Source organism: Colletes gigas, unplaced genomic scaffold (genome assembly GCF_013123115.1).
Source record: "Colletes gigas isolate AHSC1104 unplaced genomic scaffold, ASM1312311v1 Colletes_gigas_Sc00008, whole genome shotgun sequence".
Taxonomy (NCBI): domain Eukaryota; kingdom Metazoa; phylum Arthropoda; class Insecta; order Hymenoptera; family Colletidae; genus Colletes; species Colletes gigas.
The window spans coordinates 1,516,594-1,588,682 of record NW_025106637.1 but is presented as its reverse complement, the minus strand read 5'-3'; the positions used below and the strand labels follow the sequence as shown (position 1 = coordinate 1,588,682).

At 46.6% G+C, this 72,089-nt stretch overlaps 1 protein-coding gene across 1 annotated transcript; it reads right to left on the bottom strand.

The window, feature by feature from the left end:
* Positions 1-33,462: 33,462 nt before the first annotated feature.
* Positions 33,463-64,289, bottom strand: LOC122396754 (cell adhesion molecule 2-like). The gene is made up of 5 exons (XM_043395403.1): positions 64,122-64,289; positions 44,552-44,760; positions 37,322-37,550; positions 35,965-36,264; positions 33,463-33,859 (listed from the first exon to the last, which is right to left on the bottom strand). The coding sequence occupies exons 1-5, from the start codon at positions 64,180-64,182 to the stop codon at positions 33,759-33,761; spliced, it is 900 nt and encodes a 299-aa protein (XP_043251338.1). The 5' UTR covers positions 64,183-64,289; the 3' UTR covers positions 33,463-33,758.
* Between the last annotated feature and the right edge of the window lie 7,800 nt (positions 64,290-72,089).

The window sequence follows — 72,089 nt, the reverse complement described above, 5'->3', positions numbered from 1 at the left end:
GCGAGAGCGTTCAAACTTTCGCAACAGAGGGCTGATAGTACTTTGTTTGCAAAGCATATTTATCACTCTTCGACTGTAATTACTAGACTGTGGATATTTATGCATTTATGGGAAATTTTAATCCTCAACTACAGAGTGCATTTAATATGCAAAAGTATAAGAAATACTTAAAGTAAGATACGAATTATTATATTTAGGGGTTGAGACAGCCCTCTGCGAAGCTTCCGTTTCATTAATTCTATTAATAAAAATGTGAATTTGCATAAAGATCCGCGTTCTCCCACGACTGAGAGAAATCTTTTTCTATCGTTGCAAGATTTACGGTGGTTCGAAATGGGGCAGAATTTTGGGGGGAATCGGACCGACGGTAGTCTGGAACAGCGTATTAAAATGACTGGAGTAACGCGGCTGTCTCGACAACATAAATTCAACGGCGTTACATGCTCGACACGGGATACGGCACTTGTTTATTTCGCCCCTCCGCGATACGGATATATCGTTCGCGTTCGTTTCTACGGTAGCAGTCGATTCGTTGCAATTGAAATGCGATGTTTGCCCTGCATTCGAGCTGTCTAATGTTTTTTGTTCGTCGACGCGCGTCGAGCTGCTCCGTAGAAAAAGGTGCTCGGTCTATCGCGTATGGAAATTCACCTGTTCCGGTCGACCCCGGGGATCCATCGAGTCGCGCGGGAATTATTTAAAAACGACGAAAGAAAGAAGTCACCGGTCCCGAAATTGGGCGTAAAAAAGATCTCGTCTGGGAGTTTCTGAAACTCGGACGTGAATCTGAGAAAGAAGGGGGAAAAGGGGGTGAAGCCGGAATAAGCGAATAAACGAACGGGGGAAAGTTTGTAGAATTTTTGCGAAATCCGAGGAGACGGGAGGACGTATGTATATCGAACGATCCACGGAGTTTTGAAATTCGCTTGAGATACGACGCGGGCTCGTGGAATACACCTGAATCCCGCGCGCGGGAAATACTTTCCAGATCGCGATAAGGTAACGATCCACTTTCGGGCTCTTCCAACCAAGACTAACGAAGTTCTCCGTCAGTCTGGAAAATCGAACGGGGGGCTACCCTTGGACCGACCTGGATTCGCGGTCGCCGAAAGTTCGCGAAAGGAGACAATGCGAAGCAAAGTAAAGGACTCTCCCGGCTGCTTCCGCGGCCAATGACGATTTACCGTCCGCGTCCAATTAATTTTCATATCTGGATCCGGCCGACGGTAAAGCCAGTTCCGTTCTACTTTTGTTCCCGGAGTCGATTTCGCGGAATATCTTCGGACAAACACGAATATTCTGCTCGTCATTGTCCCGAGTCGTGTCGATTAATCGAGTAACATATCCAAAATTGCAATGAAAGTTTTTAAATAAACGGAGTACGAGGTGTACGTACCGATTTCTGAGGATGGAATAAACCTAGTCCCGATGGCGGATCGGTGGTCCTTTTAAGTTCAAAGCCTGCTATCGATTCGAAGGGATCCCGCCGTCCGAATTGCATTTAACCAGAAGAATTACACCGCGAACGAAATTAAAATAGTCGGGTTAATCAGGTCACCAGGAGGCGGACCGATAGCTCGACTTAAATTAAATTCTCGTTGGTCCCCGTTGAATCCATCATCCGCGCTTGCACGCGCGTTTCCGCCCGAAGCATTTTTTGATTAATTACTCGCGAGTCGGTGGATTCCGCGGGACAGTCGAGAAGTGGGCCGCGGCGTTATCTAAATGATCCCCCCGCTAATGATACACTTATTCACCTTTTCGAGACAAGATGAACAGGCCGTGGAGAACCGTTCGACGAACTTTCGAACGTACCTCCGAAAGTTCATCGTAACTCTCGAATCAGAGACTCGATTCCATCGAGGTGCAAATTAAGCACACGGGGTCGCGGAAATTTACAACGTGGCACAGTGGGACAGATTCCCCCGGAAACGTGGTCGAAATTCGAATCAGCAATTTATCAATATTCCGTACGCGAACAAAATCAATTAACGATGGTAAATTAATTAAGTATCGGTTACACTTACTTCCTCAATAACCACTGTCATAATTAGTTTCGTCTCCGCTCGTGCTTCCTACCGAAGCGATATAACTTATTTCATTTTCTTCGTTGGTTGTCTCGTTGTTAATTGTTTACCCGTTCCTCGCAACGATATTCCACCATTGTTCCTTTTCCTTGCATTGTACGTTCATGGAAATGTTGCGTTGCCCGCCAGCGAAATCAAATTGATAATGCAACGTAAATATAGAACGCTCAATATTTACTCGTGAAAACAGGAAAATTATAATTAGCAATTTTAATACGAAGTCTGATTCTCTCGAGTTTTTAGTATTTATTGCCAGCAAACCAACGATGCACTGTTTATATCGCGATCGTAAAGTTTGCATACGACGAAAGCAAACTTTGCAAAATGGATGAAGATCTAGTGACCGAGAGAGTAAGATCGTACACAAGTGACATTGGGGAACATTTTAATGGGAGATTCTAGAGGCCAAGCTAAGACGAAAATGAGGAACACCAATTTGTATTCTAGAGCTCCATTAATACGCATAGTTTGCCATCTGAAACATTAAAATCCTCCAATCCGTTCAGAAGTTATGATATTTTAAAGATGCGCCTGAAATTTCAGTGAAACATATCAACGGTATGGTCAGACATATTTTCGGTCAAGAATTTTTTTCTCGAAAGTGCGTAGAATTTCGAAGGTATACATATTGACCAAAAATGCTTGTAATTGGCCCCTGAAACCGAATATAATTTTTTTAGAGCGATCTGAAAAAATTTTTTTCCTAAAAATTTCTCCACCTATTCGAATTTTTTTCTCGAAACTGCGTAGGAATTCGAAGATATGTCTATTGACCAAAAATGATTGTTATTGATCCCTGTAACTGAATATAATTTTTTTAGAACGATTTGAAAAAACTTTTTTCCCGAAAAATTTCTCCACGTACTCGAATTTTTTTCTCGAAACTGCGTAGGAATTCAGGGGTATGCCTATTGACCAAAAATGATTGCAATCGACCCCTGCAACTGAGAGTAATTTTTTTAGAACGCTTTGAAAAAATTTTTTTCCCGAAAAATTTCTCCACCTACTCGAATTTTTTTCTCGAAACTGAGTAGGATTTCGGAGGTATGTCTATTGACCAAAAATTATTATAATGAATCCCTGCAACTGAATATAATTTTTTCAGGTCGATTTGAAAAAATTTCTTTTCGCCAAAAATTTTAGCACCTCCTCGAATTTTTTTCTCGAAACTGCGTAGGAATTCGGGGGTATGTCTATTGACCAAAAATGATTGTAATTGACCCCCAAAACTGAAAATAATTTTTCCAGATCGATTTGGAAAAATTTCTTTTCGCCGAAAAATTTAGGCACCTACCCACTGTCGATTTTTCTTAGAAACTCGTATTTGATTTTTAATACATTTGTTTGACGCCCTACAGAAAAGTTGTTTAATACTTTGTTGTAGGTGTCCATGAGCTCTACTTCAGAAAAAAGTTTCATTGAAATATATTCACTATTGTAGGAGTTATGGATGTTTGAAAATTAGATCATTGTTATGGGGGTTTTCTTACAATACGGGGTCAAGGAACAACTTTTCCAATATTCTTAGAATTTATACATATTCTTCACCAAAATACGCGTCGTTTGCCTTTTTGAACATTAAAATCCTTCAATCCGTTCAGGCGTTATGACGTTTTAAAGATTCGCCTGAAATTTCAGTGAAACATATCAACGGATGGTCAGGCATGGAAATTTTTCGGTCAAGAATTTTTTTCTCGAAAATGCGTAGGATTTCGACGGTATGTCTATTGACCAAAAATGATTGTAATTAACCTACGCAACCAAAAATAATTTTTTCAGAATGATTTGAAATTTTTTAATTTTATGATAACTTTTTAACGGAGCCTCAATCAACAAATTGATATTCATGACTTTCGTGTTATTTTAGCCTCCAGAATCTCTCATTAAAATTTCCCCCAGGGGTGGCCTAACACCCTGTATACGTGACAGGAGTCATCAAACATACCCGAGAGCCTCTGGTTCTCTCTCCGCGAATAGGATCGTTTGACAGCTGGTCAAGTAATATTCGTTTTTTTTTTACAATCCAATTTTGCTCAATAGAGGTCGGAATATCAGCATCCGACAAACTTCCCGAACGTGTTTCCAAAGAGAACAGACACGCTCGACCGGCGGCGATCGTGAAAAATATCATTTCGATAAACCCGGAGGTACCGTGGTAATTTTTTCAGCCAGACCGTCGCGTATATCCCGGAAATCGGGATAAAGTTCGCGATACGTTAACGAAGGGCGAGTACCGGTCCCGAAAATAGGATTTGCCGATGCTCGGGGGCGTACACGTTCGAACTTTTGAGTACAGATTTTGATTTTTTTCGGGACGGTATCTTTATTAAATAATGTGCGTCTCGAGTATCCTCGATTTTCGCTTAAAATAAACATCGTGAGTTCTTTGGTATTCGATGGTCGCTGACAAACCACCGCCGAGGGCGCGTGGTTTAAGTTCCAAGTCGTTTTCAGCCAGCAAACGTCTCGAGGAGCAGATAGAGGTGGGGTTTATCTGCCTCCTGAACGTTCTTAAAAGTCGTTGACGCCAGCGTACACGTTGTATCGATGTCGGGAACGGTCGGAACGACCGCGGAGAAATTCGAGTTTACGTGAACGACGCCGTTCCCGCGGCGCGGAGACGGCGAAATTAACTCTTGCAGCGTGGCTGGATCCATTAAGCTTTGCGAAAACATCGCGGAACCCGAGTGTTTTGCGAGTGTGTATATTTAAGGGCTCAAGCCCGCGACTACGTATTCGCGGGAAGGGTGAAACTTGGCGAGCGCGATTTTGTTGGGCCGCGACGCCTAACTGGATTCGATGCTCGAGGACGTATTAGCGTCGCGTCGCAACAGCAAAGTCGTAAAGTCAACGAATATAGTCGCGCGTGTTTCTGAAATTGGAAGGACTCTTTTATAGCCATACGCCCCTCCCCCGTGAAAGCACTTCGTTAGAGAGCAATTTTCGAACCCCCGCTTCGACGTACGTTTCTTTGATCCGCTACGCGAGTTTACGGCTAACCGATGCCATTCGAACGGAAGCGTTTTAGCCCGATATAATCCGTCGTCGATTTGTTTAACAGGAGGAACGCTCGCGAACCTTTTTCCTTTTTGGCAATATCAGTCACGAGCAGCGAAATAGACACGGTACATTATCCAGGAGCGCCGAGCGCCCGGCATCGCCAAACAAGACACTAAGGAAGTCCCCCATTTGCGCGGTATTTATCGAAGATATATGTAAACGATTATGGTCACGTCGTAACCGGCGTCTCCCCGCGGCTAATGCCTCTCCGCCGTTGCCCTCAAACTCCACCTATCAATTCGAAACTTTCGTGGAATCTCGGTTTATGTCAATGGTCCGGTGCCAGCCGCGCAAACGACGAACTCCGGCTCTTGCGGTGCACCTACGCCTGTTAAGCGAGCCCGTCCAACGACCACCGGAAATGAATTTAACCGATACGCGTGCACAGAAGGCGGAAAGAAAGATTCTCGTTTTGTAAATTCCACTTTTACGAAACGTTTCTTTGGTGGTACAAACTCCGGAGAATCGCGCTTTAATCTTCGTTTTATTGCGAAACTGTCTGTCTCGCAAGTGATTATCCAGCTCCAAGCGTAAGTAATAATCGCTTGGAGAAACGTCAGAGGAATATGGAGGATGAAGGAGTATCTTCTTCCCCTGCTCGTTTTTCAGTACGATGGATAAGAATAGCATTTCCGCCCAATTAACTCGTCTTGGACCGATTTTCTAAGCTTCCATGAATCTCATCGGGTACAAGATTTACCTGTTAACTTCGCCTACGAGCAACTTGTTCTGTGGCTCCTGGTATTAGCCATGCATCGATTTGTCCACGATATTCCATTCATATTCAGAGGCTCCAGGGGTTAATAAAGTACCGGCTCGGTCACGGACTCTAATAAAATATTACTCGCGCGTGTAGAACCTCCGGCCACAACTTGTAGAGATTTTTTAATATTAATTACTATCGCGGACACATCTGTAGACCGGTTGAAACTTTCAAATCTAAGAGAACTAAGATCGCTCGCACGGAGTCCGAAATATTCTCTTCTGGGCGTGTGAGTTGAGCTGTTGGCTGTTTATCGGTTCACGGGATGCCTTTTACGTAAATATTGCCACTGCCAGCGCGGCGTTTGAACTGCACAACTGGAGGCCATTGGGATTGGACTTCCATTGACCGATCATTAATGTTAATTCCAAGCAGGAAAACGGAATCGCGTATCGCCCTGTCCAATACGACGGGGAAGTTCAAACGAACCTCACGGTTTACATTAGCTCGTCGGTTCCTCCCGCGGTGCGTCCGTCCTGAAAGCGCAGCGCGATCTCTCTGTCTTCGACTCGGTTCCATTAAGGCCCGATGCAAACGCCGCCTCTTGCCAGAGTTAAGGACGAAATTGGATTTCCTGTCCCTGGTCGACGATTGTGGTCTCTTCTCGCGCGCCTCTCGTCCTCTCCTTTTGCAATTCTTCCGTGTCCTCCTTAGCTCAATCTCTGCCCGAGAGGAGCACTCTTTTACTCGACGTGCTGGCCCGACCGCCGAGAGGAACTCTGACCCCTTTGCCGGATGACGAAACCGCCCTGATCCGACCATGATCGCATCTCCGCAACTCTGATTGCACTGCCCACCGAGCGTACAAACGGTTATAGAAATTATATTCCCCTCGTCATCCAACGATTTACATGATAAGATGTCACTCTTGCTTCTAAAATACAGTCGTTGATACATTTTTTATCTTTGAAACGATAAAATAAAACTGATAGCTGAAATATAAAATCAGGCCATTTGTCGGACGTTGCAGAATTATTATGCTGTTCCTGGAACCTCCGAAACGTGAAACGTAGTCGGTGCAGTGAGTCGCATGATCGCCATGAATTAACAGTACTCCGTCGATGGCGATATTTATAGTTTGAAATACCTCATCAATTCGGGGATTAAGCTGTCGTATGAATATGTGACGCAGCCGGCTGAAAATTAATTTCGATTCTTTCGATATAAATTGCGTATAAATCAGTGATCAAAATATATTAGAATATGTCTAGTATGCTAGGCGTTTAAAGTTCGTTTCAACAGCTCCTTGTAACCTATTTTCAACTTTAACTCGCGCGACTCGATGCACGTAAGTAGGTTAGTCCCGTCTAAGTCAGACGTTTCGAAAGATTCCAGGACCGACGAGGTATAAAATAGAGTTTGTGTCTCACGTACTCGAGTACCGTCCTCATAAAAAATCAGTGGCTTTATGGCGTACTTCACGTTCGAGGCTGTTGACTCCCTTAACCATAATAAACGCGTCCCAATATCTCTCAATATCCTCCCAGTTCCACTTATAATTAAAATACGCGAGATTCGGAACATTCCCGAGACGCAAAGACAGATGGAATTCGTGATATTTGAAGAACGCGCCGGAATACACGGAAACGGGAATATTTCCAAAGTTATGTCCATGCTCGGCGTAATTTCTTATATTTTACACGCTCGTTCGGTTCCGGACAACGCGTCTGGCTATATTTCTGTAGCGGCGTGCAACGATCGACGTGCCGGAGAGGGCAATATGTCAGAGGATTCGGTACTCTTCGGTCGAGTTTCAATCGACGGTGCTTCTCGCGGAAATGTTTGCGCCGCGAAAATATGAAAGCCGAAATTTTTGCGTACACCCATCCATTACGCGCGTTAACGTTGATCGGGGCTCTGAATATTCCCGGACGATGACCGATATCGCGGCGCTGATGAACGACAACGTCATTCAAACGCGCCGCGAGCCGAATATTAAAAATATTTTTAAAATCGTCGGACACGGTGGTTGAAATTCTCGCGAACCAACGCCCGCAAATGGACCGGAACGAAACGAAGACGACGGTGGTTCCTTTCTCGCTATGGCGGATCCGGTTGATCGTTCGTCCTTCCGCGACGCGGACCTTTCCCGGCCCCGGGAAACTTAATCTTCCGTGACGTGCTGACTTGGTCCCGGAAGTTACCGAATCTCGAGGGTGCGCTCGCGTCTTTCGACCTGGACGGCGGCCGGGAGCTTACCGGTAACAAGAGGAACAGAAACTCCGCGCTGCTAAACCATTCTCCGGGGTGCTATTGTTTGAAACACCTTTCGGACCTATAAACTATCCCGGCGAATTCCGACGGTGGAACTTTTCTCCGGAATGCGGTGCATCCCCGCTGCCGGGGAACGTTCGTTTCGTACGTCCGAGCCGCGACCGCCGCGATTGAATCTTCCGTCTCGAAACTTTCGATCGATCCTCGACGAATTTCCGAACATCTAATTATCTCCTCGCATACCCGCGAAACGAGGAAAGCGTTCCGTGTAATCGTTCGAGCGGATTCCCACGGTTCCTCTTTCGTGCAGCACACTTCAAAGCCTGGAGAAGTCTTTCGAATTACTCGTTTAACAGTCGGAGGACTCTTCGAAGCGCCTGGTACGAGTTTCCCATAGACGCAGTTACGATCATAGAAAAGTTTCCCGGCCACTCGACCGCGCCGGGGAGAACAAATTGGTACGAGCCAATAAAGGAACCCCGAGTATACATTCATCCCTCCCCCTCGATCCGTGTCCACTATTCTCGACGCGTGTTGCAAACGAGGAAAAACAACCGAGGAATTAAACAACAGAAAGCTCGCAATAACGGACGGAAGTGGTCCTCTTGAAGCGGTCGCGTGTTATTGGAGATCGCGGCTGGGTCCAATAGGCGCCGGAATAATGGATCTATAGCAACGTTTTCACCTTTTTTCCCGCCCGTGATCGGAAGCGTAAGAAATCTTTCCGAAAAAAATTTCTAATTTACGTTTCGTCGAGTAAGAAATTTGGAGGACGTTGGAGGAATGGTAGAGCAAATAAGAAAGTAAGGGAACGATGAGCATTCCGCGAGTTCTCGAGTGGTCGTACGTTATCCGGTTTGCGTTGTCCGATTGCCTAGCATCTGCGCCGCGGGTAGCCACGCTCGACTTTCTTTCAGACGATAACTTCGCCGCTCTGGAGGATATCCGCAGTCGAGATCAATGGTATATTCGCTACTCCGCACGCCACCAAGCCGCTAGGTCGCTTTCGAAACGTTTCCACTTTGTATGCGCGCTTCCCTTTATCGCAACAATCGGACCCACTCCCGGCGCTACTCCGATAAAATTATGATCTTTATTCGGCCAGGAGCATCGCGATAACGGCTTACATCGACTTTCGACCGTCGCGTTAAGGGAATACAGAATTTATGGAACATTTCCCCGCGAAGTACAAACCTGAGAATGGACGAATTTTATCTCGTAATACAATATCGCTATTATATTCCACCGAATCTCCGAGTCCCAGCATGTGGAATTTTCTCACCGCGGGTGCACGCGTTTCCGTAATTCCGGGCACTCGAGACTGCGAAGAATAACGGGGTTTCGCGGCGAACTCTATTTCATACGTAAACTGTTGGCCCTATGAAAGGTTGGATAAAAGAAACGCATCGTAAAAGTACGTAGAAGCACGCAAGCATCGTTCCAGTGAAAGGGCCGCGGGAGTATGTTTTGATCCGTGCAGCGATTCGTAAAAAATTCAATTCCAAAAAAAGACCGATGAAAATTTTAACGAGCTCGTTGCGCGCCTGGATCCTGACAGCGGAGATACCGCGCTCGTACGGACAGTTCGAGGGCTGAAACGAAAGGTTATCGTTTCCCTTCGCGTAACGCCGGCACGAATCCGTCAGGCTTTCAGACGTTCTCAACGTGAAACGTCGAGTCCCGCGCAGGGATTCCGAAACGATTGATGACGGCCGAAAGAAACTATGAAGACTTAGATAGCACTTTCGAGGGCGGTTGTTACACGGAAGACTTAGGGAGTTCTGACGCGGAGATCAATTTCAGTCAACGGAGCATTTGTTCTCGTAAACATCGGGTCCCCTGTCTCACCTAAGAACCCCCGGTTACCCTGGATTCTGTATCTATCTCACCGTGTCCTCGACCATTAAAATTTTCATTAATCTCGCTACGCGTTCGCCCGAAATTCTGGCGGATGCTTCTCAACGAGAAAACGTGGGCTTTATACGACAGAACTGATTTAAATTATGTTATGATTCAGGCTTAAAGGATGTAAAGTACAGTTAATTAATAACAGTTAATTTTGAAATAAATATTGACCAGCACTCCGAATTATACTTCAATTTTGTTACCAGCAGCCCCCCAACGCTTTTAAGTGTTTTATTTGAAATTTACCTGTTAGAATATTTGTTTTATTTACACCGTTGTATCTTGTAATTTTCAAGTGTACGATATCTCTTTGAAAAAATGTCGAATGGGACTTGACGAAGGAGCTCCTGAGATAAAAATTGATGATAAAACAGTTGGGGGGTGACAATAATCTCTGCTTTCGATAAATAAAAAGAGAAATAATATTACCAGAGCGAATGTACCGTAATTGGGTCTCTCGACGCGTATCGTTGTAATAGTTTTACGGGATATTTGTTTTCTTGCGTCCATCGAGGGGCATCGTCCAATAATCCGACGATTACGCAACGAGGAGGATTCCATCGAACAACGCGCGCAGCAAGCATCGGTTGTTTGCGATCCTCTTACGTAATTATAAATCACGCCCGATGAAATCAGAAGTTCGTTACATAAACGCGACTTTGTCCGCGGCAGTTACAGAGACCGGACGGCGACACGCGAGGGGGTTGGGGGGTGGAGGAGGGGGTGAAACGCGCGGGCGCGAGATAGAATAGAAATTTCGAAAGTTTCTTCACCGGCGACCCACTTTCCCGGTCGAAAGTTTCGAGCGGTCGTCTCAGACCACCGTGCCCGCGACAAGCTTCCCCGGCGCAAGGATATTTTTCTTCCCTTGATTCCCGGAGAAATTATTACTGGCTCGCTAACGGCTCGTCCCTATACCTATACATCGGACCAAACCCCCCAAAAAGTAATTTATGGATTCGGAACAATAGCGCGGCGTCCGCGGTGAAATATACGCGGGCCAGTCCCGTGCTCCCGTGAAATTCACTACGTCGTTAAGCCCCTGTCGCTATCTTATCCCCGAAAAACAATTCGCTCGACGCCTGACTTCGAAGCACGCGCCACGCGTCTCGAACTTCCACGATTATTTTGAAAATAATTATAAATTGAAGAATATGAAAATTCTTGATCCATCGGTGACTCAGCGAACAATATTTAAAATCAACAGGAGGAGGGTGAATTAACGGGGGTTTTTATTCCGGTTCCCGGGGGGTCGGTGCAGCTCGAAAATCGGATTTCACCGTGCATTTTTTCCTCTCTTTGCGACGCGCCCGATACCTGGACCGGCGTGCATCGTTACCACCGAGCGAAATCATGAAGATACACACTCGTTTGATCGTCCGATCAGCCGTGACCCGGGCGTTATTGGCCCGCTCTGGCAGTGGCTCTTCACGGCGCCGAGCGAAATTCAATTTCTTCGAGCGCAATCAGCACATCTATCCGACGCCTCGTATTATTTCGCCGGAAAACTGGCGACGACCAGCGGCGTGCAACCCCCCGGGTTTCCCTCCCGTCCTCTCGTTCTCTCTGTTTTCGCCTCTTTTGTGCAGCCGGTGTCGAACCGATGAACGGTGTATCCTGTTCCGATTGTTGCCGAGCACGCCCGGCAGATCTATACACCCGGAGGAAGCAACGAGTTCCGCTTCCTATCCCGACGCTGCGGAAATTCAATCGCGTTCTTAAGTGGGTTCCGTTCGAACGGACCCAGGTAACGCGATACGAGGATACCCCATCGCGGAACGCTTGATCCCGGCTAATTTTCTGCTCCCGCGATCAACCGTTTGATAAAGTCCCCGCGGTGGGATTTGTCGAGATCCTGAGGGACCTTCCGCGCCGGGATTTGTGAAGATAGGCGCGTAACGAAGTACCCCAAAATCTCCATTATCCGCTGGAACAGTGAAACACTACGGTAGATTAAGAGGAACAACATTGGTACCAAATGCAACATCACGTTTGCAAATCACGAGCCTGATAGCTGCTTATTCTCAAAACCAAACACCTCGAGCATATGGAAAGGGTTATTTTTAACCTTTGTCGGTTTCTGGTGGAACGACGAAGCTCCGGTACCATGATTAATATCGTGCCGTGTCGCGTGGTCGGCGAAGGGCTTATTTTTGGCGTAACGAGATCGAAATCGCGGTTAACTCGCCTCGCATTAGCCAGGTTGCTTGATTAAATGTTTAGCCGACTGTTTAATCAGGGCTCGCGCGAAACGACGCGTGGAATAGAACTTGCGGTTTAATTAGAGTCGGGGTATAAAGCAATCTTTATGCGTGCTTGATTATTAGTTTGATTACCGTGAAAATATTCGCGACGGGACACGCGTATATAATGGAGAATATTAACCTTAAAAGGCATGGACGCGTGCGGACGCGGTTTCGCGAAACACGTCAACCGTTAATTTTTTTTAACGATACACGCCTGCTAATTACTCTACCTGAAAGTGCCAGCATTTTATTAACGAACATCGCGGGGCACTGGTCGCGCAGGAATTCCCGTTTTTGTCCCGATGTTCGGTATTGTGTTCGTTATTTATAGAAATTTGTGCCTTTATCGTCGCGATAAAAATCTGTGCGCTGACCGTCCAAGAATAAAGAGGAATGTAGGTCGTGGCACTACTTATATCGCGGGAACCCTTCGTGCCTCGATATTCCCTTTACGCGTTATTACGGGATAACAGCGTATTATCGCAAAGTTCATTCCCGCTCGAGAGACACGGTCAATTGCCATTCTGGTGGGCTGCCGCATACTACGTTATAAATTTCCAGCGGACAGGGATCTTCTGAAATTCCGGTGGACCCGGGTCTTGTAACTTAAAAGACCCAGACTTCGTGGCGAAAGTTTACGAACAATGCCAGAGGGTCGCGGGAGGGAGGGTTCGAAATACGAACAAAGGCGTCTTGAACGTACGAGCGTCACAAAAGACAGATACGTGTGTTGATATTGTGGGGAGATGTTCGATCGCGAGAAGTTCCGGTGTAGAGCTTGCTTCGAACTTGATTTAAGAAAAATAACGTTTATGTAATTCGTGTGACAATGCCGGGAGAACTGGGATACGCTAACGTTCGATACTAAACTCATTAGGAACGATATATCTTTCCAGTCGTAGCGATATCCAGGATGCGGCGTTTAAGTCGGACAAACATTCCACGGGAAGTTCGTAACGTTCCTTGGATAAGAAATGCACGTAAAAAACTTCGTTACTGTCGCTGGTGGTTTAATCATGCAAGACACAAAGTGCGGGGGAACGCGTTAAAACTCTTGTAGAGGATTATTGTAGAGAAATTTCACGGAATTATTTTATGTATTTGCGTCGGAGAGGGACGAAGTTTGCAGCAAGGGTTTGCGTTCGCCCCGGAGCCGGTACGATGGCTAAATATTTAGGGTAGGCTTTTTCAGCAGCCGGAGGGTCAAGTGGGAACTGTCTTCTCTTAAAGTCGAGTGGCTGTGTCGAGAAACAGCCACAGAGAAAATTGCGCCCGCCGTCGTGGCACCGTGTACTCTCGCTGCCACCGAAACAGCGCTGGATCCGTTGCTCCCTTTCCTAGGAAAATTGCCCTAAGGGAGGAGTACGAGCACGGTCCAACGGGAAGCAAAATCCTTGTTTCGCTGGCAACCCTCGCATAGAAACGGTTCCGTAGAAACAGTCAGGTTTCGTATTAATCCAGAAGCGATCAGGCTTCGTGTTAGTACCGAAGCAATTTGGTTCGATAGGTTTGGTAGTAATACGCGGAAGCAATTAAACTTCATCGACTGCAAGGGCTGGTATAAGCAAACAAATCGTATTATACGTATTGTTCACATTCGGTTACTCTTCGATCATAAGCTGCTCTTCGATTCAATTTGCGTATGTAACAAAAATTTGTGGAACGAAAGCCCACCCCCTTTCGCGTGCATCCGCGTCTCGTTTCGTATGCAAACACAGGGTTGCGCCTTCCCGGATTATCGAGGCTCCGTCGGGCACGAAACGGCTCATAAATTATGCCTGGAAACCAATATTCGATCGTCGGTCGAAAGTCACGCTCGTCCAATTACGCGATTAACAGGCTGAAAACGGAATTACTCTCGCGAGGGCGAGCGCACAGCCGGTGAAATTCGGCGAGCGGGACAGCGTGGATCGAAAATTCCGCGTCCCCCCCCATCGATATCGTTATCGGTATCCATCGTTTCGCGGGGGAGGGAGAGAAAAAAATCATTCGCACGGCGCGAATCGATCAGCGTTGAAACGCTTAAGCGTGGAACGCGCGACCGCGTGTCGCTGCACGCTGATTAAAGGTCTTTGTGTGCCCGATAAATCTGCACGGTCGATTTATCGGTGTTGACTCAAATTTCAGTCTCGATTTAAATTGCGCCGGACCGGGGTTACCTATTCGGATCCACGCTCGTAAATCGTGGAAATCATGCGCGAGTCAAATAACGCTCGTCGGGCAAACAGCAATCACAGCGGAACGGGTTCCTCGCGAAGCTTTTATCTGGACAGAGCTTTCGATGGAAACCGTTCCTGTAAATCGCGGTGCTCTAGTTAATCGCGCCGCAGTCTTGATCGCCACTGGACGTGACGCATTCCCGATTTCCTTCCGTCTCGATACTTGAAACTGCCTCGTCGTCCTCTATTTAACTACCAACGAGACGTCCCACTCTGACGAAAAACCTCCCAAAACTCTAGAGGACCGATATTAACATGAATTTTGCAAAGAGAGGCATCAAACATTCAGTGAAACTTTACACTTTTCTATTTAGTATTTCGATAGTTGGAGTCATTTTTTATTTATTTCAGTGGGTAGATTCAGCCCGATTTCCTTCCGTCTCGATCCTTGAAACTGCCTCGTCGTCCTCTATTTAACTACCAACGAGACGTTCCTCTCTGACGAAAAACCTCCCAAAACTCCAGAGGACCGATATTAACATGAATTTTGCAAAGAGAGGCATCGAACATTGGCTTGGAACTTTACACTTTTCTATTTAGTATTTCGATAGTTGGAATCATTTTTTATTTATTTCAATGGGTATTTCAATGCGTTGATTCTTCGTTGGCGAATAATATTTGCGAAACTCTGGGAAAGCGATGGCGGCAAGTTGCAATGTGTTAAAAGTCGGTCGCAGCGGCGATGGATCCAGAAATACCTCGGCACCGAGTGAGCTACAGCCCCATAAATCCGAAACCCGTACGATAAAACGCGCTGACACGGCAGCGACTGTAATTGCACCGAGTGCCTCGTAAACTGTGCATTTACATGGGGCGCGTGCACACCCTGTAAACAGCGTACGCGATGGAATGTCGCCCAGTGTTCCACTCTGTGAGCAAACTTTTCCGCTAAAGTCGTTGGCACATGCACGGCGCTCGGCCCCGTTCGACGTCGAACTTCGTTGCCACGCCGATATCCAGACCCTTTCCTCCGCCTCGGTGTCCTGTTTACGCGCTAAAGCATCTGCTCGTTGCGTCGCTCGGATCGTGTTCTCACTTAGCCCGCCGCCATCTCCACGCTGGAAGCACCTTCCAGGCTTTGGTTTCTGCGGTGCCCGTTCTCTAACCGTCCTCAAAGTTTCACGAATATACGACTAATAGCTAGAACAACCCGTGTCAATTGTCCTTAGTCAGCTTATAGTTAACTCCCGGTAAGAGACCAATCACGCTGTTAGCACCCGCATAGTTCCTCCGACCCGACACGAGGCCAATAAACTCTTATTTGCTAAACCCGAAGCGCGAAACTTCTCCATTCTCGCACGTTCAACGATACAAACAGTTCACCAGTTACATATTTTTACGTTCAGACTCCGTCAGGGAGGTTACATAAGAGTGTTTTGAGCAGAAAGAACTCCGAAAGCCCATATTTCATCGACCCTTTTCTGATACGTCAACTTCGATCGAAAATGGCACAACTGGGCTCTTCTCCAGAGAAAGTTAAGTGATATTTTTCCAGCCGTAAAAATGGCACTGTTCCCATCGACGTAAACTCAGTAGCGTGTATTTAAGAGTCAAACCAAGAACACAGGAAAAATCAGTAGATTAATCGATGCTGGATCGGACAAAAGTTACTCCGTCCGTGTTTCCTTCGATTCCAAATTAATTTCTCCGCAGAATTCCTGGAGGCTCCGTAATCCTTGAACCGTATGCTAGGATTAGGGTGTCGACTCGTTGACTGCGCGACAGTACAGGGCTGTTTGGTAGTTTCGAGTCACAATCGAGCGAACGTGCCGGCCGGCCGGCTGTCAAAACAATGCCATTTCTCATGGCGTTATGCGCGGCCCATTTAAGGGGCCACACCAACGGCGCCCTCGCTGTTTCGCTTCATTTCACCCCCAACGGAGCCTTTATCTCAAGGCAAGCGCGATTCGATCAAATAATTCACGCTCGTTCGCCTACTGCGTGCTCGCCAAGTTTCTGTTACCAAATTATCGGCTCCGCCTCGCACCAAGGATCACGGTTCGCTTCTTGGCGTTAATCTCGATGGATGCGCTTATCCCAGTGTCTTGATACGGCCACTGCTGCCAAACGAAATTAGTCCAGGATTACGTAAACTCTCAGGCCACAAACATTCTTTCAAATCCTGTTCTTAATTGCAATCTATGAACTGTGAAAAAATGTAGTTTTCCTGAACTGGTGACAACCTAAGGGGCAGTGTCGTGAAATTGGTCGAATTTCAGAGCAACTCGAGCCTCGGTTCGGATTCAGCGGAGCAATTAGCCTTGGCGGCGAATCACTTTTGCAATCCTACTTGTCGACTCGCGCAAAACTAACTTTGGTTATTATAACTACGCGTGTAGTGGCCGTAGTTTCGTCAGAGACATTTTTAACTGCGTGGATTTCCTCCGATACGCGTAACCAGGTCGTAGTAACCTTTGTCCGCTCGTGGGCGTTACGGCCTCGTTTGATGTTGTTACATTTTTTAATTAACTCGTAAATGCCAAAGGCCACTTCCCTCGTGCCGCGATAAAGCGAATAAACCGAAGATATAGTCGAAGCAGTGCGGGATATTGCGCGAACAAATATTGATGATATATTTGACGGACCCCGGGGGACACGGTTTTCAAATATTTGTATTCTGATGGGAGTCCACGTGTAGACAGTGTCTAAAATTTACCCATCGAACTATGACAATAGTTCCCCTCGGTCGAAACGAAGAGACAGCGATAGACGAATATCGACAGAAAAATTGTTTCATTAAAAATCAATACGATAGCCTCCGCGGGCATCAACGAAACGAAATGGATTTATTCGACTTATTAAACTCGCGGAAATCATTTTTCACGCAATGAGAAATGACCATTGGCTCGATTTCTTTATAGAATTCCACCGTAGTGGATTTTAAACAGCAATTGTTGAATGAGTTCATTATTTCTGGAACGCCCGTGCAGGCTCTAATTGGAAACATCGAAAATACAGAGCATCAATTTTCAGGAGAATAATAATGCTGATGAACCGAAATTTTCGTGCTGCGTCGATGGTGCCACGGATAACAAGGGAACAGCCTAGTTGGAGATAATCGATAATGAATTTTTAATAGTGATTAAGGCTCGTTTCTTCGATGCTCGAACAAAAATATTATCGTTCGAATGAAATTGCGAGAATAAAATTATTTTATTAAATTTCGCGCAATCATGGAACGGGGAATTAGCCAGTAAGCGGAAAATTCATTTTCATTTCCGCGTTGATGAATTACATCATTCATACGCGCACGATTGTCAGGTGAAAAATATAATCGGATGAAATCACGCACAAACGTCGAATTCAGAAAATGAATCGAGCGTGTACTTGTAATCGTTTGGCTTCGAAATAGCAATCGTCTTTCGAGTGTTATATTATAGAGAAGACCTTGGAAAACTTTATGATTTTCACTGGAACGAAATAGCAAATGCAATGGAGGAATTTTAGCCTCTCGGAAGCATTAATTCCACTCGCGACAAAAAAAAAGGAAAGCATACAAAGTAGCGGACCGAGATTAGAAAACTTATGGATGCAGATAAATTAGACACGAGTATAAAGAACACGTGTAACTGGTGCAGTATAGTTCCGAATGTCTTGCGCTATGGTAATGGAATCACGCGAGTGGTACAATCATGTGGCACGGAGGTAATACATGAATGTATGATTAAATCTATATGGAAATGCGATCCGTGTGAAAAGTACAGGTGTCTAATTGAATGATCCATAACACCAGTGGAAATAATAAAATGTAAAAGTGTAAAATATCAATGTGTTGACTGTAAATATAAATTCCTATAAACGTAAACAAATGCATAATAGAACAATGTATACAAACATTTTATTTAAATTTATTAGATCAGAATACCTGAAAAATATCTTAGAAGCGTTGTACGTGCTGTTTGGCGTGTTGATAGTTGCCCCGAGCTATAATTCAACATAATGGAGAATGAACTCACATAGTCCGTGTTACAGCGTAATAAAATAGGCACTTTCATCGTCTTAACGGCATCCTGGATTCGCGAAATGAACAGTCGTTTCGCTTCCCGATGGACTACTCAAATTGCAAATATCGGCATAACAGGTGGAAGACAAAGATCAAAATATCGGTTGCTTCGGTGAATTTTGTAATTCGTGTGAGGGAAATTCGAAACGAATCTCTGTGCGAGCGTCGCGTTAATCCTGCATTCGAACTTAATCCATAATTGAAGTGTCCCGGTCACGGAGGTTTCCGTGTATCTATCGATATCGGCGAGGGATCAAAATTTCAGACAAATCTCGTGAACAAACATCCTACGGAGCCGCTTCCAATCGACACCTTCCACAGGGTTTCTTTTCCCCCTGACTCTGGTTTGGTCGATGCGGATTAGCCGTAGAAATTCTCGAGGCTGGGTGTCAATTTCTCACGGTAGATCCGAATCGTTAATTGGAAGCGCTTATCGTCGTGGCGCGTCGTCGGTGGCGTCGACCTATGCATGTACAACGTAATCGCGAAGCCATCCTCAGCCCTCGGCCACCTTTCCTCCTGATATCGTCCACAGTTAATTACCGTCCGTGTAATTGTCACCTTCTCCGGGAAATGGCTTCGTCGATTAGTCTGAGAGCCCAACACGCGAAGGACGTTGAACCACGTCTGGTTATAATTCTCTTCCCCGGCTTGTATCGTTTCCTTCGCAGTCTCTGTTCCCCGTGCGCTATCTCGCGCGGTAAATGGAAGCGGAATTATTATTAGCACAACGGACGAGACTCATTCCTCTTTTTTTCTCTTCCGTTACCCGGGCCAGAAAAATAGCCAATTTCCTTGAGTGAGTTGCGCGCCGCAACGGTATAAGGTCATCAGCGTTACTTTTAAAGTGTGCCGCGGTAATATGTAAATTTCGTAAGTGCATCGATAAAACGAATAGCTTCTGTGTGTTCGGCGCGAGTTATGCGAAAGAACGGAGCATCCCGGCGTAGGGGGGGGGGAAACTGAATTTTGATCAGAGAACGCCGGCTGTTTACATTTCTAATTCGTTGAACGCCGCCAAACACTTTGCAACGCGCGTTTTAACTTTCACGGAAAATTCGAATGAAAATTTTAGCGGCGTCGCGATCGATGGAGCGTATGAAAACGTAATAAAAATTAGGATTATATGGTATAAAGTTTCGTCCGTCTCAGATCGATATCAATATCCAGCTAGGTAAAATTCCGAACGAGTCGCTGTCACAATCAAGGGAAACGTTTCCTCCAATTACTGCATACCTCAGCACTCAAATACCAATCAGGTATTCGTATTTGTGCCGGCGACTCGCAACCGCCAATCATCGTGCGAAACTCTATTAGAAACTTGTATTCGCCAATCGACGTTCGAATTTGCTTTCAATTGGCCTTTCGTTAACCGAAAAACACGAGGGCATAGTCGGCCACGAAATAAAACAGAAATGCATCAGTGTTTCATTAAAGCTGGAATCAGTAGACTAACCCCGACAAGACACACCAATTAACCTCGACCAATATTTGTACAATTTACAAACGAAACAATTTCTAGAAAATTGGGAGGTAAAAATAACCCTTTGTTCCGAAAAAATATTTTTCACAATTATTCTGGATGCAAACCAATATCAGTCTTTACATGTTTGGGCTATATAAATTGTTATTTCACATGATGAATAGGAAAAATGCGTATTGTTCGACCAGAATATACATACATATGTTTGGTCGAAACATGGATGGAAAAATTAAAGCGTCGATCTGTGTTATTGGTGAACAAGTTAACGTACGACGCTATTGCAAGGAAATAGGAATCAGACAATAAAGAACAGGATGTTTGAGAAGCAACAGAGTCTCGCGGAATTTCAGAATGGCGGACGGGCGAGTTGCAACAGACAATAGAAGACGATAAACAGACTGGGAGCACTCGTCAGTGCGTCGCCATCCTCCTCGAGTGGTTCGGAGATGTTTCAGCGAAAACAAGCCAGGACTCGGTTGTAAGGATTTTCCCTCGTGGGAACCACCAAGTCAAGAAGACTAGAGATCGATCCTGGAGCATCAGAGCATGGCAGACCCAGGGGTTCTTAACCCGGAGTTCGCGAACTTGCACGTAGAAATTAAATATTTATTTCGAGAAACAGAAGTGGTCCTCTGGTCGAGATTAAGACCTTGCCAGGTACGATATAACAGGCTGCTCGAGCTGACTCGAGCGTTTTCGACGTGGGCTTTCTGCTTAGTGACCCCTTCCGAGCTGGTTTACATCGTGTGTTTGATACGCGTACTAAGTACTTGATTCGTATCAATCTGTAGTAATCGGTCCGTGTAAACGACGGCGTACCAAGCTGGTGCAATAGATACGTTCAAAGACGGTGTATCGTAACCGGCTTACCGCGCGTCAGTTTAGCTCGCGTATCGAGCCCAGCACGGCGTAAACTCTTCGTCGATCTATCTCTCCCTCGACATTAGAAAAAGAAAATATATATAAAGGAATAGAAGTTTCATTTCTTTATTTTCACGTGCAACGTTTACTGGTTTTCGGGTTTGCGCCATCAGTTAGAAAACATCCTGCATATTTATATATATATACGAGGTACCGTGATAATATTTGTTGTGCTTCTTATAGTAAGCGGGTACGGAAATTCGTCGAGCGCCCCTCGAACTTTTATCGACACCCGCTGAAAGTCGTCTCGACGCGGCAGCATATTAAACGCGAGACTGCTTTCAAATTCGAACGATACCCCCGGCTCCTCTTCCAGGAAAGTGTATCTCACCCTCTTCCCACGGATCGATAACTCGAAACTTGTCGTCGATTTCCTTATAGGGGAACGTATCGCTCGTATCAGCCCCGGGTAACCCGTCGGATATCTATTTACGCTATAGCGGAATCTCCGCGCGGCGAATCGAGAAGACGCGAGCACGGTGGCTGTGGGATCCAGTCGAAAGGTTATTAGATCCTGACGGCCCCTCGTTTCCCGATCTCGTTACCGCCGGGCTTAGAGGGGTTTAAGCAACCCGTCCAAACAAAGTTTCTGCATGAACTTGGTGAGACGCGCTGCGTCCCCTCCGCCGTACGTCATCGGACGCCGCCGCGTCGGAGCTCGCAGGATAATTGGAGTTTCGAAACGAGCCGATCGCTCCCAAAAGGATGATTAATCGAGGTCGCCAAGCGATCCAGGACGACGGTGTTGCCGGCAATAACCGATTCGTCATTAGTGGGATCTTCTCAGACGCGCTTTATCATCGATTAAGACCTGGAACTTGCGACGGAAACCGTACCGAGCGTTATTTATCGATGCGTACGTTATCCGGATTCCTCGATTAACTCACATTTGCCTACGGAAATCCACTGATTTACGAAATCACTGGATTTTCTCTGACTCTGACGTTATAGTGTGAAAAATAGCAAATATAAGGCTACACATCGTCCCCAGGATATATTTTTTTAAACAATGTACAGTACGTTCGCCCTCCTAGCTCTGGTAACAAAGACCGTACGACGATAATAATAATCGATACCGTCCTGGGTAAGTGGAAGTTATACGAAACTATTCTCGGACCGTTTAATCGGACCTGGCGCGTTATCAAAGGCCGTTGGAAGATACTTGGAGGAATCTCATAATAGAATACCTGCACTCAGGCTAATACGCCGAAAGTCTTGGGAACCGAAGTTTCTTCGTTAACAATCTAATGATCGTTTCGCGATCGCGCCTGGGCGAATGTGCTGCACGGCGGTTCCGTGCGATCCAATTTGAATGCGGCACGATAAGACCCTCCACGACGAGACTGATCTAGATTTTCTTCCAATCGAGGACCATAATTTATCGAACTTGTTTAGATTATTGGAACCGCCAATCTGTCGGATTGAATTCAAATTATATTCGCGACCAAAAAATATTACTTTACAGCTGAGAGACGTTCGCGGAGTTGTTCCCATTTTTCGAGCACTTCTTTCACGATGGTCTAAGGAAAATCGATCCACGATTCTTCTACCGGGACTGCTTCCGATTCCGGTGTAATTACACACTCCGATTCTTCCATCGGTGGAAGCGAGAATCCGATCTACTTTCAAGTACACAATAACTCAGAGTTCGAGAACGAATCGTCAAACTGTCCGTGACCACGTTACTTCTCGGGGCCAGTAAATTCGTCGGTGTCGAGAAGAGAGTTAATGGAAAAAGCGTATCTGTAACGTGTCTACCAGCCCTTCATCCTTAGTACCTCCGGCGTTCTTTTTATTTCCCTACCGCGTTCCGGACCATCTAGCCCAGGCTATAAAACGCTGGTCGCTTCAACCCCTTTCCTTACCCTCCCTCTCAGTCTTTCCATCCCACCCGGTCTTCTACGTTCTTCCCGTTCCACCCTCTATCAGTCAGCCACCATCTTTCTCCCTTAGCCTGCATCCAGCGCAAACGCGCTGTTTTACAGCGACGTTACCTCGTCCGTTCCTTTTTCTAACGGTCCTTCTTCGCCCCGTGCACCCCCCCGCCCCTGTTCACGATCCTCTTTGGTGGTTGTTCTTCACCCTTGGTCGCCTCGCATGGGAGCCGTAAAGTCCGTTGCGCAAATAACGAGATATTCAAGGGACGCTTGCTGGCCGCGATACTGTCGTCCGACCGAAACATCCGGTCTACTCGTGCACTGAAAAACACGCTCGTGGTCCGAGAAATTTAACACAAAGATCGCCATTTGTCCGATGATACGCGTCCGCAGATTGTCCACGAACCGTCTGCAAAGTTGGATCGTTCGCGGACAATTTGCGGAACTGTACGGTCTGTCTTTTGACACCTGTTAACACGGGAAATGAGAGACGAAGTGTTATTTCGGTCGTATAATTAATAGGAATTGTCGAAACATTTTTGGGTATGTTGTGTCAAAGTAAATGTCAAAATAAACATAGAACATAGCAAAAATTATAGTAGGTGATATGGTCATTGGGTAGAGGATTAAATGCCCTTTAAAATGAGCGTTTGTACGAGTCGATAGCTTTATTAGTTCCGGAGATATGAGGATTTTAATTTCAAGTCGAGCGTCAAAGTAAACTTCAAAATAAACATGGAAGATAGCAAAAATTATAGTAGGTGATATGGTCATTGGGTAGAGGATTAAATGCCCTTTAAAATGAGCGTTTGTACGAGTCGATAGCTTTATTAGTTCCGGAGATATGAGGATTTTAATTTCAAGTCGATGCGGTGGCTAGTTCCGGAGATATGAGGGTCCGAAGCGTTTGTTTACATTTTTACTACGGCCTTGTCAAGGCCGTTGACCGGCACGTGACTCGGAGAAACTAGGTCACTCGGCCAACTCGGTCACGAGACGCGTGCGAGAAAGAGAGGTACAGCGCGACGCGTCAGACAAAGACAGCGATAGTCGAATTAAGAAAAATTACCCCTTTACATAAATTACGATATCTCGAAAACGGAAAGTCCAATCGTCAAAAACCAAAAAGCGTTTTAAAGGGGAAGGTTCACCGCTTCTAACAATACCTTAATAACTAATAAAACACTAGTAGTTTCGGAACTGCAAGCTTCCAAAGTTTAACTATTTTATTACGCGTTGTAAGACTGTTCCAAGACAGTGGAAACTGAAGATTCTTTTTTTTCACGATAAGAATAAAGAAACGAATTACCAAAATTGCTGAAAACAAGCCCTCCCTTGGAAACAGTTTAGTCGTACCGGTCTCAATGGTAATTGACGCATCGTAATCCCACGGCACCGACAAGGGGGACTTTAATTTATGGACTAGTTCCTTCGTAAACTAAGGCACTCTCGTGCAGTGTCTACAGAGCCTGCATGCGGAATGAATGCATTAGACTCGTAGGCGTTGCACAAATTAGGAAAATGCCCCAAAGTTTGCATTGGCAAACTTCTGTTCCTATCTCCGGGCTAGATTTCTCCGGGAATCTTCCCGGGTAGAATCCGTTCTCTATTGGAAAGTAACTTCTTTTTAAAGAAACAGAACAAATATGAAAGTTCCATTCGAGTAACAGATTCGATTGAAATTCGGGAAACCGTTCTCCCATTCGCTAATTGTGTCTTGAGAATACTTTGAAATATTTAAATTGGAAATTCACAGGGTCGAGAGACCAGTTACGTAGACCAAAGAAAATCATTCAACTTGCAATTCATCTGTTGCTCATTTCGCGAGGTAAGGAAACTCGCCACGAGCCGCCAACTGTACACGCGACGCTAAATACTTAAAATAATTTTAAAGCGAACGAGTAGCTTTTGTATTCAACGTGTAATTTAACCTTCATTTACTCGGGCAAAATGGGGAAATTAGTTTCGACCCTTTGCTACGATGAAAGAAACGTATGCACTCTAAAAGCGTTTTCCGTTCGAGCTCACAATGCTTTTGATGCTTTTAGAACTTTAGAAGGGCATTCTTAAATCTTTTCGTTCGGCGCTGACTATATAATGTTACTTTATGTCGACCATTTTATTACAGAGGTCGAAAGGAAACTCGAGAGAAATGGAAAATTACAGCGCGAACGGAAAGGAGGATCTTGAACCGAAATAGAAAACTCATTGCCCCGTTCTACAAATTATTTTAACCGTGAATTTTTCACTAGAAACTCGCGCAACAACTTTTAATTCGTCGACAAAACCATTATACCGTCGTCCACTCTGATTCGTATGTTTAAAATTAATCCGACTTCTCGTATCGCCTGCAGCGGATCGGACTATCGCGTAAATCGATTTCATCAATCCCCTTCGAGCGTACAGAGAGTACGGGAAGCCTCGAGGAGGTTCCACGAGCGTAATGCAACGGACCAAGCGTTCCGAGAGCGAGCTCGATCGATAGAGGGTGGTAATCGAGACGCAGATCTTTCCGTTCGTCACGGATTGGATGGCACCCCTGGTGTTTCGCTCCGAACACGAGAAGAAATCCCTAGGAATTTTATCCCGTGGTGTTCGAAGTACCGGTGTCCCGTTACCACTTACCCTCTGGTTCGTCCAAGACGCTGGCCAAGACGATTCTCGTCGCGGAATGCCCACCCACCCCCTGACACCAGCCTTCTTTCGCTCAGACTCGCCGAGAGGTCGTGCAACTCCATTCGCGGTTAAACCTACCTTGGGAATTCGTTACGTGTCGGCGCGTGGCCCGTTTGCATGTCGACTTCTCGACACGGTCGGTGCACGCGGGTCTCGTTCCAGCGGCCACCCTTTCGTTTCGTTCCTCTCCGAGGGCGGAAAAAAAAGATGCGCATTACGAATGTAGAGCTCGAGATTGGAGGGACGCGTGCGCGGAACGCCTCTGCCACGGGCTGGCAATTAATTTCGCAGATAATTAGAAATTCCGCGGAAAAGGAATTACGTGAACGGCAAAACAATGACAGTCGACGACTCTCTGCCATCCCCTTCGCCCCGGAAACCAGAAATTTATTACGCGAAGCACGAAACGTCTTTCTATTCTTTTTGTTGATTTCTTCTTGTTATTATTAATAAAATTCTCGGGGTTGAAACGCCTGCGATCATAGTGTAGTCGTACGCTGCGTAACGTCGTTAGAATTTTCCAGTTAAATTTCCATAGGACGGCGCACTTTTCCCACCACTTTACATACGGATTTCTCGGGCGTAAAAGCAACAGCCGCAAACAGCAATTGGATTTATTCCGAGCTCCGCTTCAAAAGAACGCCCGGGAGATTGCTGGGCCCCGGTCGAGCATTTTCGTTAGCATACGGTAGAACGAGGAACCGTTATACTCGCGAAGAATATATCCTGAGAGATCGTGCGTACTATTTTCTCAAATATTACTTTAGTAAAATTGAACGCGTTAACCGGGAAAGTACAAGCTGGCGATCCGTAGCTTCCGTGCAGCCCCGATAACGGTGCTCCTGTTCCAACGGATGCGTTTTAATAAAGCCAGGGTTTACGAACAATGTCAGATCGCGTGCATACAATGTTTTTTACGCGTGCTCGAGGGAGCCGTTCGCGAAATTGGAGGGAACGTTCGTGCGAGCCGAGGGAAGAGACCGCGTCCGAACAATTCCGTCCGCATCGCTCCGCTCGCGTTTATTTCAGCGATTCGTTAGTACTTACCGTCCTTTTGTTCGTCCACCGGTCCTCGTTCTCTTCGTTTGCCCCGAAAACACACTTTGCCCAAGGTTTTTCGCTCGTCTCGTTTCGCCGCGAGCGCTAATTTTCCAACGGAGGGGGAAAAAAACTTCGAGAAAGGTGTCCCGTCCGCGGCCAGTTAGCCTTAATTTGGAACGCGGCCAGCCACCGGTTATTAGAAGACGACAATTTCAATTTCCATAGTCTTCGGAGGTCGTGAACTCTCAGGGAACGCGACCTGTCGCGAGAAGACGCGTGCAATGTTTGCAAGAATGCTTTTTCACGAGTCTTTTCTAAGTACACAGTCCATCGAACCACGAATTAGTCGTTTAGGTATATTATTACCACTCGAGCAGTGCTTGTGGATCGAAACGAGACTATAAATGTTACGTACCTTTCCTCGTCGATGTGCACGAGCCTTTAATAAGGGCTGGTTGTGGAAGTCGATCACGTAACTAGCGCTGCACGGGCTAATGAAGGTCCAAGTTTTTTTCCAGTCGTTTCGTCGGTTGTAAAGTTTCCATTAACGAGGCGATCGATGGAGTTCACCGAGGGGCTCGTCGACTTTCGCGCGCGAACCAAACATTTCACCGTTCAAGGATCACCTTTCGATCGTTAGAAGCTGTCGTCTCGATCCTGCATCGTTGCAATCTTTATTCGTTACTCGCGAATAAAATTAATCCGTTCATTGTCACGATATGCCGTTCTCTCGTGTAAAAACGTGTTCCAATTTGTACGCACGTGTATACACGTTTCAGCCCCAAGCTTTCGACCATTGTCACGAACACTGTGTTGCACGTGCAGAACAGTACGTGCTTGATAATTAAAACAAACATCGCCTAATAATGAATTGCGTGCGAGCTAGGAACGTTACAAACATTGGATGAATAGTTAAACACAAAGAACAGACGTTAGGTACGTTTTGTACATAATTTATAGCGTTTCTGAGAACGAGCTGAACCCTGGGACCGGAACTTCGTTTCAAGGATTCATAAGCCCTTGGTTTGTCCACTAAATATTGCTGCATCGCGTGGATCTGTACCCAATGTGTGCTTAGCTTGAAGGTAGATATTCAATTGTTAAGGTACGTATCCACTTGTTGCGTATCCTCGTATCGAATCGATGTTGCGTATCATTCGACGATACGGTGCAACCGGTGTGTGATTTTTTCCCCCGTACTGTCGCTCTGTATCGAAACAGAGGATGGTGGACTGTCGATACACGGAAACTCTTGATTCCAATCAGTTTACCGCTAGTGAAAAAATTTAAAAACGAAGAAGAACCCATTACTATCCCTTTGATAAGCAGTGACGCAACGAGGCTACGCAAGAGACGGGTAGCCACCTTAAACGCGGTGAAAATGGTGTCAGCGGGTCTGGACTCTCGTTAGTTACTTATCAGCGGGCAAAAGGGAGCAGTCGCGAGGAAAGGATCGCAGACTGGGCCGGAATAAAGGGTGTTCCACAAGGGCGCGCGCTCTGCAAAAGCTGCAGTCCGCCTTCCGGGATCCGTTCGTTTTCGCGAGACGAGCTCAAAGACAGAAATCGGCACAAAGGAACCCCCGACGCGATGAAACCGAGCCGGTGAAAGCGCTAGGCGCGTCCCCCTGGTGAAAAGGCGCGGATGCATCTTACTCCTTTCAACGTATTTATTTAGTAAACATCGTAATGTTATAGTATGTACAATAATATACCTATCTAGTCTAACGATATCACTGCGATTACAGATTCTGTTCGTGTATCCTTCTCTCTCGCCTTGATTCGTCCGCTTTCGCTTCAGCGTCGTCGATTATGAGCTACAGGCTGTCGAGTGTGTCTCGTTACTTTTACAGTGTTTTTTTTTTTTTCTTTTTTTTATCCTTTTTTCACACACACCGCGACACTCGGTCTCGCTTAGTCGAATGGTTGATTTCCATCGGCGCTCAAGGTGCGCGCTTGACGGAAAATACGATAACGTTGTTTTCGGACGCGAGCGTTTTCGAACGAAATTGATGCTCCGCTCGAAGTTGCTGCGTCTTGAATTTTGGTACGAGTGACCCTCGAGCGCTAATGGGAACGAAGCTTTTAGCCGGTCGCTCGACACGGCGGAGGAACGTCGCCCAGTTGGTCGCGGGTTCGAGTCGAAAGGGTGGACCGACGCCCCCGGTATTTGCGGTGCACATCGACGCGTTTTTCCCTTCGATCCACGTCAGCCGCGATATCGCTTTTCCTTTCGCGGGACGAAACTAGCGCGCGCGACCGGAACAAAGTGGCCAACGAGATGCCAAAGCGAATTCGTGCACGGTCACGGGACCAGAATCGAGGCCGACGCGCGTGGAACAACGATCCCCGAATCGAATTCTATTCGCCGGGTGGAATTCAATTCGCGACCAACTCGGCCAGCCGGAACGGTACCGACGAAATCCCGGTGAGTTTGTTTCGAACGCGTCGTTCGTTCTTCTTGTTTCCACCCGCTGTCGCTCTTTTTGTCAGCCTCGTTCCGTGCGACGCGCGGCGTTTACCTCGTTTCGCGTTTCATAAACCCCGGGAAGCCTCGAAAAACTCGCGCTGAAAGCGCCTCCCTCTATCCGCGTTCCCATTCAAAAGACCAACGGACTCGTCTTTCGAGGGTCTCCATTTTCCTCCGCGCGATTACCAATTACTACCAGTCGCGAATGGAAAATTGGCTAGCCGCTCGAAACGAATTTCTATCGTCGACCAAACCCACGGAGGATCCCTCGAAACTCTGTTCGAGACTTCGAACAAGAATTCCCTAACAACCATCGCGAAATAAATACTCGCGCGCCTCTTTTGCACGGGATACACCCGCGGAACGGTGAACTCGAGTTACTTTTAAAACGATTTGCGTGCAAGGAGTCGGCTACAACGAGGGCGAACTCAATTGCAACCGAGAGATTACATTTTTCGATGCAACGAGGCGTCACGCTCCGAGACGCCGGCTCGGAAATTTTAGTTACAGCGTCGATGCTTCGGGAAAAATTCCGGGGAAACGGTGTTTCGCGCTGTAGACCCCGTTAACGAGGTTCCCTGGTCTAGAACGCTGAACAGTGGCGTTATGAACTTATGCGTGGAACGATATCGACGTCTACATCGCGTGAAAAACTTAACTTCAAACGCTGTTGATCGAAGGCTTACCGTGAATTCATTTAAAAAATCGTGAAGAAGGAATTGCATTCAAGTTTTTAATCCGTCAGATCTTTTAAAAAGATTAAACAATCACGACGCGTAATTTTTATCCGCTCGCGGTTATCTATCAATTCTCAGAAGTTCGTAAATTTTTCGTATTTCAACCTAATACTCGAGGATTATACTTCCAAAGCGTTCGCTGCTAAAACAGTTTTTCGAGATTACTTCGTTTTGCCGACTCGTGCTTTTTGTACGTTTGGGCGAATTTAGTTGTGGTTTTCTGTATGCGTATATAAAATCGTATTCCCTATCCACTGGGAACGCGAAAGGGATGCATGTACGTACACGTAGCGTAGTATATTTTGAATTTATTCCCAGCGCAAACTAATTTTTACGTGTTTTTATTTTCGTGCCGCTTCTTTTTTTATTTGTTTTAAATTTCTCACGAGCGAAAGAAATTGAGAAAACGAATTACTTCATTTTTGCTTTTGTTATCAAATTTTTTAATCTCGAAATACGAGAAAATCGCGTCCCTTCGTGCTGAAATAAATTCATTCCGCGATAATGATACATTTTGACGAAATAAATCAAAGAACAGCGGGACGACGATATCGCGTAGAAATTCCTTCTGAAAGAAAAGCACAAGTCTAGCACGCGAAGTTAACTGAAATTTTAAAGTCGATCTTGTCCGTGAACGAAACTTTGGTACTTTATTACGATCCACTTTCGAAACAAGCGTCTATGGAGCGGCGCCGACCCAGCAAAGCCTGTTCCAACGTAAGCATAGTCGATCGGTCCATGAAAAAGTAATAGCTACACATTTTTAAAACTGCAAAAACGAAAGCTGAATATTGCGCTGACGTACAGTAAAAAAACTACGTTCGATCGTCGAAGAAATACGAAAGCTCGCGACTCGAGAAACATGACGATAAATAAAATTCGAGCTCGTGACATCGATGGTGCGATACTGATCGATATTCCCGATCTTCTGTGGAGTGAAGAAGACGTTGCACGGTATTGCCTCGCTTCTTGCACCAGCTTGCGTTAGGGATACTTGCAAGAGGCAAGAAGAGAGGCGTAAGACAGACAGCGTGCCCAATTCTACTTACTCGTAGAGATCCCCTTGCTCCGTGACTGTTCTCTCTTTCTCCCTGCAATACATCCGCCTTTCCTTTCGACTCTTTGCGTGGTATCCAAGTGGGAGGAACGACCGCCACCGTGGTAGGAACACAAAACTGACGAGGGGATTCGATTCGTGTTTCGCGCGGGAACGGTCCGCGCGATACTTTCGCTGCGGGTTATCTGCGAGGATATCACATCGAAACACACACAAATAGAGAGTGAAAACTGTCGTGTTGCGTGTCGCGTGCCGGAGTGGTCCCGAGTATCGATGGTCCGCCGAAATGTCAGCGGTCGCGATCGCGCCTGTCCCTTTTCGACGCAGCCCTTTCGCGGATTCGCGCGCGCACACAGTCGACGGGGAAGCCTTTCAAAGGAAGGAAAAATGTACAAAGTAGTAAAAAGTCCTTCGGGGCTCGGAGGGGGGAAATTGTCTAAAAGTTCGCGACACTCGGTCTGCGGACCACCGTACGAAACACGACGCTAGATCATCGCTCTGCTTCTCAATGTTGCATCTGCGTATTCTCCTTATTTTAAAATTCAACCGAAATCATTTGTCGGGCCATCCTGAAACGGGCAAAACTTTCTTGGAATAACAGATGACGAATAAACCGGACATACAGATATTTATTCGCGAAACTTATCGATTGCAGATTAGCGTTTGCCCACTGCGAGGTACTTAAATTCTACAATTTACACTTTCACTCGACAAAGTAGAGAAGTCTATATTTCATTCGTTATTCGGAATTTTATTCTAGCAAGAATTCTGCCCGTACCGTGTCCACTGTCGAAAAGTCTTCTCGAGTCGATGATCCCGCGTTGTCGAAAGACGACACGCTCGAGGCCACTCCGGTCCGCGAAACCCGATTTCCAGACGTAAAACGCGATCACCGGTTTTTCGGGTGAGAGAGGGTTCGCGCGCCGCGTCGAGCGGAGCAGGATGTCGCGCGGCGCGCGTGCACGCATTCACGCCTCGCGTCGTCGGCGTGTAACTACCATCGCCCGGCCACAATTTATAATACAGACGTTTATGTACAGATTTCGTGTTTGCCCGCCGGCGCTAATACCGGATCATCCGTGTGTGTGTTCGTCCCCCCGCGCGCGTTCGCGCCGCAAAGTGTTTGCTCGGAGCAAATTGACGCGTGTGCGTGAAACGACGATCGCGAGAATCACGACTTCTTCCTCTTTGGAGTTCGTTCGGGCTCGATCGCGTTTGGAATTCCTCTAGCAGCCCCGCCGGAAGCGTTCCAACGCTGCTGCGTCGATGGTTTTCAACAGGAATTTTTTGATTCGTTGCTTCGACTCCGAACAGAACGCGCCGTTGTAGATTTTGCGAATTTTCTGCTCTTTGACCGTGTTTTATTGGCTCCAGGTGCTCGCGTTTCGCTCGAGCGTGTTTCAAAAACATTTTTGTCGCCGTCGAGCGATGTATAAACAAATCGATGAAACTCCTTTGTTTCGCGGTCTTCGAATATTTGGCGCTTTAATACGCGGCGCCAAAGAATTGGGACAGAGACGTTTTGGCGCGTGGCGTTAAAAATAATTCGGAAAATTCGTCCAAGTGTTATCCCGTTACGCGAATGAACAAGCTCTCGAATCTCTGAAAATTAGAACGCGACTGTTGCGCGGATATCACGGCGATTATTTCGAGCGGCTCGGCAATAATAATATCCGGTAATTGTTTTCAATCACGGAACGTTTGCGATTCTAACTGTTAATCGGCTGGAACGGATTTCCGCGCGTTTTTCACCGAATATTAACATTCGTATGAGTATCAGCCCGCTTGTGTTATAATAACCCGTCGAATGTAGGTCGTTCGGGTCTAGTTCGACCCGTGCTGGCTTCAGAATTCTTCTAAAACTTTCGCTCTTATTCGTCGGGACAAAGAATCGAGAACGCAATAGAATCTTTCCAAACGAAACTCGTATTTTATTCATTAAGACCTTGTACTTGGAAGTGTGAGGTAACGAAATTTATATTCGGATCAAAGTGGACCCAGAATCCACTGCGCAAGGTTTCCAGAAGAAAGATCCAGGAAGGGATGCGGCACGAAACACTAGGGCCACCCTCGTGGCAAGTCTTTTCTCGTCAGAACACAACACTACGCGGCCAGTCTCGACAGGTGCTGACATTTATGCGGATTCTGTTCTGACCCCGGTGTGTCGCTGGTCGAGAGACGACTCATGATTCGAGACACTTCTCGGGGGGAAAAAGTTTTCTTGCATTCATGGGGGTCGGAGCAGTCTAGTCACGTTTTATTCTCCAAGCGAGTGCTGTCTCGCGCACCCTGCATCTTGGATTCGACCAGCCGTAAAAGCGCACCGCGAGACGCTCGTTCCCCGCTTTTACGCCTCCCGTAAATCGGTTTCCCTCGATGCGGATTATCGGGTCGGATTATGGTCAACCTCGGAACGGAACGAGGCGTATAGAAGGGCCATGCGCTCCGAATGGCCACGACATCCGGTATTAGCGTCGACGTTCCCTTAACTAAACGCTTTCCGACCGAGATACGACTCTCGTCGGTGTTTACGCGACATGCATGCTCGTTGATCTCGATTCCCCCGTCAATATTTTATCATTCTCGAGTAACACCACGCGTACGATGATTAGGTAGAAAATTTTATCAGGGTCCGCTTCGATAAACATTCCTCAACTGTCAAAGTGCATACAAAGCAGAGAAATTTTTTCCATCGTAAGTAAATAAAGTTTCAGAAACTATCAGACTGTCTCAAGTTTGTTCGTATCGAGCCATCGTACGCGTCGTTTTGATCTCTCGCTGGGGGGACGAGCCGAGCTTCCGGACCTTCTGTGTCTCGATCGAAGATCGACGATCGATATCAGCCAACTTTCGGATACCTCGCGCGTCGGGATACCGATTCGCCACCGATTCCCTCGATTCTTGCAAACAATGGCGCGCACTTAACGAGAACGTACCCCGACGGACTTAAACTCGGCCTAAGCGGCGTTGCGGCGACGCTTCGTGTCGTTCGACGTTCGTTTACACCGACGATATGTACAAAATGATCAGAGACACCAAAAGACAGCTCGAGGATAAAATGGGTCCCGCCGTTCCGGTCTGCATCGCCTCCGGTCGTTCGCCTGCAACAAAAGGTCACGCGTTCTTATCATAGCGTTTGCTCGCGTCCATTTCATTCCCGATATCGATTAGAATAAAATTCTTAAAAAGGTAAAGCACCCTTCGCGATTATGAAAATAAGGACAACTCGAAAGTAGTCCCAGCGGTTGTAGCATTTCCGAACGAATATAAACGCCCGGGATTCTTGGAGCAAATGTGTCTGTTTACCATTTTGCGCCAGGAACGAGAAGCTGAAAGCATCGTTAGAGATTCTAGAGCCGACGAAGCGACTCTCGAGGAACGTTTCCGTACGCGAAATTAACGACGATTACCGGGGCTCGCCGCGGCGGAACTCGTTGTTAATTGAGCGGGGTAGGAAAATTCATTAGACCGTCGTATTTTTCTTCGCGTCGGAGACGGGCGGAACACTTTTCCAACAAAGCGAGATGGTGGTCGTGCTTTAATGTATCGAGCAGCGGCCGCCAGTCTCCGTGAAAACAAGTTTTGTCCACGGAAGATCCAGCATTATTAGACGGTGGAGTTCGCAAGATTGTTTACGCTGCGGATGAAAAATACACCTGAGCGCAGCGGGAGACCGTCTAAATCATGCTCCCTCGACCGAGTCGTAGTGTTTTCGAAAAGAACAACGGGGGAGAACAACTCTCGAAACTCGGAGACAAAACACAGCGACCAAAGAGTCAAAGTTTAAACGTTGTTCGAACACGATTTCATTCGAGCAAGAGGGATCGTTATTAATACTGTCCCCGACTGTATCTTCCCAGCGATATTTCTCGACTCTTTGGACACCGTAGTTTCGTAAAGGCTGGCGACCGTCTCGAAGTTCCGTTCGCCCGCTTCTTTCTTCGTTAAACGTCGCCCGCGGCGGCGAAGTATTTTATGCGACGGATCGAAATGCAATTTCCGCTCGATTTCGGTTCGATCCTTGCAACGTCGTAAGAATTCCTCGACCCGTGAACGCCGTAGTCCCCGTAATTTACATGGACAAATTTGTCGTCGACGATCGACTGGCCTCATTGTCCGCCAGGAAACGTTGAGTTACGCTCGAAGCGCGAACGAGCATCGATCCAATGGCGCGTTATTCCAACAGAGGGAAAAAATACTCCAGAACCGAAATTCGATATAAATTTGATACGTATGTATGCTAACAGGATGGACCACCTAACTCCACCGTTTCGAATAGTTCCTACATTGATTGTTCTATATAAATCTGCATCGATAATGTAATCTTTTAGAGAGATTTCTAGGCCAGCGTCGATACTTTTAATGGAATTAAAAAGTATCGAATTTTTGAGCGATAGGGTGTTAGAATAGAATATTTATTAGATCAGGCGTGCCATGTAAAATTTTTCATTGGACCCCTAAATTGCATTTTGTCTTAGGCCGTTCGAAGGTAGAACACGCCACTGCATCGATCCGCGCCCGGCGAAGAATTTCCGCCATTAAAAAAACAAGAAACTTTCGTTCTGAGCTTTCCGCGGAAATATGCGACGGAAATACCGCGCGCTGCAGGACACTGCCAGAGTTGTCGTTGAAGAATGCTGATGAAAAATGCCGGGACGCGTTACAGTCGCGGGTGCAATAACAGAAATGACAGGAATTTCATTTGAAGCTGCGTTAACGAGACTAATTTCTCCGGCGCGTTCGTATCGGGGAACGACGAGCACGACGACAAACGTACACGTCGACGCTCGAGACAGCGTCGCTGAATAAACATGTGGAACTTCGCGGCTGCATAATCGTCAAGTTTTGATAGGCCGATCGGCGCGGTCCCTCGACGCTTGCAAAATTTGGGGAGTGTAGACGGCTACGGTCAGAAATCGTTCAGCCATCAGGAACGAATTAAGGGTCGCTCGCGAGGGGAAACGTAATCGATTCCCTTCGTGTCACGCAAACGTTAATTTCACCATACTCGCATACTTTATTTCGAATCCTGAAAAGACGCTCTCGAGGCAGCGTCTAAGATACCCGATGTTCACGAGTTAGGAAACATCTATCGGAGCCAGTTCGTGTGAAAATTAATATCGTAGCGATCCGTTACCGAGACAACGCGGAAATGGTGATGATCGCCCAATGGGAGCGTCGCGTAGTCGCGTGTATAAGCACTCACCATTCAGGACATGAACTTTGATGGATGCCGTATTGGCGTTGCTGGGTTTGCAGCTATATTCCCCGGAGTCCGAGGGTTGCGCCGTCTGGATAAGGAGCCAAGAGGTGGTGATGTCTCCACCCTTTTCGGTTATCACCGAGACGCCGCCCCTGACACTGTCGTAGCTCAAGACGTTCTCGTTGTAGTACCAAAAGATATAAGCCGGTGGCTCCGAACTGAAGTGTATGGTGCACGTCAGGTTTATCGTGCTCCCGGCGCCCACGTACAGATCCGGACCGCCCAGTATCGTCGCTGTCGGCACTAAGATAACAAACGAATTCCTTTTTTCTTCTCCCAAAACAACCAAACATCAATCTAACCTATATCTCAGACCATCGAGAAGCACTAGATTGCTAGCTTTTAGACTAAAGTTAACAATCAAGCGTTATATACGGTTACGAGCTTTTCATAGCGGTCGGAGAACATTTATCGATCCGCGACGGTAATATAAAAATCGGTAATACGTTTCGCGGGGCGGCGAGAAGTCTTTGTGGCTCCCCGTTTCCACATGTGTCTTAGTCCGTGGTCCGCAAGAAATACGGTGTGGCTCACCAGGGTGCCATATGACATCCAGCACCCGTCGCGAGTCTCCGCGGCAACGGGTCCGGAACGAAACGCCATGATACTTTGGCTCCCGCTACCCGAGAATATTACTTTCCTTTTTGTTCCTCCCGCTGTCTGTGCGCCCTTTTTCCCATCCCGTGATCGCGGAATCCCACGTGTCGCGAAAGCTGTTCTCGCCCGAGAGGACTCGAGGAAACGATACTCGTCGAAGAGAAAAGGACCCGGAGGATGCTTCAACGATCCGCGAGAACTAACGAGCCGAAGCTTGTTATCGGGGCTCAAGGCCGTTGTAATTGAAATAATGAGGACGGCATCAACGACATCACGCTCCCTGCAATTACGTTAGGAAGTTTCTCCCCGGGCGTCGTTAATGGACGAGTCGATACGTCGTAGAGCGGTCGCGCGATACGTCTGGATCGCTGTTGCGCGAAATGTTTCGAGAGCAATCGAGAACCCAGGGAACCGTAGGTACGTACTTCTCTGAATCCTTTCGAGAGGAAAGTGATATCGATATAAATCGCACTTGTACGATAATCCGACGTTCCGTCGGAAATAAACCCGAACCCCGCTTCTAAGAATCTGAATTTCCGTTTAATTAATTATGGGAAACGTTATTCGCGATGATCAACGTGAAAAATATCGAGGACGTTTACGCAAACTCGATAGAATTAATTTTATTCTACGCTTTGTCCCGAGCTTTCGTATTGTTTAGATCACTTTCGATCGTATCGAAGGGGCGTTGAATGGAACTTACCGACAACGTTCAAGCGAAACTGATGCGACTTGACGGGGATGGTGGAGATCTGACATTCGTAGAGTCCCTGGTCTCTCTCCTGCGCCCATTTTATGCAAAGTGTCCATTCAGACCACTCGTTGTTTTGGCCTTTGTTTTGTCCGTGGAGCGCTTGGAATCGCTGATCGCTCGTGTAGGTGTACGCCCCCGCCGTTATAATGTGAATGTCCCTGTGCCTGACCCAGGAAACCTTTGCAAACAGAATTTCAAAGAGGAGTCAATGATTGTTATCGCTGGATGCCAGAACGGAGCGCCGTATTCAACAGCGCCGATTGATCGCTAAGTGAATTCGCTGACGACGAGATACCTTCGCGTTTGAACTTAAAACGGTGTTCTTGCTTTCGACTACCTTCGTTTGAAAGTCGATAGCCGCGATCGGTGTTCGAGGCTACACTCGACGGGCACGCTGGAAATTTTATACAATTTTTATGCGAGCCAATTTCAGACGGTGGAACAAACCGTGGCGCAATTCGGAGCTTAGATTCATAATATCGACGCGGGGGGCAAATATATTCTCGTAATACAATTTTTTGTTCAACTCTTGCTTGTCTACATGGAAATATACGCCTTCCTTTACGTAAATTGCCACGGACAAAAAGCACCGTGGACGGAATTTACAAATTTTGTCCAACGACGTTATTGCAGGAAGGACGTACAAAAAATTCCGGGTTAAGGGGAATGTGTTACTGCGAGTAAGTAGAATGTGGATAGCGTCGAATAATTCTGCCTCACGGGGGGGGCCGACTATAATGCCTGACTATAAAGTCCCGACTTAATACGACTCCCGCGGAAGGTCTTTTCTTCTTTCGACTACTGGTTCTGGCTTCTCATCAAGAAAACAAGTTTTACTAAAAGCATAAAGTTGTCCCGCGTGGTTAATAGAAGGAAACATTTTCCCGGCTGTATCTGATGTCGTAAAACGACGCTTTATCTAATTATAAATCGGCGAGAAAAATTTACCGCCGGATTAAAACGAAGCCCGGTCTGATATTCGCAGTTCATTTTTCATGTTAAAGTCGCGTTTATTTCCAGAGAAATTAATAATCGATGTAATTATTAGTTTCGACGGTCCGCGAAGCAATGTTTAATATTTATTCTTGGAGCTAGTTTAGAGAATCTGCGAGACGAATGGTCGTCGACACGAAATCGATAGGTCGAACCGGTTCCGTCGTCCCGCGGCGTTAAATATTTCGCGAAGCCGTGGCGCGAGGTCAGAAGTTCCGGCACGAGCGAGCTTCCGTCATCCGCAAGGGTCCCCCGCGCCCGCCCATGTAATACATAATTCGTTTCGACGAAGGAGACATTTAAACTTCGACCCCGGTGAACTTCGACGTCTTCGGGGACGACGGTAATTTCATCAGCCCTGCACACGGCTACGGAGCTCTTACCGGCAACGGGAAAGTAATCTAGTAAACTCTGGGGGAAGTCTGGCACGGGAAAGTAGCTACATCCGTGGCGGCGCGAATCCACACCCCCTTCAAATCTTGATACGGAAACACCGCAACGCCGTGGCGTACCTCCATTTCCGCGTTTACGGCGAACCGAAAAACCTGTCGTTCCGTGAGTTCGTTCCCGGCCAAAGTCGCCAAAGAACGTGGAACGTTTTCGAGTTCACGTCGTCTCGCGGGTAGAAGTGTTTTCGCGCCAACCGTGCCGGTAAGTGCAATTGCAATTTTCCGAACCCGCACGATGGACACGGAGAAACGACCCGACAAATTCGTTTTCGCGTCGGGCGTCGGGCGTCGCTTCGTCTTCTCAAAAATAATATCGTTTCGGTGAAATTGTCGAAACAGATCGACCGATTGGTTACGGATCCAATCGAGACGAACGATCAGACGTATTATATTGGCCGGATAGGAGAGAGTAAAATAAAACTGGGACGTCGAGTGCTTTCGCGCGAATTGTCGTTCGAGGAGCAATCGAGATAAAAATTCGATAGAATTTATCTTTTTAAAATAATTGTTTCTTGAGTCTCTGAAATAGCACCCCCGTTTGTATTCAATCTTGTTTTTCCCGATGGAAAGACGTACGACGTCGAATGAACGAGGAGTTTGATGAAAAGTGTCTGGAAGCAGTCGTTAAAGTGAGTGGTAGTTTTGGATGGATTGGATCGGAATGACTATAAATGGTCCTGGCTCGATTTGCCAGGTGGAGAGATTCATGGAATTGGCTTGTGAAGCGAAACGATTTTAATTAGCACGTCTATGTCGATATTACTCTGAATAGACGTTTATTTTCGTTCGCTGTCAATAATCCATCGGAAGATTGGATTATTCGATCGTATAATGCACCGAAATACCCATCCAGCGAGGCGAAACAATTTTTAAACAAGCATGGTTTTCGCGTAATAAAAGCTTACAATTCCAAATAAAGTCCTATTTATAATCCGTTGTCTCGTCTGCAAAACGATCCTTGCAATCGCGTTCGCTTCAACGGAGCAAAGTAGAAATCAGAGCGCCGGACCACGGCGAAGAAATCATTTCGTTGCCTATTGGCGCGAGAAATTGACTTTGCCGTGGAAGAGCTATTAGCAGTACCAAAGGAAGAAGGTTTAAGTCGGATGATTGGTTCGTCCAATTCCATAATCTAAATCGCTCGAAGCGCGAGGCGGGCGTATAATGCCGGTGTTCGTATTTAATCGAACACGAAACTAAGACTACGACGGTTCTACCGTTCGCGGATCGTCCTCGTGACTCGCGAAACGAAACGTTTTTAATTAGGTCCCGAACGGGCGAGGAAACTGGCCGTTTCAAAATCGCAACAATGAGGCGTATAACTTTTTATTCGCTCGGGCAGCAAACTTCCCGGACTCTCTCCTGGCACGAGTTCTCAACTTTTATATTAACTTTGAACGTCTTTGACACTGCCGGGACAGCTTCTTTTAATACGAGTTTGTCAGTTGCTAAAAGGCTGATGTCTATAGAGAAACTTGGGCAACATACTCGAAAATGGCCATTCGCGAATTCTATGGACAGACGAATTTTTATACAACGCGTCGGGTCGTGAGGAACGTTGAGAATCTCAGCGAGCTTTAACGAGCACGGAATGTCCATTTTGGATTGATATTCCATTCGTTGGTCGACGTGGCGCTTTCCTGGAGTTCGAGACGCGAGCGTTCTCCGACGTCAGTGGCGAATAGCGATCGGCATTAATAACCGATGGCGGAAGTTTGCGAATGGCGCGTGTCAGTCGGTCGGAGAACGTTCCAGCGAGCTTATGAACCTTCATGGTCGCTAGCCGATATATCCGCCGTAATTCATCCCCCGATGGAAACCGGAAAAGGCAGCTGTCTCCCGGCGACTTTGGAGCTATGTACGCGCACGTACGCCGCGTTGGCACCACTTAGCGTATTTACTCGAGCAAGTTTACGTCTAGCAACGTCTGGCCAGCCGTCGCTGCTGCCACTACAACGGGAATAGAAGCCGTTTAGCGCTTTCAAACTTACCCATCGAGACGTCGGGGCTCCGGGGGGCACGGGGGCGGAGGCGAAACTAAGGAAAGACGTCCAAAATGATGAATGCCGAACGTTAAGCAAAACTGGTACGAGCATAACTGCAAATGGACTCGCGCGTTCCACAACGCGCGAACTTGCCAACATCACCACCCACAGGCGTTTCCTCCTTTTCTTTCCCACAGACTTTTACGGGGCTTTTGCGTGGCTTGAGACACGGTTATCCCCACTCTGTGAATATTCATTCGGTGCACAGGAAATGATATATCCATTTAAGAATTAAATGCAAGAGCGTATTCTGTTTGATGAAAAATCAATCGAAAAGAGCTTGAGGTTGTTCCAGTTTTCTGGAATCAGCCAGTGTTCCAAGGGATCTAGCGTCGGTCTCGTGCAACGCGGTTGCAACTAGTGTCAATAATTCCCGGGGCGTAGGAAAATGAAATGCCAAAAGTGTTGAGGTGGCATGCAAAGTGGCGAGAATCACGTATCGAGGAAATCCGTGTGACCTAGCAATTCGGACGTCGAGCAAATGGAATTCCACGGCTGACGCGGGACAACGAATGAAATTAAGGGCACGTCTGCCCCCGACTGTATAATGAATTTACTTAATACGGTTTACACACTCCGAAATGCCGAAATTGAACGGCCTCGTTTCCATGCTACGGCCGTGTCTGCAGTCGCGCGATCCCGTGCATTTCGCCGCGATCTCTGTCGCGCTCCTTCTTTCGGTGTAATCCTGTTTGCCTACGAGCTTTTCGCAACCGCGGAACTCGGTTGGGAAGCTGCCGGAATATTTAATGACGGAAGAGATTTGCTCGATCGAAAAAAAACCCGGTGGTCCGCGCGCGTGTGTGTGTAATTCGTTATTGGCGCAATCGAAAACCAGGCTATTCCTTGAAAAATGTAGTGAAATTTCATCTACGGGAAATTAACGATTTACGTATACCAGAAATGGAATATACAGCGGAGTTTCGATTATCTGGAATCCAATTATCCGGAACGTCCGGAGAAATTTTTTCGGTGGAATAATTTTTTCAAATCGTTCTGGAAAAATTATTTTCTGTTGCAGGGGTCAATTACAAGCATTTTTGATGAATAGACATACCCCCGAAATCCTACACAGTTTTGAGAAAAAAATTCATTACCGAAAATCTATATGTCTGACCATACCGTCGATATGTTTCACTGAAATTTCAGGCGCATCTTTAAAACATCATAACTTCTGAACGGATTGGAGGATTTTAATGTTCAAAAAGGCAAACGACGCGTATTTTGGTGGAGAATATGTAGAAATTCTAAAAATATTCGAAAAGTTGATCCTTAACCCCAAAAACTGAGAAAACCCCCATAACAATGATCCAATTTTCAAACGTCTATAACTCCTACAATAGTCAATGGATTTCATTGAAATTTAGCATGGAAGTAGAGCTCATCGATACCTATAAAAAAGTACTAAACAACATTTCCGTACAGCGTTAAACAAATTTATTAAAAAGCAAAAACGAGTTTCTAAGAAAAATCGACAGGGGGTAGGTGCCTCACTTTTTCAGCGAAAATAAATTTTTTCAAATCGATCTGAAAAAATTATTTTAAGTTTTGGGGGACCATTACAATCATTTTTGGTCAATAGACATACCCCCGAAATCCTCCGCACTTTCGAGAAAAAAATTCGAATAGGTGCCTAAATTTTTCGGCGAAAAAAAAAATTTCAAATCTTTCTAAAAAAATTATTTTCACCTGCCGGGGTCAATTATAATAATTTTTGGTCAACAGACATACCCCTGTAATCCTACGTATTTTCGAGAAAAAAATTCTTTACAATAGCGATTACGTGATAATATAGCACAGTGTTTCTCACATTGGGTTTCCCAAACGTGTCGTTTGTTTTTGATTTCCCATAGGAATAAAGTTAAACTATATGATAGTATAAGAAAACTTCCCGTGATATTTTATCCCTATCAACCCTTTCATTCTCATTGTAGCCGTAGCGTTACATCGAATTATTAAACAAAATACTTCTGTCGTTTCGTCGAAATTCTGCGCCTGTTATTCCGAATTTATCGTGCGTTGCTTGAAACTTATCGCGAACCGTTCGCAATTTATCTTGGCCCACTTGCAGTTCCCCGTGAGTCACTTGAAACTTCCCGTGGGTCACTCGAAACTTATTGTAGGTCAGTCGCAATGTACCGCGATGGATCGGGGCAGATATTTTTCCCGGCGAATGTTTAATAATTTTGGGTACATACCTAAGCACAGTTTTCCCGTTTATACGGGTCACAGAAAAGCGCACGACCTAATCGTGCATTTTGTGTTTGTTATGTCGTGATTTCGTTGAAATTTTCTGCGAAAGCTTTGCCCCGCTTTTCGACTTACTTTTTTTCGATGAAGAATCATCCCGTTCTCGTTTGTACCGCCAATAACGGACCAGCGTACAATTGAGGTCAACTTCATTTCGGGGGTTTCCTGGCATTTTAACCGCCGTTACGTGAAATTCCAATCTCCGGACGATTACCGCGAAACGACAATGTCTTCTCCGTTCTATCCTGTAATTACGAACTTCGAGAAGAAGTTCCAGCCTCGAGACGCCCCAATAAGAAAGCCCTCCCGCGGGTCCACGAACAGAAAGTTTTCCCTATTTGTCTGAATATCGATTCGCGGGGTGGGGGGGGGGCATGCTACGACACGATTACGTGTATACGCGGTGATAACCTGTGATGCACCGACACCAAGAAAACCTCTCATTCAGAATCCTCTTAGTTTTATCGCCGTGCAACGTCTGCCGCGGACAGACGAGATACTCCGATTCCACCCTTAAAAATACAATTTCATCCCTGGATTAATGACACTGAATCATTCCATCATTCTTTATGTTCCTCTGGCTCGAGCAGTCGGAAGCTGTGAAATTAAAATCCTTCTGTAAATATTCTTTTTTGTACCGAGTAAATTTTATTATAATAAATTTGTAGATACTTGTATCGCTTTGTTCATCCTCGACGACGATAATCAATTCGTTTAGAATGAAAATTTTAATTCAATAACGAGTTTTCCATCAATTAATTTTGCCCCTATTTATAGTTAATTTACGGTATAATAAAATTTCAATTTGATAATAAATATTCTATAAATTAATTATATCCTTCGACCAGTGGCAAAGTTCACCACCGATCCTCGATTCCCAGAGTACTCGGGGGGCCACGATTTTCAATTTTTAAGCCAAGTATTGTATTACTACGCGCGACAGTGATGCAATAATCCGAGACCGTGATCGCAAAGTCATAACTCGAGTAGCTCGCGTACCCTTGGTCGATTACTTTCGATCGACCAATACCTGTAACGGCGGGTACCGCGAGCTGCGATAAAATTGAGTTTCCAGTTGCCTTGAAGGTCGATTAACGTCCAATCGAGCCCGGGCAACTCGATTATTTCCTGCAAATCGCTTTTCCTAAGGTCTTTACGGAGACCGGTTTTCCTCTCTTACCGAGCCGGGAGTATACCACCCTACTCACCCACGTTCGCTGTAATTACCTTACTGCCACAAATTTGTCGAAACCCTCGTGGAATAACGCGGAGAAATCGCGGGAGCATTTTTCTGAAACATTGAACTGTCACGGGCAATATTTCACGTTGCACGCCTGCCGGGCTCGCTCGAACAGCTTCCGAGCACCACGGTAAAAAGGTTCGCGGAAAGCTGGAAATTCGTTTCGGGGTCTCGATCGCCGATACGTGACAAATAAACTTACGGTTTTGTCGCCCAGATTGCGAACCCTGCACGTGAGATAAGCGGTCTTTCCGATCAGTGCCGTGACGTTTGTGTTCTGCGAGTAGTCGAACGTAGGCTCCGCTTTCGACTTGACGCCCGCGGAATCCACCAGCAGCTGATTCCGTGGTCTGCTCTGGCTCGAGTGTCGATCCATGTTATCTATCGTGCGATCCCCCAAGCTGAGAGTATCTGCAACAGAAACGAAGAACACGTCGGTCAGGGCGGCTTTTTTTTACCGGAATCTCGACAAATAGAATCGCCCTCCGTGAACGAAACCGCCACCCTCTATGCACGTAAACACACGACGCGTCCTCCCACTTTTCGTAAACATCTCGATCGCTTTGACTCTGGTGTTCCTTCGTATAAATACCAAACGCCTCCAGGAATCCGGAACAGCCTGATATCGAATACCTTGCCCGTTCCGGAGTTTCAATGGTCGCCCTTGCGCGGGAGGGCGAAGGAACGTTCTATTTGCTCTATCCGAGTTCGATGCGTTCTCGAACCGAATCCGAGCGTTTCGAGCCATCGCTGCATACTCGATACGTTTCTCTTATATTTTTTCAATACATTATTCTACGGCGCGGGCGACAAAACAATGCCCGCTCGATGCTATCGGACTCGAGCGAACATTTACCCCGACGCTCCGACGTCCTCGCCCTCGCGACTCCCCCCCCCCGGCGCCATTTTATTGTTCGCTCGTCGGCTAAACCGTGCTTCGCGCGATGTTATAATTTCTAACCAGCTGCAGAAAAATACCGTTCTACCCTCGAACGTGAATCTATTTCGATACCCACGTACGGATAAATTTTCGTTCTCGTATCGAACGATACAGCTAGTAATTATAATAAAGCCATACACAGCCTTCTCGCCTGTTACACCGATTTCAACTAACTCTTGCGACAATAATTTATCGGAATATCGCTATCCGTGCCCGCGAATCTGTCTATCGATCTGTATGTACCTATCTGCGCTATTAATCTCCCTCGTTTTTCCCTACCCCGCTACTGGTATTCTCTTCTTATTGTACGCGTGATAGGTCTAGTCGACGCTCGTTTCGGGAAGAGAAAGAAATTTTCGATGCGCGAAATTGCTGGAGCGACGCGGTGCTTCGTCGATGCGTTCCATGCGTGCAAAAAAACGACGAAACGAACGTCTTATTAGAGCACACCGGGAAAATGGAGCGCGTCGCGAAGCGATTTTCAGTGCAGGGAAACGAATAACCTCGATGCGGAACGAACGACTAAAACGAGTATCGAAAATACGAATACCAGAAACGAACGAAATTGTCATTTAATTGATTTCAGTCTGAATTGTTTGGTAACCGTGGAAATTAGATTTCTCGTTCCCGTTAGACGTTGAATTTCGCGGTGGTTTCCGTGTCGCGGGCGCGACGTTTATGAAAATGCGGCGATAACGCGGCCCGAATTCCCGCGAAAGTCCCGCCGTCGGGTGAATTGTAACCCTTACATTATCACGGTAGCCGGATATTAATGTTCCTCTATTTCGCTATTTGCATGGTAATCGTTGTTGCAGTCGTTCTTCGTACAAAGCGGGGCGCGCGCTTGTCGGCCAGGCCAATAAAGGCCGGTTAAAAATTCACAGGCGATACGTGACGCCGCGGGGGCGACGTTAATCACCCGGTCGTTGTAAGAAAGATAACCCGGGGGTCCGCTATTAAACGGCAAACCAATTTATCGTGTCACCTGAATACCCAATTACACGCGAAGTGTCCATAAAAGCGTTTCTCTTTGACGTCTCGGGGAGCGTAGCATCGTTGCTCTCCGGCGAAGCTGAAACGCAAAGAGGAAGAGGAATTCTTTAACGAGACACAACGTGGCCGAGAGCCCGACGGGCCCTTGAGCATATCCGGTTAAATAAGTTGTCGGGGGCAGGGGGGCACGGGAGGGAAGAATAGAGACATTCTTGAATAGAAAAGCGCGTATAGAGCGCCTATAGCTCGCTCCGCGGAGAACCATTATAGCCGCGGGATGTAGGCTATAGCCAGAAGGAGATTGGATGGTATTAGATTAGATCAGAGCTCATTACGCTTCGGCTTAAGAGTGAATTAGGCGGAGAATGGGTCGGACGAGAGCGTCGGAGAAAAGCCACCCCCCCCCCCCTAGCTGACGGGGGGCTGGTATCGTCCTCCGTTGTTTTTCTCGTAATCCATCACCGTGAAAAGAAATACCGATACACGCGCGTCGCGTCGCTTGAAAACGCGTATGCAGTCGCGTGAGTTATAAATATACATGAATAGGAGGCGACCCTCGACTCGATGTTCCAGCTATGGTAATTTCGAAACGTGCATTCTCGCGTAACTTGCTTTCTCGATCGCCTGGCTCGAGAAAAACGACCACCCCTTCGCTCTGGAGTATCGCTCATAATGTACTGTTAAGGGTTTAAACCCCTCCTTTGAGCGTAATCGTTTCAACGATCACCTTTTATAGGATAGACATTCTTTCCTTTCGAAATGCAATAGTTTCCATGTCATTTCTTGTAATTAATTCTAATTCTAAACAAGGTGGAACGTTCGTACGAAGAAGTTTCGCAGCGCGTTGAAAGGTACAAAATGGCAGGTTGTCGCGTAATTTGGTGACGCACAGTGGGGTAAATGGCGGGAAATTTCAACTTATTAACGAACCTAACGATCAAATATCGTTCGTGACATCTGCACCGTAGAAGTTACTTCTGCTCTTAATTTGTATCCGTATGAGTTTAGAAATCCTATACAAGGAAACTGGGATTATTAAGAGCAAGAACTTTGCGTCGTTAATTGCTACTCTCTCTCTCTCTCTCTTTCTCTCTATTTCTGCAAGCTTGGCTGTTATTTAAACGTTCGTAGCGATCAGGAGAACAGCAATATAATAAATCCGTCGCGCGCCTAGTAGGGGGACATTTCAAGATATTTTATGCGCTTTACCACGCGCACGGTTTAATTAATTCTGGAGCAGCAACTAAGCCCCAAGAGCTTATAACGAGCTTTTCCGTGCACTCGGGGGACCGCTCTTTGGCTTTCCCAGAACTCTCGCCCCAGTATGCTCTTCGTTCGCTCATTGACTTTTCAGTAACGCGTCGGCAACGTATTGCATTCGCGCGACGTTGCCCCCGTTCATCCGATCCTCGTTGAAAACCCTCGTCTAAACAGGATGAGCCACCTTGATGATTCTGCTGAATCGCAAATTATTTCCCCAGGAATGGGAAAAAACATGGTCCATGATAAGATATTTGATTGCCTGCATCAGAGCTTGTAGTGTTTAAAAAATAAAAAATAATTTAAGAACGTCACGGAGACGAGGTACTCTTCTTGGCATGAAATGTAACATTTTTCCACGTGCAAAGAGAAAATAAGGGAAGAAATCTGCTGATACGGGGGAGTGGCGCGAAGGGTTGTATCTCGTTTCGGGGAATCGAGGTCGCGGCAAAGAGCGTGGACTTTCCTCGCGGTACGTATAATTTACCTACAATATTTCCATTTATCTCGGTGGACGTGTAGTGGCAGACTTTACTTTAGAAGCTCATCAATATTTATGGACACACGATAGCTGTGTTACGTTATGGCCTCTATCTAAGCGCGGTAGCTTATGAAGTCGAGCTATAACCGGAACAAATATTCTTTGGTTTTATGGAGGGAATTGTATATAGATCGCGCGAACGGAACTCGAAAGGAAGAACGTTGAATCGATGGACGCGGTCCTCCACGGTTCGCGATCGAAAATCCTAGAACCGACCGCCCGTTGAATTATTATCGCTCCGGTGAATAGCGGCGCTGATCCCTGGAAATTGTTTCGAATGGTTTGCAGGAACCGCGAACACGCTGTAAGGCGCATGAAATCTCTCCGGGCTACGCTATCGCGGTTCGAGTGGATATTCGTTTATTCAAATGACTGGTGTTTGCGATACGCGCGAGCTCGAATATCTGAATAGCGAGCGGGCGTTGCACGCGCACGAACACAGAACCCGGAAACCCGGAGCGTATTCCGTCGACCCAAGAAAACGTGGACGAGACGTTTTTATCGGAATTCTTGCTAATGAAACCTCGATTCGATCGAAATCTGAATTTCGAGTTCGAGTCGCCAGGACACGCAACTTTCTCTACGAGATCCATTCTTTCGTGCATGGAAATTCGCCAAAAATATATAAATATTTATATTTATTTAGAATTCCATCAATAGTCACGATATTCCGCTCGATTCGCGTGCTCCTCGGTCGGGCGTAAATTTTTAATATGCGTCTTTCTATTCATGCCCCTCCAAATTTTACTACCTCCGTCCGCTCCGAATATATTAAATTCGTTTCCATCGGAAAAAATGGCACACCGCCAGAACTCGAAATAATATTAAAACGATCGACGTAAAATTCATCTTCAATCTCGAAACGTTCGTTTCCCTAGCGCGGCTGGGCTATTATTTTTTCATCCCTTTCTTCGGGAGCGTCAACAACCGGTACTTTTATCTCGTACAAGCATCCGTCGGTGTTAGGAAAATCCCACCCTGAAGAATTTCCATCGGGGGTTCGCCGAAGTAAAACTCCGTGGCGGCTTAACGCCCGGGTAGGACGACCGTAATTGCCAGGATGATTGAACGCGGTTAGCGTTCCTTATCACCGGGGTAAATCGCGCCTAATGGAAAATAACGACGAATCTCGTCGGAAGCTCCGCGGCGACCGGAAATAAAATTACTCCCGCGGGCCGGCCGTGATAAATTGCAATGACAATTTTCGATGACTTATAGCCGGAGTGGTTGTCCGCGACAAATTGCGCGGTCGTTCGTTTCGCGGTGGTAAAAAAAAAATGCTGGGGATTCGTGGTTGCACCGGCGATGCGGAATTCTCTTCTTTTTTTTTATTTTACGCAGACTTCTGGTAATTGGAGCTGGCGTCGTTCGAGTCACGTTTGACATGGACGGTAACTCGCTCAAGTTATGACGACGGAGTTGTCCGGGTCGCCGGTTACGAGCGGGGCCACGCTCGAGCGAAACAACCGTGTGCAAAAACACGCGGCTCATGCGAATTCGAGCGGTTTAAATTAGAGGAAAAACCCGCGCTGCCTGGCCGGAACTCGATGCGCAGAGCACCGAGGAATTCGCAGGGGAGGGGGGGAACGCGACGTCGCTGCGTAGCACGGTTGATTTGTTCGCTTAGTAACAACGCGGTTAGCCATCTTGGAAAATGGCAGCGAGTGTTAAGAAACGTCCCGAATCCCGGAAAATCGCATACAACAGGCACGAGAATCGTCCTGAATCCTGGAGAAGCGTGGAGAACAGCCACCAGGACCCTGTTTGGTGCAGTTTGCGGATCTGCAATCTCTCTCCTATGCAAGGTAAGGCGTCTAATGATCTGACCTTGAACAGTGCGCGAACCATTGCGTAAAATATTAGAATATTTAGTCCGCGTACGTGTTTAACAGTGGCATAAGTGCGTATTGCGTATTCTCTATTATCAGTGTTTTGATTCTTCCGTGTTCTATTGATTGGCGTTGCAACAAATATCGATAAAGTGTCGTTTACGAGCGAATCACGGTCGAGCAAACAGCGGCCATTTGCATTGTTGATCCGTAGAAAATCCCAACTTGCAAACGAAACGATTACGTATACGGAGTGTTAATTTATGGTGCGGTATGATCGTGAAACGCATTTTATCGGCTATTCTGTATCGTATGGGTCACGTTGATACAAGAAGACAGATAATTGTAGCATAGATGTGTTTCGTGGTGAAGTAATCCCTGTCAGAGTCTTTTCCGCGAGTGCTACGTCTTCCTTTTAAAAATTACTGCAACCACCGTACAGATTCTCCACATTAACGCGACACGTCGCGTCCGTCTTTATAACGATAAAGTGGAAAGCCGTTGGGAACAGTCGATGCGGATAGATATTGCTACAGCTATGGTTGTTGCAGTACCATAAAACGTAGGACGGTAGAGAGGGTGCATAATGGTGTTTCGCGAGCAAATACGGAGGTTCTAAAGACGGTACAGTTCGGGGTATCTCAGACTGTGACATGCAAACGATGCAAAATAGTTCGAAATTATATCTGAAAATTAAGAATTTCATTCCACATCTCTTGTTGTAACGAGACGGATTATGGACGTTCGTGTATGTTTTCTCGAAGCATAAGTTTACGTAATTAACCTTGCCAGGCTGTGGTCCGTTTCAGGAGCATGTCTTGTGTTTGGTAGTTAAACGCTGATGAGTAAATACATCCCGAGTAATGGTTAACCACTTTCTGTGTATTTAAGCGTGTCCTTTGTAAAGTCTAAGCGCGTTCTGTTCCTGCGTCTTGTACGACGGGAGAGCGCAAATACATCAAATGGGACGTGTGCAGATGTTTGACATGGAACAGAGAGGAGTTGATCGATACGATGCGGTGGGTGTATCTGTTTGCTTTCTCGCTTCGCAATCGCGGAAACTTGTCCCTCTGATGACTTTGGGATTATTGAACATCAGATTTACGACGTTGGCCTCTGTTACCGTGTATTGAGAATGGTTCCCGAATGAGCGTCCTAGTTGACTCGGTTGCACGGAGTTCTATATGTCTGCCAAACTTCGAAAATATTTTTAGTCTACGGTATTATCGTCCGTATCTCTGCACAATTGGTTCCAGAATCTCCACGTTCCTTACTGTTTTCACAATCATTCTCGTATACATGAAACGTAAACAGCGATTGTATCTTTGAATGCGAAAATATTCGAAAAATTGGTTTCGAAATAATGATCCTGTTTGTCTATTCGCGATACCTCTGAAATAAACACACGACGTTACATTGAAATTACAAAACAGCAGTGCGAGTGAATACGTAGAATTAATTCGGATTTTAGTTTGGCGACGCGTGACACGAATGCGTGCAAATATTTGTCACGACCGCGTGAAATTAGGTTGGGAGTTTAGTCGGTTGCTACGGGAGAGTTACAGAGTTAAGAAAAGAGAGTTTCAAACTGTGGAGCAATGATATCCGAAAGGGAGGAGTCGCAACCCCTATAAAGCGACTTAGAATCCGAGGGGAAGGCGAAACAGAATATTTATCTAGAAAAACGCGAATATCTCATACATTTATTTGCATTAATACATCGATAGCTAACATAAAAAATACATTTCTCCTTGGAACTGCTTTGGGATAGACTGAAATTCTAATAAATTCCTTTGTTTTAGATGCAGGGTGCCTGTCTTTGTTTTGGGAGCCTCTCGTAAGTGTTCGAAGAATTCCAGGAGACTTATGTTCAACTGTGCAATATTGTATAAATGTGTGTATATATTTAATAAAAATTCCCTACCCCCCCTCGTAATGGAACACGGAGAAAGCTCTGGTTCTCATTCGATGCATCAACTTTCGGTAGAATCTGCTCGAGAATATTGGTCGTTAAAGTCGAATGCCATCCGAGTATTAATAATTCGTTGAACGGAGACATAGTTCCTTCTCGGTTCCCGTGGATCCGACAACGCTTCGTAGATAATCTTCACGGTGTCGACATCCCCGCCGCATGTCGAAGGTCGAAATTACTTTCGCGCGGAATCCCCGATCCGACGACGTTATTGCCGCACCTTGGCCCAAAGGATTTGCACGCGAATCGCATTGGCGTTTCGAGATTAAGGTATTTAAGGGACTCGGGCTGCGGCAACGGCCCCCGTCCCGTCCACTCCGCATTTCGCCGCAATTTCTAGGCAGAACCGTGGAGGTAGAGAGAGAAAGCCAGAGGGAGAATTCCCGGTTTCGTCGCCGGGCGATCTGAATATTTAGATCGCTCTGGAACTTCGGGGAGAACGACCTTTAGCGGAGCGTAGAAAGATCGTTTTCCTGAGAGTTATGATCTTATTTCGAGGCCCCCGCGGCTTGTACTTCCGGGCTACGCCGCAGCCCGTGTCCGGAACGAATTAAATCGAGTGTTCCGAGATACACGCGGAGGGAAATTAAGAACCATAAAAGCGTTCGATCCTTTCTTTTTCAAACCCCCCTCGATCCACCGGTCTTCGTTCGACGCACGAAAAGAAATTCGAAGCTTCGTGATTCAGCTTGCGCCTCGTAGAACACGAGGAAATCCTTGGAACAGGAAGAAAGAGAAAAGATCTTGATAGTCTGCGAGGTGGGGTGGTATAAAGAGAATTATCATCTTCGTGTTATTAAAGTCCGGTGAAATAAAATTCTGATAAAATTTACGTTGGACGTTTTTATCGCAGCTGGCTCTAATAACACGGAGATGATCATCTCCTTTATGCCCCTTTTCCTTACGAACTATCAAGATGTTTCTTTTCTCACGTTCTGCAACTATTTTCGTTTCATATTTCATGGAAGAATTTCCAACCTTCTAATTAATTAATAGTATTTTATAAATATCTCTTTATACCACGGGGAAACATCGACCGTGCGCGATGACAGTAATGGAGATTTTGGATATAGATGGCGAACCAGTTTCGAGGAAAGTGGTCAAAGTTTAGGTACGCTTGATGGATTAGCTCTAATGACCATACTGTTTCATCAAAAGCGATCGCGTTGGAACAGATACGGGTCTGCCAACTTGTTGGCTCGAAAGCTACACTCTCCCGTACAATCGAACGAAATATTCACCGCGGATATAGTTTTAGAAATTGCAAAAGGTTCTTCTTCGTTAAAATGTCGGAAGCTCGCGCCGAGAGAAACGATTACAAGCTGTTCTTTTCAGGGCGCAGTTAATTATCGCGGGGGCCGGTCACGTGCGTATTTAGTGTAAATCAGGGGAATTAAATGGGGCTGGATGAAGCCGCGATCGGGCAAATCGGTCTCCGGCACAAAGCCCCCGCAGGACCGATAAATAAGTTCGATAAGGCGTTCCTTATCTTTTAAATAGGCAATGTAATTTAATCACGCGGGTGGCGGTCGCGTGACCGCGTCACAGATTTGTCTCTCCGTGTTGCGTTGGCCGAAGCTATGCGGCCGCGTTATATCTTTTTTCCACCTGGCTGCAGATTGCGGGAAATAAATAGCACGGTGTACGCGTACGTGGTCTGCCAGCATAACTTTCGCGCTCCGCCGCGGGGATGATTTGTGCGCGGAGGCAAGACTATGCGAGCAAAACGGCGGGAATATTGATATACGCGACGCGATAAGTTCCGTTCGCTTGTTTCAATTTTCAAACGAGACTATCGCAGCCTCCGATGGAATCTACGCGAGCTTCGTCGTACGTTGATCCTTGGCTATAGTTTCTGGGTGCAACTTATATGTACCTGTCTGGCATAACCGCCTGGTCACGTTCCAGGAGCATTATGTGCGATGCGTGACAGAATACATACACGGCGTTTCTCGTTTCACAGTTTGCATATTCTGTTTGTACGTCGGCGGGCATCTGGGCGAAAATTTTCGGACGAAAATGTCCGGCGACCGGCGCAAGGTGCACAGCTTTCGGGCGGTTGTTTGGTCGATGAAATTACAATCGGAATTATACGATGGAATAATGTTCCATAACTGACTCGATCGAGTAAATATAGAGTTCGTGTTCGTAGCCTCTAACGAATAAATTTTTCCTCCCCTTTGTGCCACGGTTTCGCCTTGACTCGTGCTCGAGTACCTCTCACCTTTGCTCCCTTCCGCATTTCCATTTCACTCTATTTCTAGCCTTTGTGCATTTATTTCGTAGTATTACGTTCATTATTTTTACTCGTGTAATATGTCCTTCCTTTTCTTTTTTTGTTTGTCTTTATCGGAGCCGATGAAACGCGAGCGTAATATTCAGTACAGTAGACGAACGTTTATATGTCAATTAGGACCGAGCCAAGCGCAAGAAAAGCAAACGCACGGATTAAATGCGGGATTATACGGTGCAGCAATCAAGCAGTAATTGCTTTCGTTCGAGCAATTCGCCAAAGAATTTCGAATTTAATACGTATCGTATGCTGGGAAATAAGTTTCGACGATAGTATCGCTAATCGGGAACAGTATTATAAAAATCGGAATCGAATATCTGAAATAAAACTGCGAAGCCTTTGGCGTGCGTGGATTATATTTACACAATAATGAAAAGCCATGTACGCTCTGCAGAGAAGGTGAATTAAATCCGTCCGTTTTGCCATTGAAAAGGTAAAAGGTAAAAATCAAGTGGAAAATTTAAATAACAACGACGTGGCGCTTTTGTAATTTATTTGGCCGAACAATCGCCGCACAGGTCCTAGCCCCGCGTTATTTGTTTCGTTGGCGTTCTAAAGTTCCGCTCGCCGGGCAATTATAGGAGTAACAAATAAACAACCCCCGTTTCAATGGCCGTGCGCCGTTAATGTAAAAACGTCAAAGGGGACAATCGTGTCGCGCGCAAGAGTCCAACCATCGATGAGCCCGTTTTCAAATAAATGTCGTTTCGATTTCAATTTCGTTAACGACGAGGACCCGGCGTTTATTCTTCCCAAAGAAAATTGATTTGTTAACGAGTTTATTCGAACGATACTCGTTACCAAAATGGATTTAGCCTTCGGATTATAATTCTGTATAATCTGAAGACTGGTATCGTGGATTTGGATTTTCGACTAATCGTCTGGTGATCGAGCCGGATCGATTTTCGCGAGTCCTCCGGTAAACGTTCCCATCTATTAGGAAATCATTATTGAAAACACGGAATAATGGGGTAATGGAGAAAATGGCGTAACGGATGGCTCGGTTCGTGGCCGCGTTCAGCTGGGCGACTAATATGGATCGTGTGAAAAATCTCTTTGGAAAAACCGTCCGAACGATAAATCGCCCTATCGTCGCTGAGGCAGCTCGGAACGTCAGAGAGCGTCCCGGCGCGCGTCCTTGCAATTTATCGGCGCATAAGCTGCACGGTATCGGCCCTATTAGACCCGTTAACGATCTCGGATCAGATTTCATTGCTCCGTTCCTTGGATGCTGCATCCCCCTTTGCCGGTACCGCGCGACCAAAATAAAAGAAGAAAGGCGCGCGAAGTGGAGCACAAGGGGGAAACCGGAGGGAATAAAAAGAGAGACGAGTGTTGGCCGAGAGGGCGGCGGGAGATAAAAGCAATTAATTAAAGCTCGAACCCTCCCACCGTCTTTGCCTACCTCGCGTGTCCCTCTTTTCTTTTTTTTTTCTCGCGCCGCGTAAATCCAGTCCGCGAAGGTCGATCCACCCGTCGTCTGCCGTGGGAACGAGCCGACGACACTTCTCTATCCATTATGCGGGGGATAAGTGGGCCACGTCGCGAAATAATGGAACGGCCATGATTTTGTGAGTTTATCGTCACCCGTCACGTGACACGGAAATGCAGCAGGCGACTGGCGCAGGCTCTCTCTCGCGTTTAAGCGGGTCGAGGGTGCTCGCGCTTAGGCTCGTAATTAAAACACGCTGGGACTTAATGTTTCCTACTCCGCGAGGGCTGAAGTAACAAGCCTCGCGACGCCGCCGGCGTATTTCACCGCGAGTATTTCTGGAAGTCCGGTTGATTTGTCCAGTTCTTAGCGCCTTTGTGATTAGACTCGTCTCTAATGCTTCCTTTCATCCTTTTTTTTTAACGCGATATTTCGCTGTACCGAGCAAGCGACTTTGAGTAGCTAATATATATTAGAAAGGAGGAACGCCATTCTTTTTAACGTATCTTTCTAATACGTATCCCGTTCCCATTGAATTTTTGCTTGCGTCATCTTAACATTTACGTCACAAAATTCTGTTTCATGTCCCGAAACACAGTGTCCTAAATTTTCTCCTGACCTAGTCTCGCTACTCCGAAATCTTTAAAAATTCAGACAACTCCTACATAAGTCAACCGCTGTAGGTTAGCCAGTTCACTTGTAACTAGACACTCCACCGCTGTATGTATGCCATTTCATTTTTAAGTCGACATTCAACAGTTGTACATCTTCGCTTCCAAGTTTTCCTATATGGGGCAACCGAAGCTCCCTTATACCGACTACTGAATCTTTGCCAGTTTATTTCAATATTGACGTCATGAATCATTCCGTCACCGAATCTCTGCATGCGCGTTTCACCGCGACCTCCATACTTCGAGTTATCGTGCATCGGAGTGTACGGTTCGTTACGTTTCGAATACCGTGTGCATAAATATTTCTCGAGTCCGCATTTATTATGTTCGTTCGCTTGTTCGCGTCGATTCTTCTCTGTATTAAAAATAGTCGCGACCACCGTCTTGTTACGTCGACCGATGAAACGACTTAAATGTCACCGAGCAAAGTCACGCGAAACGCAACACAAACATTCGGTCAAAGTCAGTCAGAAACAGACAGTCAAATATTCAGGAACACACTCGAGTCAGACGCTACTAAACCGTTACATGTGCAAATTTACACAGCCACGCTCTAGTTGTTATGCATTCGGTTGTTAAATATACACAGGCTGTTGTTTCGAAGTTCACACGTGCAAAGTAGCATTCTTCAGCGACATTACTTGTTTATCCGCACCACACCTTAGTCTTGTTTCGATAATACTAGTAGGTAGCCTGCAGTTATTAAATATAATATTATAATTCCCGACGAAATACTATTTTCTCAAATATTGTAGCAACCAGTAGTATACTCGTTTCCCACTATTTTGACTGTTCCGTCTAGTTTCCCCGCAGGATATGTCCCATTTTAGCTCGTCTCTTAGGTTGTCGTGGCGGATCTCGGTGGTTTTCTGTGACTGTTGCGTTTCTACCAACAGGAATCTAAGCTCAATAGTTATCTGAATCCAGATAAATTTTTATTAGACCTCTCGAGAGACCAGCGTCAATGTCACATTGGGAGTCACCCCTTAATTGCTTCGATCGGCCAAATTACTTGAAAACGAATTCCATCGATATTGCTCACATTTCCATAAATATCGTATAAGTGAAATTTTCGAGCGTCTCGATTCCAAGGGACGTCGACGTTTCACCACCCCCGATTAAATGTCACGTTTAACTGCGAGTTTATCCATAACAGTAGACAGAAAAAAATAAATAGAAATGTGTTAGGAAATGTGAATTTCGTGTTGCTAGGGAAAATTGTATTTCACGATAGCAGGTGTTCGAAGTATCTTGCGCCCATTTCGATGCATACCTCGGCACGTTTCTTGTTTGAAATTCTCACGTGACCAAGAATTTCTGAGTTTTCTCTTGCTTCTCGGCAAGAGAAACAAACGTGGATATCGCTATCCGAGGAAACTCGAAATAACCGTCTTGCACAGTCGTACAAAGAGGTACAAGGCTTTGGACTTGGATTTTTCGTAAAAAATTTAAATTGTAGTGTTATTTTCGACGGTGACAGCAAATAATAATTACAGGGCACTTTGCACTCGTCGGTGCGTTTCTTTCGAGGCCGGTAATGAGCCGCGCACCGGGCAACGAGGTGCAACTGGGTATAAACTCCCTTGCAAGGAAGCGACGTTTTATTATTGCAAAAAGTTATTTCAAGGTTCGTCATACTTTCCAAGTTTCGTAGGGGCGAGGTGAAACGATTCCGGGGGAACGAAGTTTCTTGCTCGCCTCCGAGCGAACTTTCCGAATCGACGAAGCATCTGTCAGCCTGTCGCGGGTGTTTATTTTCGAGCACCAAGGCCACCGATAGGCCGTACGAGATTCGACGGCGCGAGAATTTCCGCGAGAATCGGGCTAACGGATATGAAATTAGCGTCGACGATGGAAAGTGGCCGCGGAATGGACTCACAGCGGAAAAGTTTCCGCTGGCGCTCGTTATTCGCGACCAGTTTCGCCGTTCGACGTACCGAACTTTCCTCGCAATGCACTCCGCGACGTAATTAAGTCGTTCGAAACCCGACGCTGTACAAAGTTATTTCGATCGTCCGTCGTTTCGTTCTAAAATCATTTTCCAGCGCGAAGTTGTTCGAAAACAGATGTCCCGATTCGTCTTTAAAGTTAAACAAATAATTACTATTATTAAAAAGAGCTCCATCGGTTCTAGTTTCACGATAGGAAGTCGAAAATGCAGAACAAATTGCTTCTGTATAATGCTTGTCGAGATAATTGAATATGAAAAATGCTGTTTGACGCGCCTGACCATTACTCACTGTTTCTACTTGCGCTGACGTTCGCAACGCGTATGAAGTTTCAAAAGTGTTTCCTTCGAAAACAAAGCATTAAACATGATGTGTTCTACACTCTGGAATTATTTCGAGCGAACAATATTTTTTCGAACGTTGTATCGTGATCTAAATTCCGGCGACACGCAGAAAGAACGGTCGAATAATATAATTTAGAGGGTTTCGGTGGGAAACGGGTCGCGTCGTTTTTGTCCATCGGCTCTGGAAAGTGAAACGAAATCCTCGCAGTTTCCATTTCGCTAATCCCCGTAATGACCTTTTTTCCACTCGACTCCGCGCCGAGGCGGACGAATGAAAATCGTTCTTCACCGTAGATTTACCTCTTCCGTGGACAATGCACCTAGTGCGCCACGGCAAAACCAACCGACTGCTATTTTGAACGTGGATCGTGTCCAGGCGTACTTTGAAAGCACGCAACTGTCGTCCTGGAACTTGGAACCAGAATCGTCTTCTATTTTTTTGTTTCTTAGACGCAAAACGACCACTCGATATCAGCATATTTGCCCTCCTTTCGATGCAAATATACGTTCACGGTTCTGGAATCGTGTCGGTGCAAATATATCGAGGAACGCTCCGTCGTGGAACTTTGTTCGGTCGCCGGACTTCTTTATCGGGGCAAAAACCGTCCCAGGAAAATTATAACAATTCATTTCGACGCGGTGAAAATGTCGCGATCGTTAGTCTCGAACCAGAGCGACGGATACGGGATAGCGCAATTTATCATCCAGATAAAGGAGTCGCAATGGTACCCACGTCGACCGAGTTCGATAGCGCGCGAGCTGGAACCTGCGAAATTCGCCGACGACGCAGCCAGGCAATAAGATAAGATTTCGAAAAGTTCTGCGTTTCCCGGGGACGCTCGTACGGAAAGGAAACGTCCGACGAGGAAATCGCGCGAAGACGCAAACAATGCCACTCGCTCTTTTCAACTTTTCACTCGTTGTGCTGTGACAACGATTCCATAACCGGGTCAACGCCGTTCCGACCTAACAAAATAGCTCCAAGCTACATTACAGAATAGATTCGACGAAAGTTTTATGTGTTGGAGCATTGATTATCGAACGTTCGGAATCCTCATCCCCTAACGCCCGTAAAAAAAAATATGTTGGAGAATGTTAATGGAAACCATGCACGATTCGAGGGTTATTTACGGTATAGAAAAAATCCTGAAGATATTTGTTTGTCGTCCGAAGTATTTCGTCGAACGAATATTTTTTAAACGGCACTGCGGATCAACACTAGAACCGTAAATGGTACTGCGAACATTTTCAGCGAATCGGTGGCTGGATTTTAACCGTTTCGGTAACACGAAACTATCGACGAAATCTGCCGACCAAAGCTGTATTTTTGTTCGCGTTCCCCGGCGCTCCCGGGGCGACGCGAAATTTGAGCGTTTTTCACGCGCAATTTCCACCGAAATCGAAGAACGGACATAATTAATTTCTTCGTCGCGGGGTGAGAATTGCAATGACAACTGTTTTGCTTCAATTTGGCCGCCTCGTAATTGTTTCGCGGTTCCGAAATACCGACCGATCAGGAATTAATTTTCTCCCGTAATTCCGCAAATGCGCAGATTATTTATTTCGAATACAGTTGTTGATATTTGCATACCGTGCATTATCACGAGCCACGTTCGATGTTTCCGAACTCGTCGTGGCTCGAGATAGTTCGAATCGGAATACTCCTACGCGTTTCACGAAATTGTGTTTTCGAATACCAAGAAGGAGGTACACTTTTAACCATAAAGTCGAGGAAGAAGACGGAGTCTTGAGATTTAAAAATTGTCGCGAAGCTGCTGGTTTCCCGTCATCTCGAACAGCCGTGCAGTTATCCTCCCCGCCATGGGAATTATGCTCGTATTGTTTAGAATCATTTACCCGCGGCGGGCGTAAAGGTAACGGCACGCATAAAGTCGCGGGATTTCATGGCCGACATTAGCATAAACTTTACTGCCGCTTCGCCGTGGAAACATTGTATCGCGCGTTCCGCGATCCCGCGATGCGGATCGAACAGCTCGCGAATCCCAGGCGTTCGTTCGCGATAACGCTTGAAACTTCGCGGAAACTCATCCCGCGTCAGTCGAATGTAAATGAGACAAGCGCTCGTAATTAACACGCGGGGCCTGGCGAAATAATATTTCGTAATTAATTGCAATTAGAGTCAAAACGTTCGGCGCAAATTCGGCGGTAAATTAAACCGAACAGCCGCCGCGCTCGCGCTTCATCGTTCCCATAGAACGCCGGATTTAATGAGACGGAAGAATTGACGCGATCCGTTCGAGTAATTCACGCGATAAAAATAACGATCAGAAATCGTTACTGTCAATCGACGAAAAAATCGCTTCTCTGTCGGAGAAGTTATGCTAGAACGTCCATTATCCAATAGCGAACCTATTAGTATTCGTCTGCTTGTAATTTATTTAGCTTGGAGGAAAGGGACGCGATAAATATGCAAGCAATTTTCGCTATGGAAATTGTTTTCGGTTATGATACGGAGGCGTTAAGAACGTACTAATGGTACGAGAAGGAAACTCGACTGTTCGAGAAAACTTGGTACTCTCGGAGGAGTCGTTGATAGCCGGAGGGCGTGTAGAGTTTAATTCCCACGATTTTCGACGCATTAATATCCTACCCACGGTATTCCTAAGGAAAATCTGCATTTTTTTCGCTAATTTTTGCGATTGAAACGTAAACGGTGGTAAATGTTTCGTCGCGAACGATTCCATATTCGAATTATCTTTTCGATTGGGTCCGAGTATGGTCAGGTATTCGAATCGGAGTAATTAATCGCGCGAGTTAATTTAGTTTGCTTATTTGGAAAAGAGTGAGCTAGTCAGTGTCGAAGTAGCGGGAAGCATAGTTGTTTAGTTCCTCATTCGAGCGTTCCAATCAAGAATTTTCGATCGATAATCCAATCGCGTAACCCAAACCCCCGACGAGGCTGGCTGGAACGCTGGTGACCCGTCAGAACTCTCGTCAAAAACGGCCACGGTTTGCGCTAGAAAGCCCCGAACAGTGTTGTAGGTACGAGAGATATTTGTGCGTCGTGGATCGTATGGCTGACTATGAATGACAAGTGGTTGGTACAGAGCGGACGGGATCGAGCAAATGTTTTGATTAGAGTATCGATTGCGAGAGTAACGTAAATGGAAATGGATTCTCAGGATTCATGTGATTTTCGGCGCAAGGGAACGAACTGGTCAATCTTGAAACGAGATTTAAATGGAGATCGGAGTAAATAAATTCTGTCAAAGAGATATGACGGGAATTTCACATTTTGAGAAATTAAGTACCAACAATTTGAGTGAAACAGATACACGCGTTTACTCCTAACCATAAAGAGAAATCTGATTTTTCACAAGATGCTTACAAGACAAAGAAGAAAATATGAAAAGAATTGCTAAAGTGAAAAGAGACACTTATGACGGCTTAGCATGCTACAGTGAGTTTTCTTTTATGAAACGAAGAAAGTAACTGTGCAATCTTCCACAAAGACATACTCCTGACAAAGTGAACAATCCAGCAGCTTCCTCGGCATTAGACATTCTCGCATTCTCGAACAAATTTTATAGGGTTGCAATATTATTCTGGTATTCGAATTGCGTGGATAACGTAGGAAAATTGAATTAACGCTATTACAATGTTCACGAAACCTTCACAAGTTTGTCCGAGGCAAGAATTTAGGAAACACGATATTGTGAAATGCATTAATGATCAAAATTCGCCCCGGACCGTTGGGGGTTTGGGTCCCCCGTTTTCGAGGCTCGAACAACTTTCTTCCAGGTGAATTCGTCTGGCTGGATTCCCTATGGCGTTCTCGTAACAATGAAAAAGGGTCATCGACTTTGTGTGCTCGCGGGGGAGCGTTCGTCGCGATCCGGCGTCGCGTCCGTTGGAAGTTTCGCGGCGCAGGATCGAGCGGTTCCTAGACAAGCGTTTAATTTACCGGAGCAAATTCGGATCGCGAGCAGAGACCGCCGCGGGCGTGTATAGCGTCGAACGAAATTGCCAAAGTTGTTCGTCCAGAACGACAATGGCGTAAACGAGGTGTAAAGCCGGGGTACGAGGCGTCGTCCCGCGACGACGGCTGGTAGACGCGTACGATTTTCGTGCGCGATCCGTCGCGAGACGCGTAATTAGTAGACGAGAATCGATATTAACGGGGCTAGCCGTGTACACGACGGCCGTCGTGTTGCGTTTCACGGTGGCAAGAAAAATGCTTTTCCATCCCCGTGTATCATTTCCGAGGCAGAGCCACGAGCAACCGACTTATGAATAATGCATACGATAAATTCGCGTCGCACGCACGCATGCACGCCGCTAATTCCATTAGTTGTACCATTTTGCCGCTCGATAGCTACGACATTTTCGATCGAGTAACTCCTCCCGGCAATCTGTCGGGATCAACGAGTGTTTCCGAGCGAATTAATACCAGCGATCGTTCCCTGACTTCGTCCTTGTGCTTTTATCGTGAAAGGATTATTGGTACTGGGTCAGCTTTTTCCGAAGTTCGATGTCCACGAGAGTGGGGTACCTTCAGCGAACACAGCATGGAGAGCAAGGATTCTTTCGCACGGTCAACCTTACGAGCGACGAGCAACTTCCAGCACGATGGCTCTTCGGCCTGCTCGTGCGAAAGAAAGCTTATTCTCGATGGAAACTCTCAACAGTAAAACTCTGAAGTGGACACTGGATAGAAAAGAACAAGTAATTTTGCGGGGGAAAAAAACCTTTCGTGCGAAGCGTGGTTCGCGTGGTGCTGTAGTCGGCCTTTGCGTGGTAAATTCGCTTCGCGATGTCCACATTCTACTTTCTTGTGGCCCCACGTTCCCCTTAATACAAGGCAATTCTTTCTTTATCCCTGGAATGGAACGTTTCGCCTAATAGACTCGAACGAAGGTCTTTATTCGTGGAATATCAGATCTGCTATTGAGTGAAAATTACTGTAATTTGTCGACGTTTCGTTTAATCACCAAACTATACAAAGTTTGACGTGGCCACGCAATTGCTTAGACGACTGTTCTATTGTAGAACGATTCGTCGTATATCTCAGTGTCTAGATTATTGAGTTTAATGATCTCCTTTCGCCTGAAGTCCGAGCCATACCCGAAGTGCTCCAGAGTTCGTATCTGGGTCATCTATTACGCTATTCCACACTATTTATTAATGATATATCTACCCTTGCAGCGGAGACGTATTAGTTACGAACGATTAGAAATTATTCAACACAGCGAACTATGGAGGTGGCGCGAGACTCGATGGGATTTTGAAAATTTAAATTCTTGCATCTACGATATTCTATAAATTTTATTAATAAGCCCTCTGTATGTACGTTGTGTGTCGCGTTTCGAAGCGATATGAATAAATAAGCGTCCGGAAGAAGAGACTCGTGTCACGTTGACCACGACGGCGTAATAAAATGGCGGTATTTTGGTCCTCGAATAGTCCGTTTACGCCCAGCGAAAGCCGCGTTTTCGGTGGCGCTTAACAGGCGTTCGAAATTAGCGAGATCGAGCGGATTATTTCGGGGGAAACGGTTATCGTCGGAATGCTCAAGACTGATAATTACCTTCCGTGCACATGAAGAGAATGGCAGCAATGGACAGCCTCGCTTGCCACCTCAAAGCCATGTCCGCAAATGTTTGATGGCGCGTTCACTTTGGTACCGAAGCGATTCACATCCTCTTCATCGGATGACAACGCACCGTCCACTCACTGACATGTACCAGCACAACGCGGGTGATATATCCTTTATCGCGGCCGCGTTGTCATCGCGCGAGACCGGAAATCACTGTTCACCGACGACCACGAGATCCGACGACCCGAGGCTCGTCCGCGATTAGTCGGATCAGAGTTCGCGCGTCGCCTCGAACGCGTCGTCAGGCCGTCTATTGTCACCTGGATCTTCCATAGGCGGCTATCCTTTATCCACGGTCCAAGCGGGTAAAAAAGTCTACCACGAACGATTCTATGCGTAATCGAGTCTCACGCGGGGGAGTTTCGTGTCGACGGTCGCGACGATCGGGTCATCCGGACGCCCAACAGATTCGTTGAACTCCTACGACCCCCGCGGAGCGTTGATCCGTCCTGGACACTTATCGAATCTCGATCGGCCAGTTTCTGCGCAAAGATAATTCCGTGGTCACCAACAGTGTCACTGACCCCCTTTACGTGTCGCGACTCGTGCAAACTTCTCGGGGGCCCGGTCGAGGGGCGACACGGTTTCACGTGTCCACGGCGCGGTTCTCTCTATGGAAATTCCCCGTGGAGGAGAAACTTGGTCGGCGCACGGTTCACACTGTTCACGCTGTTCGGCGTTCAGGGAAACGTTCCGTACTCGGTGGTCGCGCGGACACACGTCATTTCCAAACGTTACTCGATTCGCGATTATTTTTTTTTTTTTTAACGGGAACCTCGCGTCTGTGTACGCGACATATCGTATATAGGACGACGGGACACGCACCACGTCTCGATTCGGTGGCAGATTTACCCTGACTGGGGAGATTCTCGGCCGTGGGAGCATGCGCGCTTCCGAACCACCTCCTGGTGATGGTGGAAACGCGCAGAGGGTCCACGAACAGGGTCCGCGCACACGTAAGGTCCACCCGCACACCGAAACCCGGACGCACGTACGACGTCACCGACGCCACCGGGGCTCACCCACACCCCGCGACTCTCGGACGTAGGTGTAGCCTTAAGGGTGGCCCGCGACGTACGGGCGCTGTGTGTCACGGGCAGAAAGTGTGGCAGGCCGTGCAAGGAGTACGGGATCGAGCCGCGAGATCTACGATACTCTTTGGAGCCCGGTTCTCGCGATGGGACCGCAGATTTAGCCGCGTGTTCATTTCGCGCGTCACCGTGATCGCCGATCTACCCCCGACGAGACGTGGATCGCGCGATAGCCGAGGATATGCGAGCGGGTAACCACCCTGCGTGCTGATTTCGGAACCCCCGGGATCTACGGGATCTCTCGTTGTCGGCCCGGGACGTAACTCGACTCACGGTGACGCGTAAAAATCATTGGGGTTGCTTCTTCGCGCGGTAGGGTGTAGCAGAAAATCGATCGATCATTTTCCAACCCCCGATAAAGCGTTGAGCAGAATTTCACTCCCCGTGTAACTAATAAAAATTTCAGACGCGATCGTAAACCAACTTCCGTCCGCGATTCTGATATCGATTTCATAAATTAATGGCCTCCAATTTACGAAGGGATGGGAAAAAATTTTATCCGTAACGCTCGAGTCACATTTGCTGTAGTATGCGTGTAAATTCCGAGGAAACGGCTCGTATACGCGCTCTGCTACCGGTGTACTGTTTATGCTAATGCGCTTTGTATACGATAATGCTACAATAATAAGGAAAGCTAGGTAATTGCTGGGTCGGTCGTTATCGGGATAGCAGCCTGACAAGTGCATGTTTCGCGCGGTCGTTCCGTTTTTTCCACGTTTTTTTTTTCTTCTTCCACGAGGCACACGCATGACGGAGACGTTGGAGCACACGGCTCGGATTCTTGAAGGTTGTCGCGTGATCTTTTAGCGGCGGTTGCGCAGAACGAGCCGCTTTGAAGACCTCGTACGAAGCTATTCAACGTCGAGTCGCATTACGCTTCACGCCTTTTGTCTTTAAACATCGTTTATGAATAGTACCGAGACACTGGTTTAGCTTGGTACCCACGAAAACCTCGTCTTTCAGTACTTTCAACGTCGAGCTTTAAATAACGGCCCCCCTCCGTGATCCCTCCGTGGATCCTGCTGTTTTTGGAAACGTCGGAGCGATTAACGCGTTTAAGTAACGCGAGAAACGCCCTTATTCGGACTTTGGATCTCAACGCTGGCCCGCCATTCTTTTCGCTCGCGTAAATCTGTTGCGACGATCGTCGAGCACGCTATTAATGCACGCTGTTAGATGAACCAGATGAAAGCGGACACGCGAGTTACGCCGGGCGTTACACGCGACACTGCCGGTTGCTGGTGATTAGCTCGGCTCGATCATCGCGCGAAAGTAATTTCATGGGATTGCGTTACATACGCGGACACTCCACTTTGTTCGTTTCGTTTGCCGATTGGATCGTGCCGTGTTTGTACCGTGGATATTAAAATATGCCGAGGAAACCCCATGTCGGCGATAACAAACTCCAGTAATTATACTCCGCACTCTACTCACGACCATTACCATCAACAGAGTCCTTGCACATATTTTCATAATAGGAAACGTGGAATAAAAATGACGGTCCTTTCGTGGATACCGTTAACGGATAATTTAGAAATTAAATAACATCGGTAGTTGTTTTTTTTTGCAAAGGGCGTATGGAAGTTTGCGAGTAACGCGTTGTGGAATTGAAATGGAAATTCTCGAAACGAAGAGGGCGAATGGTTCTGTAATGCGACCAATGAAACGCGAGGGGCCATTATGCGCGACAGGTTGAAAAATCCGCTCGTAATTTTAATTCTCGTCGCGCGTCACGTGCGATCAGATACCATTAGACGCGCTCATGGCGTCGTGGAACGTTAGCGTATGCGCCACCCGAGACGGATGTGCATGCAAAATATGTAAAGAAGGTATGATATTTTGACGACACCCCGGGAAACAAATGACGTCGGCTGCGGTCGTATTACGTGCGCCTCGAGCTTAACAACTATCTAGGAAAGTTTGATGAAATCTACTTTATAACCCCTCGCTTTGTGAAATATTTCCAGGGAAATTTCGCGCACGTGTGACACTGATGTAATAACTTCTGCTTTTCGCGCAATGAATACACGTTACACGTTCGCACACGCTCGCGTGCTATCGGGTGCGAGAATTATGAGCCAATGTCGATACAATTCGTTCGCAGAGATAGCAAGCTTCGATATCCTTTTCCCCGGTAATAATGGTAACTCGTATATCGCCCAAAGACGGTCCTGCCTCTGTTAATTATCCGTTGCTAAATTCCTCCTTTCCACATGTGATACGTCAAATTCAATTTCACAGACTCAATGAAAAATCGTCCCTTTTACTCTTATTGTATACAGTTCTGTACAGAATTCTAAATTTAAGAATCAAGCTTGTCACGACGAGTAAGAACGATGCGATGTCTCACGGGGATCTTTCATTTTACAATTTGCGTAAGCGATTCAAGTTTGCAATAACTGTCAAGCGTAGTAGAAACACTTATAATGATTACGATATGGCAGACGATTTCAAATTTTCCCTCGAAGTTTCGGATTTGATACTCAAACGTTTCATTCGTATTACTTTGCCGTGCCATTTAATTTTCCATCGTTCGCAACTATAATATCGTCGTGTTTTGTCACGCCACTCCGATGACAATTACCGCGACTTAGTTTATGGCGTCTGTCTTTCTTCTCCACTGTATTCCCTTGTTCAGCGTATCCAAAATTTGCATCTTCGTTAATCTTGCTGTTCTCGTAAATTCGACCACATTACTCCTCGGTTTCAGCGTTCGGGCCGGCTTAAAACGCGACAAAGATGGATTCTTCGCGCACCACTACTTATTCACGACGCTCTCGGCGTTGTTTCCAATTTAATCTCCTCCCTCGCGGTTCTTACGAATCAGTAATACCTCGACGACTAATTTTCAATTATTCTGCATTTACAGGTAACAACCGTTGTCTTTGATGGACGTTTTTCCGCGCCATTCTCGCAGGGAAGAAGGTCCGAATGTAGCGAACGATTTGGAATCCGCGAAACCTGTCGTACATCGTTTGTGATTTCGTTTCACCGACGTTCGTTCAAAAAGCCCCCTGGCTGACGTACGGGCTCCCCAGCCAAAGTTATAAATAACGTTTCACGTGACGGGTGTGCCTTTGCAGACGCGGGACCATTCATCAGCTACGCCTCGCACGTGAACCCGCCGATAACGACGCCCTGCCGGGAGACTCGATCGTTCAATGAAAGGCGCCCTGTCGAACGAACCGCGAGTCCGGAGTCATAGTGGTCTCCTATAGTCCGAACAAAATCAACTGGACCCTTCTACATCGAGGATCGTGTCCTGCAAAATTAAATCTTGATAGGATTCGCTAATAATATCTCAGTAGTCAGACATCGCTAATATTTTCAGGATACATTTTATTATTCGTACTCGTTTGACTGTTTTCGGAACTTTTGATGTTTCTTTCGAAAAATAATTCACTCAGAAAAGGTTAAATGTGCGGGAAACGTGGAAAGAAATTTTCATGGGTTCTCCGTCGACGGGTCAGCCCGTATGCTTCGAGCAGAGGCGAATTGTTTGGTTGAAACGATTGTTTGGTAGGACAGTGAGGCAACTTTCGCCTGACCTGTTTCCTTTCTCGTCGGTAGCCCGTTTTCGAGACTGTTCGCGAAGTGCAGAGGATCGCAAATTAACATAACGATAAAACCGCGCGCAAAATTCCGCCGAAAAGCGCTAAATCTCGTTGGAAAAACGAGCCGCGATCTTACACGGCGGAATCGTTAGTTTTTGGACGCCCTTTCCGCGGGATTCATAGGCAACCGCTAATTTCTGAGCGCAGCGGTGTATTGGGCAGCCGACAATTACGGTCCGTAAAACACACGGAGTGAAAACCGAGGGGGTGTATAACTTTACACACCGGCGATAAAACCGACGATAGCGGTGTGTCGGCGCGTGTGCACGTGAAATCCGGAGGAAGAAAGGGGGTAGAGGGTAGATTGTAGGCGTCGAGCACCTGGCAGCCAGGTAAACGTTTGTCTCCACGCAGAAGGCGTCGACCTCCTTTTCCCCCTTACCGGGCGAACACGACTGCAACACGCTAAGATTTTCGATATTTCGAAATTGATGACGATAACAAGCCCCGCGGTTGCACCTACGTCGTCCAACGTTCTTGTTTCGCTGTTGTTTTATCGGCGCCACGCACGAACATTTCCGCACGAAATTGAAAAACTCCATGGCAAGGAGAACGAACACGTCAACCATGAATTCTTACTCTTTCCCTACGTAGACATATAAACTCGCCCCACGGTCTTACGAGAGTATTCCGGTCGAAATATCAGCGTTTCACGTTGGAGCAAGAAACGAATTATTGCCTGGACGGTTCCTCCTCGAGCGTGTATCCGTGTAGCGAAAATTCCAGCGGGAGTAATCATGACGCGGAAGCATCCGTACGAGTTGATAAACCTGGCTTCTCGTCGTCGAGGACGAGACGAAATGAAATTGCCCGTAGCGAGCGTCGGTTGATAGTGAAGTTACGTTCCGATAGATTTGTTCGTTGCATGTCTATCTGTTAGCGCGACCGAGAACGTAACTTCTACGGTGTCTCTCGGTCAAAGGGCCTGCAATATCGGAGAAGTTGAATCCGGCGAGTTTCGGAGCTCCGATTCGCAGTACTGGCTCTTGCTTCCTCCCTTGACCGGATGACGGTTCGAAACGTTACGCGGGTATTCAGCTTGTTAACCAATCAGCGAACTCCGCCGAGTAGTTTGCCCTGCTTTCTGCGTAGATTCGGCTCTTTAGGCTATCGATTTCCCACCCCCCGGCCCGCCTTTGTCAGCCAGCGTTGCATCCCCGCGTCGCACGCAGTGACTTATTGTTTTCCATTTTCTCGTTTCCCTCTTTTAGCCGGCTTTCATCGCTCCTCTCCACCCATCGAAGCAATCCCGTTGTTTGTTATGGCTTTTAAAGACTGCTTTTATATTATTATGCCAACATCCAACGTCTGAAATTCTCGGACTTATGTCTTTATAGAAACGAGGCTCTATAAAAGACCTGTTTCCTATGCTTATAGTATCGTTAGATCCTCAGAGGAATCAGCTTTCTTACGAGTTGCAGTTTATGCACAGTGATTTTCATTCTCCCAATTCTTTTTAGTAAAGATCTCGTTACTTTTGATTAAATTTTACAATCGTATTTAATCACCGTTTAGAGGATGGAAAGTGTTTCGGTTACTTCGTCATTCTTGCTCGGATTTTACCAGCTTGTAGTTTCTACCGAGGTCAGAAAACGGATCTACGAATGGTAGCGCAGTTAGTGGAGGAAAGAGGACCCGGAATACTTAATTCGTGCAGAGTCAAAGAGCGAGCGGAAGCTGGGTAGACAGATGGAAGCCTCCCTGTTGTTCCAGATACGCCATCCTCTCTCCGGGATACCCTACATTATACTCCCGAAACATAGATGGAGTCTTGGGGTGTACACCTCAAGGTACGTTCGTTCCGCGGTTTGGAAATTATCCAAGAATTGCCGCCATATTGAATTAATCTGGCTCCCAGTCTGGCTGAACCGGAAAGTTTATCTGCCCGTTACTCCTCGTACACCTCGCTCGCTGTTTGCCCCCGGTATAGGAATTCTATTAAGTACGGCCCCCCTCGCGCGACCAACTTTTAAGTATCGAAACTTCGATGGGTTCCGAAAGGCTCGGGCCTCTGCCTCGAAGAATTTTCGTCCGGCAGGAATCGCGAACGGAAAACGTTTCGATACGAAGCTTATCGAGTCCCGAAAAACTCGACGCTAGTTTCCTCGAAGGGCATAATACGACTTCCCAGCCAGCGGAGTTTCGATTAAACGGAAACGCGGAGTTTATCGGGATTCGCGCGGAGCTAATGAAAATCGTAACGAGGTTCTACTCGCTAGCCGAGAGTTATCATTTTTTATATTCACGAGGCGTAAAAGATAATGCACCGAGCTTCCGGTACGACGTGAGCTACGAGGTAACAACCTTAGCTGTTGTTCCGGGACGATGGTACTAGGCCCTTGGAGGGGCTCGTTCGACGTGGCCCTCGACGCCGCAAGCTGCGAGCTAACTGAAAATTAACGCGCCCAGGCGAAACCCTTAAAACCGACGTGAATTTACGCGGCCGTTTCGAGAGTCAGCTTTCAATCGCGAGGCCATGCATCGTAACTGGCCCCTTTTGTGAAACACGATTTTACTAACTGCGCCGGGGAAATCTTTAACTACGTTCCGCGGAGTGGCTCCGGTTGAATTATCGAGGGGCGGAAAGTGTGTATCATTGAAACCCCCGGCATCGACAAACGAGAAATAATTCCTTGGGGCGAAACGAACGTGGTTTCTCGCGAATTAACGAATCACCGTCGCACCTGTTGGCTCCGAGCGCGGAAACTGGAATCGGTTTAAACGCCCAGCCAGGTTTGTTTCGGCTATCGAGTTCGCGAAACAATTTCCACCCCGGATCCGCGATACGCGCGTGCCGAGATAAAGTTCCGGCCCAAGTTCGCTCGGTGATCGTTTGTCCCGCGAGGGCTTATCGTTTCGCCGGAGACGCAACGAGCTTTTCGGAATTCAGACGAATCAGCGGCGATGTTTCGCGCCCGTGCACGCGAATGTCGTGCATACGAATCCGCCGAGAATGGGCTCGTCGAGCGGAACGGAAATAAAAACCGAGCTTACACCAGGCAAGACGCGAAAATATTTCTCCGGCGGGTTTTTTCCTGAACGACGCTGCGCGACGTCTGCGTGAATTTTTTTTCGAATTTTCACGCACCGTGCACTTTGACGGAACTCTTTCACTGGAATTAACCGCGAGCACGTTTCGCCCGAGTTGACGCGAACAGTCGTCTTGTATTCGAGATCGAATGATTAACGAATAC

Coding starts and splice junctions, on each gene's coding strand:
- LOC122396754 (XM_043395403.1), bottom strand. CDS start 64,182: ATGGCTTTGAGGTGGCAAGCGAGGCTGTCCATTGCTGCCATTCTCTTC. Junction 37,551..44,551: donor GCAATCTGGGCGACAAAACC/GTAAGTTTATTT, acceptor CTGTTTGCAAAG/GTTTCCTGGGTCAGGCACAG. Junction 33,860..35,964: donor CAAAGTTCATGTCCTGAATG/GTGAGTGCTTAT, acceptor CTTTTGTTGCAG/GCGAACGACCGGAGGCGATG.